This window comes from Prenolepis imparis, unplaced genomic scaffold (genome assembly GCF_030444845.1).
Source record: "Prenolepis imparis isolate NDT839.2.m4 unplaced genomic scaffold, iyPreImpa1.0 SCAF_11, whole genome shotgun sequence".
Lineage (NCBI taxonomy): Eukaryota > Metazoa > Arthropoda > Insecta > Hymenoptera > Formicidae > Prenolepis > Prenolepis imparis.
In genome coordinates, this window is record NW_028141169.1 from 14,100,855 (window position 1) to 14,163,782 (window position 62,928).

Consider the following 62,928-nt stretch of genomic DNA (forward strand, 5'->3'; position numbering starts at 1 on the left):
AGATGTGCGTAGATTTGATACAAGGATGAAATCTAAGAACGCAACAATATATATAAAATATCTAAAATATATATTTATATATACATATCTAAAATATACACAATATCGGATTTCTCTCGAGAACTATTAATAATAAAATATTGCTTTATTCTGCAGCAAGACTAATTAGTAAAACATACATATAATTTATATTTTAATTAATTAATTTTTTAATTTATTTATTACCTAACAAATTTACTTTTTTTACATATGTAGTTAATTTAAACTATGTAATATTTCTTTTTATAAATAATAATCGGCGATAAGGTGATAAATGTTGTTTAAAGAACATAAAATATAAATATAGTGTATCCAAAATCGCTTTATCGCTTTTGCGTTTTATTTGTACTGATACAATGTTCGATTCTTTTAACAATGAACATTTTTGTAAAGCGTAATATAAAAAAACATCAGAAAATGACAATAGAGAAAATTTTTGGAATTCGTATAATTATTATACAATAATAGACATATGATAACACAAGTTTCTGTGTGTCAATATATAACGTTTAAGATAAAATGCTGAGATACACTTGTGTGAGACATAGATAAATTTTGAATTATTTGTTGCATTAATAAGAAAATATTGTCAGATAGACAATCATTATACTATATGTATCTAGTTAACACTTACTCGTCAAAGAAAGAGGGAAGAGGGAGGGGGGAGAGAGAGAGAGAGAGAGAGAGAGAGAGAGAGAGAGAGAGAGAGAGAGAGAGAGAGAGAGAGAGAGAGAGAGAGAGAGATTTCAGTATGGTTTGGAGATTGATGGCTACTTCTAATGTGGATTATTATTATTAAAGTTTTTCTTTACTATAAAATAGTAATAATTTAAGTTATAATTAAATTGTAATCTAAACAAATGTTAGAAAAATTTAAACGTTTAGAAAATTTAGTATTTTGATCGTACTTACTTGTATTATTTAAAATTTTTATTTTATATACTTATAAATCGTATATTTGTATGTAGTTGTATATTAAAACTATATTCTCAATTTTATAATAAATATATTATCTTACATAATTTTAACAGAGAATATACAAGGTGTCCCGGTAAACATAGGCAATCTCTCGTATGGACATGCACAATAGATAAAAATAGTTCTTATACAATTTTTTTCTGTAACGCATCTTTATCGAGATACTTGTTTTTAAAGCTAAAATTTGAGAAATAGTTTTCTTAAATAATTTTACTTTTATATATCATTCTGTAGATTTTAATAATTTGTAATAATTATTTTTATATTAAGTAAAAATCTTTAAAATAGCGTAATAAATTTTTTGATATTATGTCAGAGAGCCAGGAGAGCGGATTATCTTTAAATCTTCTAATCTACAAAATTTTTTACAAAACGTTCTTTTTATTTTTAAGTGTTTTTTTAGATTCTCTACATTTTCTTTAAAAAAAGATAATACTTTTATTTTATTTCGTAAAAGTTAACTATTTTCGAGAAAAACACATTTGAATGATACACAATAAACTTTTATTCGAATAATAGAACAATATAATTTTGAATGATACGAAATTGCATTGACTGTATTAAAATTTATTGAAACAAAATAGATTTAGCCAAAATTATAAAAAAATTAAGGTAGTTCCATTAAAAAAAATATAACCTTTAAATGACTTTGAAAATCGTCCTTTAGGAGAAAGTCAGTAGCGCCAATTTCTTTCCTCCTCAAAATCTTATAACTTTTACACGAAATATTTTTTTGTAAAAGGCTTAAGACAAGAGATATTTAGGAACATTAAAATGGCCCACCCTAATATGTATATATCTGAATCATAAATATGTTGATTATAAGGATCATCTGATAAGTGTTATTGTAAGAATAATTATCTTTTCAACAAAAAAATAAATAATTCTTTAACTGCACTCCAATTCCATTCTACACGAGAAATGTTTATATTTATAATTAATTTTATCAAGAGACACGGTAGTGTCTCGCGCCAAGCCCACGCGCAAGCTACAGCGAGACGCTTCGGATATCTATGCGTGAATGGCCCAGTTGCGAGACTTTCATATATTATCGGTTCTCATATAATGGTTGGAACGATCGAGTTCTTAATAGGCTTAATCGATAGCTTGCATTTGAATTATATAATAAAAGTATCTTTATTTTCGTTCTGCATATAACATAAGCGGAGATATTACGACGCAAAGTCCAAAACATACAACACGCCATTTTTGTTGCCTCCAGGTTGGAATTGATATTATCTTTTAATTTTTATATATTAATAATTAGTGATCTAGATATATTATGTAAACAAACATTGTTTCTCCTTTTTTATAGTTATACTATAAAATATGATCTATTTATAAAAAATTATTAAAATAAAATAATACATTATTTTTTTCATTTGATATTTTTAAAAGTATCATAATTATGATGAAACTATTATTTAACTTTTTATGTAATTATTATTCAAGCAAAGCTGCTCTGGTTGTATTCACGAAAACAGATTATTATGAAAATTAATGATTCTTTTTTTATTATATATATTTCTGCTCGTAAATTTCCAGAAATAAACAATTATAGAGAATTATAACAAGTAATAATAAAAAGTACAAGAAGTTAAAAAGAATACGGAAGAAAAGTCAAAGAAGTACAGGTAATTAAAGTAATTAAATAAAAAGAAAAAAAGAAAATATATATACACATATGTATGTATATATTTATAAAAATCTAATATTTCATCAGATGAATCTATATATCTATACAAATCATATATCTATTTATATCTTCACTATATAAAAATATTTAAAATTTGTTAAAACATATCAATCTATATAAAATATTATTAAAACTCAATTTTTTTATAAAGAAAAAATATCGACGGAAGTCAACAAATTTGACGGAAGCTTTTAATCGATATTATATCAACTTGACGTAATACCAAATCGTTTTGACATAATGTACGAGCCGCCTTTAGATTCTGACATTCTACATTCACGTAACAGCTGCTCCATTGACATCCAATATCGACATCTCGTACGAGATATGAGAAACGTTGAAACGCAAACAATAAATAGGTAACGTCCTCTTATTATCAACTACACTGGCAGTCATGCAGTACAAGTTCTCTCTTATTACATTGTCCATATTATATATTTAATTAAATGCGCATGCACTATAGATTTCTGTTATATCGCACTTTAAATATCGAAACAGTATTTTTTATCATTGTTCTTGATATTAATATCAGCAAATAAAATAGTAAAGAGATGCATGTAAACTTATATATCTGAATATTATTATTGTAGCTACATAAAATATAATATTATGGTATAATATAAAATAATTGAAACTAATGTTTCAAAAAACTTTTATTGTACGTATTTTAACGACATTCGTAATTTTCTAAGGTAATTGAAATTTTCATTCTGCATATCAAAATTGTTATTTTATAATATATAAACACAATTTATTTTATAAAATATATACATATACATATAAATATAAATATATATAATTTTTATAAAACTTTTGAAAAATATAACTATATATAAATTTTTATAAAAAAAATGTATATATGTATATAAATATTTTATTAAAAATTATTTTTTTATTTTGTAAACTTGACAGTAAATTTTAAATCTGGGATTTTTATTTTATAAGGAGAAGAGTAAACTTTTATAAAACTTTTTAAGTCGATTATGCACAATATTGTATATATTTTGTATCATTGTGCTATTGCAAAGATACCATAGAAATAATTAGAAAATATTGTTTAGTAGAAGTATTAATTAATTAATTTTTTTTTTAATATGACATGAGTCTATATCATTTTTAGCCTTTTAATTTAAAAATGTATTATATAAATGCAAAAAAACTAAATAAAATATAAAATACAATCAATTTGTTTAATCATTGCACTATTTGTATTTATCTATGCTTCTGTGTAACTATATTGTTACAAAAATAAATATATCTTTTTTTATTAACAAGTAAAATATCTTGTTTATGTGAAATTGTACGCTTGGGCGTAAATAAATTGTATATCAAATAACATATATATGGCGCATAAGAGCAATGAACTGTAATGGAGATTTAATATGTTATCGTGACGATGTAATAGTCTGTTATTCTAAAAATATATAGGGCAGCTGATGCTTAATTATAGATTACTGACGAATATAGCACGTAGCATTCACATAGCGTTGAAGGACATTCCTTCACGATTTACATCCTATTGTACTTTAAACCCAAGAACCACATTGCACATAACATTTATGCTATTAAGCATGTAAAAAAATATCGTAAGATCAAATGCAATTCAAATACAATATCAAACACAATTATGAAACTTTATATATTATTAACGTGATATAATCTAAATTACAAAAAGCCAATATTCGTCACATGTTGTTTCACATTGATTTCATTGCTCATTTTATGCAAAATACGATCAATTACACTTTCATAATGGAATTATTATTTAATGTATTATTTAATTTAAATTATTCTTAAATTTAGATTAGCCTTAACTAATGTAATTAATAACTGTCATACACTTTAACAAATATCAGAGATCTAATATATTATTTTTTAAATTTTATAATTAATAATAATATTTATTTAACGTTATAATTAAATTACTAATATGTCAATAATATTATTATTTATAAATAAAATTATTATACAAAATAATATATGTATATAATTGTTTTCTTTCACAAAAATACATTTAATATAATCTTCAAACTTGTGTAATAAAATATAAAATTTAATCTTATATTAAAAAAACTAAGTCTATATGGATTTGATATTAAATATCTAGCTAATGAACAAATGGACTATTAAAAGTGAGGTGCGGTTAGCAAAGCGCAGATTCTTTTTCTTTTGAATGATAATTTATTGATTAATTCTATAAATGTACGCTTCGGTCCCTGGATTGGACTATCAGCAAGTGAATCAAGCCAAAGAATGGAAATACGACCTTCAATAACTCCAGCAATCCCTATGACGCTATTGATCGCGATAAATCTACCTCCGGTTACAGTTGTTGGAAAAATAATTACCTGACCGGTTGCTAGTTAGAAGCATTGTTTGTACACTCGATAGTTTATTTTGCTCGAGCACACCTAACCGAGCGCAACAAAAATCGGAACACAACTGTCAATTGAATAATTGAAAGTATTTATCATTGATCGCATGACATTTACAATGTATAAACAACCTTGAGAATTGTCATAAATTTTATTATACGTTGAGATAATCATCATCAACGCAATTGATCGCTGCATTTATGCTTTCGAGAAATCCTTTATCAACATGACCGAACATGACTGAACATGACTGAACATGACATAAGCGTGATGTAGACTTTCCGTGTTATTCTGAAGATTGTTTTTGTCTCTTAAGAGCTAATCTACAATGTGCTCTTTGCGTTTTGTTTCGTATTCTCTGTCTTTTGCACGACAAGATGTTTCTTTTTTTCTGTTGCTCGAGATAAAAGTGGACAAACTCTAGAAACACGTGATAAAAAACACGATTGCCTGTAAAACAGAGCACGAAGAAGCCAGAAAGCAAGAGAGCAAAAAGCACATTGTAGATTAGCCTTTAATAAATATTATCTCTGACATCAATTGCTTTTTATAGATATTCCTTGTCCACATCATATCATGCGAATTCGTGATTAGTCAACCTGTGATTTAAAATGATAGAACGCTGTTTTGTATTTCTGTTAATATAATTGCGATCCTCTGCCATGTTTTCAAAAGTCTGTCTATGGGTATTGTAATTTCTATAAGGGATCTTCTCTCATATACTATTTCTTTAAATCATTTTGTTGTTCCTCAATTCATTCGGCAGATGGTCTTGATATGGATGAAACATCGCAATTTATATTCATACTCGTGTATGATATTCTTTGTTGTGTATGATATTCTTTGTATTTAAATCACGGATAGAAGGTTAAATTTTTCTAAGAATATTTGGAAATATGAAATGTTGCAAGGTTGTTAATTATTTTTGTTGTTATTCGGATTAAAGAAACTCAAATTTATATTTTTCTTTTGTTATATAATTTGAATAATGTTTTTAAACGTTCTTGTAATAGTTGGAATATAAACGAATGCGAATATCTGATACTCAACAACGTTTTTATCACGAATTTGCAATTTGTTTGGAATCTCAAGTGGAAAAGTCGGAAAATTCTGTCAGTTAGACCGATGACTATGTCTTTTTTGATAGAAAGAGCGTTAGAATTCAGAAAAATGTAAGTATCTTCCGGAATAAGTAATGTAAGTTTGTGGAACCAATCAAATGGTATAAAATTGTTATTTAAAATTATTGATTCTCTTCCATCACAAACTATAATTTTGAATTAAATGTATTTTAGAACGATATTGAACAATAAAAAAAGAACTGCGCGACATCATCTACATATTTATAGTAGAATGAAAAAGATTAATAGGAAAAGCCTCTCGAGTAATTTTCATTTCCAAGTTCTGATGTTGGCGATGACTAAAAGAGAGCGGGGAGTCCATTGTGTCAAGTGTCTATTGATAATAGACATCATTGAATGTAAAGAATGTGGAGTTCAAAACGAGCCGGATTGCAATCAAACCCTTGTCGTGCAAAATAGTGCACTTTTTCTCTATGTAGCTCTATCTTTTAATAATACCGTTAACAGCTAGATCTATCGGAACATTCGTGAAAAGTGATACCAATGAGATCAATTTAATATGTTCGCTTATGTATGTATTTGAAAGTTTCTCAACTAATTGAAAGTTATTGATGATTTAGTTGTTAGCCATTATTGTGTAGAAAAGTGGCCAACGAATGTAACAAGCTTGTTTTTAGACGAAATGTGATAATTCGAAATAGTCCGGCTTATATATCTTTGGCACATAAGCACCATAAGCTCAGGAATTGCACTCTATCTGTACAATTGAAGTTTTTGCCTCATTCAGCAATATATTCACGTTCCATCTCGCGAGCAACTCATGGAGTTCTTTGATGAGTTTTTTAGTTAGTTTTCTTTTTAGTACGTGTTAATATCCTGGACAAGAGGCTTAAAGATACTTCTCTCTATTTAAAGCTACGGTGACATTGCTTTTATCTGCTCTTGTGAAGATCACGTCCAGATATAGACCGTATTGATAGCGACATGCCGACAAGATATTTGTTTAGTGACAAACTCTTGAAGGAGTCAGAAAAATTGTTGAGGATGGGTGTTACTCAATTACGGATGTTCGTAGGACTTTTGTCAATATTATTCTCGCTTTTTAAACTTTAATATAGCTTTGTCCCAATTTATGTTGGATAAACAAAAGTTTTCCCCCATTGCAGAAGTCTCTGTACTTCTGTGGAAATATATGTGGAAGATAAATTGACAAACCATTTAATCTTGATGGTGAGATAAAAGTTCAAGATTTTGAAAGATATAGAGGTCGTAGAATAATGTCGTAGGAAGATATAGAGAGAGAAGAAAGGATGGGTTTAAATGAAAATTCATTGATCACTGCTAATCTTTTTGGAGGTGAAGGTAGAGGATTTCTAAGGATATATAGTGAGGGGAAACTAAGGGGAACTAAGAAGTAAATAAAAAGAGAGAGGGAAATTCCTAAAAGGAAAGTAACAGGTTCGAAAGTAACAAATTTTCATGGAAACAACAGAGAAAGGAGGAGAAAACAGAGATGGTGTTCTAGAGAGCAGAGAAGATGCTCTATATGAAATACGAACTTAATGACTAAATGTGAACTAATACTAAAGTTATAATTAAAGTTATAATAGGGTGAGGGTAATTAAAAAGATTTTTTAAAGCTGTCTGCGCCAATACTTTTTGTATCTGTCAATTTCGATAATTTTGCCTATATTTTGCAAAATACAGTAGTTTCGCACTTATGATTTGCTAAAAGAATATAATTATAATAGCTTAGAAGATTTACTTTAAAGTAAAAATTAGTTAGTTCAATATAATGTATTTATAAATATATATTGATATATTTATAAATCGTATTTTTATTTATATTTATCGAATATCTATCTCTTAAATCTAACATTGTTATTAGATAGTCATGGTTCACCTTTCAGATTTCGTCTAAATGACATTTATAATAGTTTTTCGAAAATCGCACGTGTGTTTGAAGTTTGAATTGTGAGAAAAAAAAAGAATCGTAGAGTCTATAGAATCGTAAGACGATTAATGTTCTCATGTTTTATTAATCGTTATATTTGTGGAATTCACAAACAACTTTATCAACTATATTGTCAAATGCAGCAAGCTATTTTGTGAATGCTGGAATTATTAAACTAAATTATATTTTAAATTCAGGAACTGTAAATCTACGTTTACATCATTATTATTATTGCTGTTCTTATGATTCTAATTGTTATTTAATATAAAATAGATTATATACGAGGGTGGTTTGAAAAGTCCGTGCAAAAATGAAAACTACTTAATTTTTCGGGATAAACTTTTTTTATTTTTCAACGTAGTCTCCTTTTAGGCTTATACACTTCGTCCAACGCTGCTCCAGTTTGTTGATCCCTTCCAAATAATAAGATTGGTCCAACTCTGCAAAATAGGCATTCGTTTCCGCAATCACCTCCTCGTTTGAATAAAATCTCTTTCCCCCCAGCCATTTCTTCATATTGGGGAACAAGTAGTAGTCCGAGGGAGCCAAATCTGGAGAATAGGGGGGATGCGGAACGAGTTGGAACCTTAATTCCATCAATTTTGCGGCTACAACTACAGATGAGTGAGCTAGTGCGTTGTCGTGATGGAAAAGGACTTTTTTGTGGGCCAATCGTGGACGTTTTTCTTGCAGCTCGGTTTTCAAACGGTCCAATAACGATGAATAATATGCACCTGTAATAGTTTTGCCCTTTTCCAAATAGTCGATGAGGATTATTCCTTGCGAATCCCAAAAGACAGTCGCCATAACTTTCCCGGCCGAAAGAACGGTCTTCGCCTTCTTTGGTGCAGACTCCCCGCTGGCAACCCATTGTTTGGACTGTTCCTTGGTCTCAGGCGTGTAGTGGTGTATCCATGTTTCGTCCACAGTGACGAAACGACGCTTAAAGTCCTGTGGATTCCGCTGAAACAGCTGCAAACCGTCCTTGGAACACCTCACACGATTTCGTTTGTTGTCAACTGTGAGCAATCGCGGCACCCATCTTGCGGATAGCTTTTTCATGCCCAAATGTTGATGCAAAATATTATGTACCCGTTCACTCGAGATGCCCACAGCACTAGCAATCTCGCGCACCTTCACTCTTCTATCATCCATCATCATATCATGGATTTTATCAATGATTTCTGGAGTAGTGACCTCAATAGGGCGTCCAGAACGTTCAGCGTCACTCATATGGCCACTCCGAAAATTTTGAAACCACTTATAAACTGTTCTAATCGAAGGTGCAGATTCACCATAATGTTTATCAAGCTTCTCCTTAGTCTTCTGAGGCGATTTGCCTTTCATAAAGTAATGTTTTATCAACACACGAAATTCTCTTTCATCCATTTTTTGGAAATCACTCGACTTTCTCGATTCAAACGAACGCCAAACACAGAGAAATAGACCGATCTGGCTGAAACTTGGTGTGTGTTCTTCCAAGAGATGCTACTAACTAAAAATAACCCCGATACGCACCAGTGGTGTCATCTCTCTGACTTTGCACGGACTTTTCAAACCACCCTCGTATACACATCTTTTGCAAACTTAATCTTGCATAGAACGTTTTTTATTTGATATATTATTTAACATATTATTTTTTAGTATAAACGCGTTTTGCAAGCATGTTTTTATTAAGATGATTAATTCTATTTGTGCAAGATATGTAGAGAGATGTTTACAAATCTCAAGATATGAATTTAAAAATATCATGATTATAGAAATAATATCAATACAATTTTTTGTCTAGAATAATATTATTCGGAAGATCAACTAGACAATTTGCAGTATGTATTGTAGCAATGTATTGTATATCGACGTCAATCAGATGTATTGCATTTCATACAAAGACAAATCAAAGATAAGCAAATTCAAGATTTTACGAATTTACATGTTACATGAGATTTGCATTATTTGTTGACTCTCTTTAAACTGCTCTAAACTATTTTCTTAAATATTTTACTTTATATATATTACAATATAATATATATTGTATAATTATATAAGAACTACACTACTTTACGCTAAAAATTATTTTAGACCAGATAAAGTGTTTCTTATAAATTTTTGGTGTTAACAACAATGTCAAATCAAATTTCACTAGCATGTACATCAGTTTTTTTAAAATAATTGAGGTTTAATGTAAAACTGTATTTAAATCTTTACTAACATGACTAAAAAGTAAGACATCAAAATAAAAAAAAAAATACATTTTATAGGGGATGAATAATACATTCATAACATCTGATCAGAATTTCTAGATAACGTTAATCTTTTTCACAAAAAAATCTTAAATATCGTTAAAATATTTATTTTTTGCATATTAAACCTCAATTATTTCGGAAACCTGACGTGCTGGTGAAAATTGGTTTGCGGCATCGTTTTCAGCATCCAAAAATTTATCAGAAACACCTTTTCTGGTTTAAAATTCTGGTTTAAAATAATGAAAAAGAAAATGTATTTTTTTTTGTAAATTAGTGTTATTTTAAATAACAATTTAATTGATTCTATATACATATAATTACATGATACATTTAACAAATTATCTGTAAAATGTTATCATTCTTGGAAAATAAGAAAAGAATTATATAAGAAAATTACATCAGAGAGGGAGAGAAAGAATTCATTTCTGCAGCGATAATTTGCAGTAAATCACGGTGCTTGACAAACAATACAGTTTGGTAAAACATCCGGTCGTGTATTAAAGGCGAAATCGATATGTTCATATTGAACAGAGGTTCGCCTGTGCGGTCAGTCATACAGCTGAATTCTCTCGACTCGCGCGCGCGCGAGCTCGAAACTCGAGACTCAGCAGTTGACAGACAGCGTGTTTAGACAGCATCGCTCATCCATCACGTCAGTCACGAAAATGACATCGACATTAGCTTCCGAAATCATTGATGATAATAGAAAGCATTATTGGAATCAGCGTATTGCTGCTTTTATAGGTAAATATTGACAATATTTTTTATTGACAATTATTTTAACAATAATACTAGTTTACAAAAAAATATTTTTTTAAATTATTTTAAACCAGGAAAAGTGTTTCTTATAAATTTTTGGATGCTAAAAACGATGCCTCAAACCAATTTTCACCAGTACGTCAGGTTTCCTGCATAATTGAGATTTAATATGCAAAAAATGACTTTTTTGCGATATTCGAAATTTTTTTGTGAAAAAGGTTATCGTGATAGATTTCACTAAATGTATATTTATATGTATATAAAATATCTCATTTTAATTGCTCATCTTGAATTTTTCATCTTGAAATAAATGCATTTTCAAAAAAATGTTTTAAACAAAAATTGTATGATCTAAAGGAGGACAAATAATAGTAAAATCAAAATTTTGGAAAAAATAATTTTTTCAAAAAATCTTTTTTCCTCAGAAGCATCTCCATATGATTAGTTTCCAACTTTAATCTTTCATAATATGATTAAAAAGTAAGATATTGAAATAAAAAAATGCATTTTATTGGGGATGAACAACACTACATTCATGATATTTGATCAGACTTTCAAGATAACGTTAACTTTTTTTACAAAAAAATCTGAAATATTGCAAACAAGCCATTTTTTACACATTAAATCTCAAATATTTTGGAAATCTGACGCTAGTGAAATTTGATTTGCGACATTATTTTCAGCACCCAAAAATTTATAAGAAATACTTTGCCTGGTTTAAAATAATTTTTGATTGTAAACTAATGTATAATTAAATATTAACAATAAATATGAACAATACTTAAATAAGAGATTGAATAAGAGACAATAGTAAAAATAATTATTTTTTACATCTAAAAACCAAAGCAATATACACTAAATTTTAAATTAATTCTTTTAATTTTTTCTTGCAAGAATTTATCTTATGAATTTACAAAAATGGAATTTGAATTTTATATTATTTCAAACTAATTATACATTAATTTAATAGCTCAAAATACTTATGCAGTATGATTTAATTTTAATTTATTTATTGCCACAATGCATTGCTGTTCATTTTTGGACCATTAAGCTGACAGAAAAATTTTCCAACTTTGATAAATAAAGGATTATCATATGCTTAAGTCAAATAAATGTCTTGGTTGCCAATTAGTAAGTTAAACAGCATAATGGAGTTAGATAACCATAATGGTTAGCCCACGAAAAACAATAAAGGAGAGGTAGCTACAACAATTCAAAAAATATATTGCAAATAACAATGTCATAAAATGCGTTCACATAGTTTATTACTAAGTAAAAATCATTACACAAACTAACATACAAAATGCATTAAAATTATTCGAAATAAAGGCAATTACTCATGCAAAATTAAATAAAAAAAAGTAAATTCCTTTTATGCAAAATTTTGTTTAAAAACATCGACTTTCAAAATTGAAAAATTAATAATATATGTATTTACAGGTTTTTAAATTTGAATGATGTCTAACAATTTTGTATTATCAAATTCATCTTGATACAGTATCTATTACTTAATATACATATAAATAAAAATAAAATAAAAATAAAATAAAAAGTACATATATATTTAAAAAATAATAAACATAATTATAATAAACATAATAAATAAATATAATTACATTCTTCTATTGTTTAATGAAGCAATTTAAGACAATTTAAATTATTGAAGAAGTTATGTGTATAAACAATTACAATTACTTTACTCTTTCAATAAAAAGAAAAAGAGAAAAAGTGAAAGAAAGAGAGATTGATTGATTGATCTTTATTAGTGCTTTTTCAGCTGTTTATAATGTAAATCTAATTTACATTAATTACAATATATTCTTTTAACATTTGCTTAAACTGTTCAATTCTTTCACATTGTTTTATTACAACTGTATTATATTGTACATTTTCACTCTTTCATATATAAAACGTACATTTTTGTAGTTCTACAAAAATTGCAATGTTTCTGGTTTATTGTGTTTGTCTTTTATTCATGTTTCTCACTACTTGTAACTTATTTCTTAATTGCTCTGGTAACATATTCTTTAAAATCCTAAAAAAATAAATATATATACATTATAATATATGCGTCTGTCTTACAAACATGAACTCTTGCAGCTCTTGCAGCTCTTGCAGTTCCACTTTAATACGTCTCTCACATTGATAATATGACATTGATAATGTGGCCCGATTTTACGCTATTAGCAATTTACTCAGCTGTCCTATATCTCAGCTCTCCTATATCAACTAATAGCGTTATACAATATTCAAAGTAAGGTGCTGTGATATATGTATTTTTATAATAGTATATGCCGATATAACAAAAATTATATCTTTTATTTAGAAAAGTCATTTTCTCTATTTTCTTTAACATATAATTATAGGTACTTAAATCGAAGTATATTATTAATTACGCCTAAATACGTCATTATTTTTATTTATACTCTATCTCTGTTCATAAATATTTCAAACATATTATCTATCAGCATTCTTTCTTTATACTTCTAATTATCATATGTTTTTTTTCTTTGCATTTATTTTTACTTTATTTATCTTTCACATATACACGTCCACTCATCTACTGTAGTAAATTTTTCTTTTTTTTTCCATTTGTCTTTCTAATTCCGCACTACTTTCTTATTGTTAAGCATGCGGCACACGATGCTATTTTATCTGCTGGATTGCTAGCTGGATTTGCGTGCTTGCTACCGTGTGGGCAGCAGTGCTGGCAGTACTGCTGATCGTGTTGCTCGCTTGGCTTCAGATGATGCCTACTTTCGTGCTGGTTTTAGGAGGATCATTTCAATAAACCAAAAAAATTTCAAGTGACGATAACCCTATCATCGTTATATGCAATATCATTGTTTATATGATCGTGGTTATATATCACTGTGAATGTTTTTTGACATGTATTTTGCAACCTAATCCAAATTTGAGACTGACAATCTGTCAATCTGCCAGCATCTTGATTGACAGCGCAGGATTATAGCAAGAAAAATAGCACCTGTTCTATCGCCGAAATCCAGCAAATCAGTCAGCAGCGTGACCAGCAGGCACACAATTTCCAGCCTAGCAAAGAGCAAGATTGCCAGCACAGGTGCACGCAAGTAATCCAGCAGATAAAATAGCATCGTGTGCCGCATGCTTTAGTCACATATACATATATTAGAGCATATCATCTGGAAACATTTTTATACTAATCTTTTAGAGACTCTGTGATTATATCATTTATATATATGACAAATAATAAAGTTACAAATAATAAAGTCCTAATACAGACCCCTTGTATTTTGTGGAAATTAATTTTGACCATTTGTTGTTGAATTAAACCTGCTGTTTTGTTAGACTGTGTTCTTTAAACATGATTTTAATCATTCCAAAACCATTTCTCTAATTCCATATTGATATAATTTCTCTATTAATCTTTCTCTAATCTATTATTTCAAATGCTCGTTTAAAATCCATGAAAATTATCCCATGAAAGGAATATGTTAAAATGTAGCCGATTTTTCCTCTCAAACTGGCATGTAAAATTTGCATAGTTTTTAAATAATTTTTTGGCTGTAGAATAACATAATATCCGTTTGCTTAAAATGTGAGGAAAATAGGTGAAAACCTCAAAGTCATGAACCATTCATGACTCCCTAATTTTCTCAAAAAACAAAAAAAATTGCAATGCTGTTGAACAAGTAGATGCTCGTTTTTGCTGTGATTTATCTCAATCTTCTTATAAGTTTGCGATAAATACAACATGAATTAAGAATATCTCGTTCAATTTGCAACTGAATGTTACGATCTGTCAGATACTATCTATACCACATAATATTAGTATAACAATATTAATGGATTGTGTATGACGTATGAGGAAGGCACAATGCAGCCAGATTTTTTTTAATATGTCATTTTAGTGATAAAGCTTTTAATAATGCCGTAATAAATCGTCATAATAGTTATTATTGTTCAACAAATAATTCTCACTTACCTTAGCTAAATCAACAAAATCGGTAATCATTTAATATATGAGATTATAAATGGACATATTAGTGGACATCACTTTTTACAGTTATCTAACTGATCGAGTTTATTTACAATTTGTACAAATAAATTGCACATCTCTTAAAATATTTATCATTAAACATGCGGTTATAATTTCAACAACGGACGAGGTTCCACTTTATAATACACACATCTCAATAAAATGGTTAATCATAGTTTCATTGGTTGTTCAGGTTCTGTTCTATGACTAGTAAGATCATTCGATCTTAGCTCACCTGATTTTTTTATGGTATTATCTTAAAGATATTGTGCATCGCCAACAACACGACTTGATCTTATATTAGAAATGAAAGTCACATATTAAAAATGCTTATAAAGACATTTTGCAGCATATTTTGTTGGCTACAATATAAAAACATTTAACAACGTTGTCTATTATGTATTGAGCAGAATAGTGGTTATTTTAAACAATATTTGAACAACAACTTTTCAATATAATATAAGTATTTGAGAGACAAAGAAACTCATTATAATTAAATACTCCAAAAATGAGAAGCAAGGGAATTATAAGCAAGCACTCCAAAAGCACAAATTCTCTTTACGTTCATATCATTGATCTCAGGTAATGCTAAGAGCGGGTTCCTACAAAAGCTTTTACAATTTATATTAAAATTTAAAAAAAATCAAAACATACAAATCATACAAATGTCATTAATTGTAACAGTATCTCAAAACGTATTGAGTTTTTGTCACATGCTTTAAATCTTTTTATTGTGTTTAGAATTTGACATTTTCTTTCGAATTTAGAAAAAAATAATTTTTTCTATAAAAACAATTCAGCGATCTTTAAATACCCTTGAAAATTCCCACTTTTAAAATTTTGAAAGTCAGCAAATTTCACGTGTAGAATCAAGACATATATATTGTCTGATTAAGTACAAAAAATAATTGTTAAATATCTAGTAAACTGTACTGAACTTTACATCACACATATTTCAGATTTTACGCAGAATTTCATACTCTATCGATTGATTAAATCAAAATTATTTATTTATTTATATTTTAAAAAAACAAAGTAAATTTTGAAATGCCTTTCACCAATTTAATCGCGCAACTTTAAACATTTTTCTAAAAATATTAAAAATTATTATAACTTTGATTTAAAAGAAAATATTAGGATAAATTAATTCAAAAATCGATCATTAAAGATAGTGTGCCAGATTTGTACATTCTACATAAATTACACACGTACGTACGCAATAAAATTATTACATATAAATAATCTAAAAAGAATATAATTTAAATAATCTTTGGTTCGTAAGAACATTTAAAATATATAAAGAGATATAAAAAATTGTGCAAATGGAAATTTGCACATTGCTTCCTCACCATTTTATTTCGCTAATTAAGATGGTTTTTCAATTATGGCTTCCTCATAGAGGAAGCTTAACTTGCACATTGCTTCTTCACCATTTTATTTTGCTCATTAAGATGGTTTTTCAATTATGGCAATGTGCAAGTTAAGCTTCCTCTATGAGGAAGCCATAATTGAAAAACCATCTTAATTAGCGAAATAAAATGGTGAGGAAGCAATGTGCACATTTGCACAATTTATTCCAATACTCTCTCTCTCTCTCTCTCTCTCTCTCTCTCTCTCTCTCTCTCTCTCTCTCTCTCTCTCTCTCTCTCTCTCTCTCTCTCTCTCTCTCTACTAGCAAACCTTATAGATAATTAAAAATATATTTTCTTAAAAAATTGTTTTAAAGATTTCTATGCTAATGTGTTCTGAATATTGTATAATTTGTCAATTTACAATTAAAAGAAATTGACCAATTCTCAACAAATTTAATATCAATTATGCTTTAATGATATTTTATTCAGAACTTTCAAAAAATTATTTAAATTTTAAAATAATTAAAAATTTTATAAAAAATTAACCATTTTAAAATTCTCCCCAAATTAAATATTAATCATTCTTTAATGATATTTTCAAAAGTTCGATAAGTTTGATATTTAAAAATTTACGAAAGTTAAAGCATGTACAAACATTTTTTGAAATTGATAATTTTATAAAAAAAAAAGTTTTACTGATCCTCGTCAAATTAAATAGCAAACATCCTTTAATGATACTCTATTTATGTAAAAAAGTTTATGTAAAAATATTTGTCTGATATCTCAAAATTCACAGAAGATAAAATAACCACATAAATTTTATTAAAAAATTTTATAAAAACTTTATAAAAAATTAACCCTTTTCTTGTTAAATTCAATAACAAATATCCTTTATTGGTACTTTATTCATGTAAAAAAAATTAGTTTGATATCTCAAAATTTGCGAAAAATAAAAATGCACATTTCTTAAAAATTCAAAATTTTATAAAAAATGAATCCTTTCACCGATCATCGCCAAACTCAATACCAAACATCTTTAAATGATAGTCTATTTATGTAAAAAAATTTATCCAAATATCTTAAAATTTACGGAAATTAGAGCAACCACAGACATTTTTCATAAAATCTAAAATTTTATAAAAATCGAATCCTTTCACCGATTCTCGTCAAATTCAATACCAACCATCCTTTAATGATAGTTTATTCATATAAAAAAATTTATCCCGATATCTTAAAATTTACGGAAGTTAGAGCAACTACAGACATTTCTAAAAAAATTCAAAATTTTATAAAAAATGAAACACTATGAATTTTTATAAAAATGACAATAAATAAAAGTGTTGTTCTACTTTACTTGTATGCCAAATTGGAGCGCTGCAAGTCAAATAATTTTTGAGATATTTTTTTTAATTTAAAAAAACATGGCTGGGCACACACATACATACACACACACATATGGACATTTAAAAAAAATGTTATTTTTCGATGTTTTGGAACATTTTAAACACATTGGCATAGAAATCTAAAAAAAAATTTTTTCCACGAAAACAAAGCTTCCTTTATAAGGAAGCAATAATAATAAAAAATAAACATATTTATCTAAAGTAAACTTGAAATTTTCGGAAATATGCCAATCAAATATATTGACAATATAGTTTATTTAATTTACTAAAGTTAACACATAATAAATTAGTAATATATATCCCTTTATGTGAAATTTGGCCCTTTTTTGTGAAATTTAGCCTCTCTCGGCGGTTTCGCTCTCGGTGTTACACTCGGTTGGAATTCTAGCGCAGCAGAGGTCCTTCGAAATATCTTGAACGCTAGCAATATCGAGATCGGCTTTGTCGGTAGTATCTTGAACGCCGGTGCTTGTATCGGTATAATATTCGTACCCTTTCTTATGAAGTACTTCAGTCGTACCACAATCATATTCTTGACTATACCAGGATTTATCATCGGGTGGACGTTTATTTGCTTCGCCGATAAAAAAGTATGCTTTTACACTGTATCACATTGTTGAAGTTTAAATTTTGTCGAAATGTCATTTACATATAATAGATTGCAGCAGAGATTAAAGCAAATTTGTTCTTTGTTGCCGAAGGAATCTCAAAGCGTGAAGCGCGAATTTTACTTTGCCTTATTACTGAATCTGATTTTAACGTCGGAAATTAGTCAAATTAGCTCATATATTGAAGACAATAAGTTTAATGTAAAAATAGAATATTTTATTAAATTTTAAACAAGAGAAAACACTGATATGATTATAAAAAATTGTATATATAAGGTGTTTTGTCACGAAATCGATAAACTTGGCCGATGTATTTGGATGATTATTCTAACAATAAGCAAAAATGTAATATACACCATCAATTCCGCTTTATTCCCTAAATATGGACAGTTTATTGCATGAGTGAAGTCTCTGAATGAAAGCTATCTAATCACAATACAATAATCTGTTAATTTATTGACCTGAAATGTAATTACATTGAAATCAATACATTCTCTAACACTATCTCTAACACTATTAGAATTGAGCACCTTTCACAGATATCGTTCAAACTGTCATGTATGAGTATACAGTTTGAACAATACCTATGATAGGTGTGGAATTCTAGTAGTAAGTGTCAGTGTACTGATTTCAATGTAATTGCATTTCAAATCAATAAATTAACAGATTATTACATGATCAGATAGCTTTCATTCTGCGGCTTTGTACAACAAAATGTCTATATCTATCGGGAACGAAGCGGAATTGACCCATAGTGTACATTACATTTTTTGCTTAGAATAAGCATCCAAATACGGGTTCGTGTCCGAACACTATGTAGAGGAAAGTATGCTAAATCGTACCCTCTAAGGTAAATTATAATATATTACCCTAATATTAAAATTACAATAAAACTATCAAATGACAATATTTTTTTATTCATTTGAAACTATGGTTCTTTGTCAACGATATACGCTAAACATTAACACAAATTTATCATTGTTTCATATCGTAAATTAAAAATTTTTTAAAAGTAGTATTTGATACGATTTAGAATACCAATTTACTAAAAAAAAAAATTGTACCCATGAGTTTTTAAATCATACTTCTAACAATAAAATTTTTAAAAATTGTAACAAAAATGAAGTTTTATTTTCTACAAAAGTTCTCAGTCTGCAACAAAACATATCTATAAGAATGCCATAATCATAAATTCTCTTCAAAAATTTAACAAAAATACTTTTTTTTGTATCACAAAAATATAAGTAAGTATTATTTCAATAATTAAAATTTGATAATATTTCTTCAGTTGTCCATCTAAATATAATAAAAATGTAATGCCTAAGTAAAAAAAATTAATTTAATAAATTGTACCAGTACAATATAGGAAAAAGATAGTGGTATGTTTCACCGAACTTCCATTGCTTTGTCAAAGTGAATAAAAAAATAATCTTAACATTTTGTCGATTTTTCAACGCTTTTATATACAAAATTAAATAAGATGAAAAAATGCTTTAATAATAAGTTTAATTTCTTCTCATTCTCAATGTGATAGCTTAGGCATGAGATGTCGAATATTACATGAAAATGACAAAAAACCAATTTATGAACGTCACTCATCAATGGATCGCTTGAGAGGGAAACAAACATTGTGGCATTCGAGTGAGGCTAGTTGCGATACAACAGCATTAATACCTTAAAATATATTAACTCTGTTTAAAAAATACAATAGAGGTATGATTTAACAAGCAGTATGATTTAGCATACTTTCCCCTATGTAATATAACTTTTCATATATCTGTTATTAATATATCAAATATTTTCACAGATTTTGCTTCTTATAATCGGTCGGTTGATATGTGGTGTGAGTGGTGGAGTATTCTGCATTCTGACTCCGATTTATATCGCGGAAATAGCAGATAAAAATTCGCGAGAACAACTTCTTATGTATTTTCATCTCTTGATCAACTGTGGAATTATGTATGCTTTTGTGATCGCCCATATCTTAGACGAACACGATACTATATGGAGGTACTTGTATAACATTAGCGATATATAAAATTTTTATAAATTTAATTATAATAATCAAATGATAATTATTGACTAAGAAAAGTACACTTGATGCCGTGTAATATTTTTTAAATGTTTCCAGAAAATCAATTCTTGAAAGTTATATGCCATGCGCATTTCTTCTAATATCATCAATTTCTAATACAACTAGTCGCGACCAAATATTTTTCTTTTTAAATTTTTTCCAGGAAAGAAATTAGAAAAATATAAAAGACATCTTAAATTGAGATTTTATAATTATATTATAATTATTGATATTAATATAAAATATTATTAATATTATCTAAAATAAATATGTTGTCAAGAATTAATTGTTTCAAGAATTTAAATATTTAAAGAAAATATTTAAAAAATATTAAGCATTATCAATTGAGCTTTGGTTCCTTTTCGCCTCTAATTGTCATTTGATTAATGAATTATATTAATTGATTTGAATTATAATAATTGCATTTCAAATTTATCACTTTAATATCTTTTATATTTTTATATATATATATATATATTATTTATAATTTTAACTTATTGAAATCATATTGTTTATATTTTATGTTAAGCGGATAATCACATTTGCTTATTAGTAGCACATTAATACGCTATCTCTTGTTTGAATATTATTTATTAATAATATATTCGCATTTCTATTTACATATAAATAAAATAATTACTGCAATAAGCATGAAGCATATTTAAATAAGTAAACTAATTTAAAAGTATATTTATTTTCTGTTATTTTTGGCGAATAATTTCTAAAAGTTATGCAATAAATCCTTATACCTGTGAATACTTATTAAATCTACAGTATAATTTGACATACTTTATATACAATACATTGTAATGTGGATCTCATCGCATATTCTACGCCAATTTTAATAAATCTAAAGTATGAAAGTCAAATTAGAATTAAAGTTTCAAAAAAATTTATGAAATGATTAATAACGTATAAAATAATTAGATATAGCCTTATCTGCGCTGTAACGTGCCTCGCGATTGCATTAATAAAGATAGTGCCTGAGAGCCCTCTCTATTATCTTATGAAGAATAACGAAATTAAGGCTAAAGATTCTTTAAAATGGTACCGTGGCCAAGCTTATGATGACATCGAAATGGAAGAGATAAAATATCTCGCTGTTCTAAGCCATTCAAAAAAGGTAAAATGCTTATTTTTTATTGTAAATATTAATTAAGAAATAAGTATTAATCAAACAAAAATTATTCAAAAATTATGTCTACAATATTTTGTCTACAATTATGTCTACAGATATATAAAACTATATTACTACATTATCGCTCAAAAGTATTTGCCCACCTCTAGGATAATTTGTGTTTAAATGACTATAAATAAATAAAAGACTATAAATAAATAAATAAAAAATTTATTTATAATCTAAAATTTTAACACCAAAATATAAATGAAATTCAAATTTTGGATTCATCTATGTGTCCGCCTTTGTTTTTTATGACGGTTTCACAAAGTTTTGGCAGAGTTTTCTTAAGTTAAATTTGTCTAAAGTTTATGTGAATATGTTCTGCCACTCTTGTTGTAGTATATGGAACAAAACATTTTCAAACCTGCTTATCTAGTTCCACAGTAACTCTATAGGCTAGAGTAAAAACAACTATGTGTTTTCTTTACACTAATTGATTTCTTTCCATTATTTTGCATAAAAGTATTGAGGTAAAATCGTCGAAAAATGAATATTTTACAAGATATTTCATAGTTTATATAAGATTATATCAAACTAAAATGTAAAATATCTCGTAAACTTCATTTTTTGGCTATTTTACTCTTATAACTTTTTATGCCAAATATTGCGAGAAGTCGATTTATATAAAAAAATTAGGATAGTTCCATTAAAAGAACACATTAAAATTTAAAAAAACAAACATTAAAATAAATAACATTTAAATGACTTTAATAAGCAAAAGGAATTCAGTAACGCGCCATCTTTTTTTCCCCTCAAAACCCTACAACTTTTGTTTGAAACACATTTTCTCGTAAATTGATAAATATTAATCGGGGTGATAAATTAAAATAGGACACCCTGTGTATACAGGATGATTCAGGACTTTTGCAACAAACTTTGAGAAATGATAAGTCTCACAGGAAGAATTATTTTTTGTCAGACAATCCATGTTCTGTGATGCATTGTTTAGGAGCTATACGCAATCGCGCAGACAGATCTTAGGTGACTTTATAAAATGAATTAATTTATTGTTTCAAGTACAATTCTATGTATAGTTTACAGATGTTCAAAGAGAGTGTCCACCCTGAACATCAATCATGACATTGTCGTAACATTGATTGGTAACGTCGAACTCTCTCCAACATGTGAAGTCTCTGGTGAATTTGGCAGTGTGTATCCACACAATCGAGCGTGATTCGGTTGAACATTGTAAACATTAATAGAGTCGAACGAGTCTTTATGCCTTTCAAATGAATGTACATATGTACATAATTTGCAGCGACAGTTTAACTGTAGCACAACAGTATACATATATCATAATGCTTCATACAGAGTTGTATAACTCCTGTACGAGGCGTCAGAAGATACGAGTTGCTTCATAAAAAATAGTCCTCTATGGAAGATTTACTGCTCAGAGTTTGTTGCAGAGATCCCGAATCACCCTGTATATACAAGGTGTCCTATTTAAATTTATTACCCCAATTAAAGGGATCCTAAAGCTGTCCTGTTTTACCGACAAAACGATCATTTTTATGGATGCTTTTCTTTTTATTGATTGAATAAAATAATAAATGCTTTTCCACGATTAAAGTACATACAGAAACAAAGCGGGGACCTACCAATTTTATGTTAAAAACAAAAAAAAATTTTAATTAAAAAAATTTTTTTAAAAAGATCTTTAAATATGTATAAAATGCTATTGAGATAATTATAAAAGAATAATATATCATATATTGCAAAACTTACTTAAAGATTTCTAAAAATATTCGTTCTCTCTCTCTCTCTCTCTTTCTGTATAATTCTTACTATTATATAACCTTAAAATAAAAATGTTTTTACAGAGCATAATGAATATTTTTAAAAATCGACATCTTGTGCGTTCCTTCTTCACGTGTTTCTTCGCATTCTTGGCCCAGCAATTGAGCGGCGTAAATATTATGATCTTTTACTCATTGACGCTTTTCAATGTCGGCGGATCAGGCGATTTAACTGCAAGCGAACAAACCATCGTTATTGGTGGAATACAAATACTGTCTTGTTTCCTAGCTATGAGTCTGATAAACATGGTCGGACGTCGAATATTATTAATTGTATCTTCAATGCTTATGGGATTGTTCTTGATGTTGTTAGGTAAACAACTTCTGGATAATTACTCAAATAAGATAATAATAAATAATCAATAAAGTAAATTTATGATAATAATACTCATCAGAGCAGATAATGACTATAACAATTAATTTGAAAATATTAATTTTATGGTAATTATACAAAGTGAGTCATTTTAATCAATACACGCAAATATCTCGTAAAGAAAGCAAGATGGAAAAAAATGTTTTATACAAAAGTTGTAGGATTCAAAGGGGAACACTTGATGGTGACCTTAACCCTGATCTTGGAGTCTTTAGGGGTAATTTTAAGGTCAACTTGATTTTCTTAAATGGAACTACCAATTTTTCATATTATATTCTTGTAACTGGTGTCAAGACCTTTTCAAAACACTATAATAAAATATTTTTTCATAAAATACTTTTTGAGTTATGAGACTTAAAAGATCGTATGCTGCGCGTAATACGGCAATATTTTTAATTCTATTTCTACTTTTAGTGATACCCAGGAACAACGGCGTGGACGTAGTTTTTTATTCTCTTTGGGGTGCTGATTAGCGTGAGTCCCCTTGCCTCTCATGATTCGGGGTGCTTGATTAGCATTCTTTCAACATTGTTGATCCAGAAAATTTCTTACAACTCGTGCATAATGTGGTGCTGTACCATTCAGTTGAAGCCACATTCTTTGCCTTGTCTCTAAATTGACTTCTTCGAGTAAAGCGGATAAGTGATCCCTGAGGAACTCCAGAAAATTATTCACATTTTCATGAAAAAAATATGGACCAATTAGATAACCGTTGACGATTCCACACCAAACTATTACACTCCAACGGTGTTGATTATCTACTTGCCTACACTAATAAGGATTTACATTTGACCAATAATGACAATTATGTGTGTTCAATTATCCGGTATTTTTAAATATTTTATATGTATTTATATGTATTTTAAATGTCGATTTATCAGAGAATAGAACGTATTTGAAAAAATCTGCATCATCCGCAATCATCGGTTCGGCCCATTGACAAAACAGTACGCTGTCGCATATCATCTGGGGTTAAAAACTGGAGATATTACGATTTTTTTCTCAAAATTCTCACAACCATTCTCTGAGATATACTTATTTGTCTTGTTATTTCACGAGTACTAATATGAGGATTAATGTTGACAGTCGCTAAAACAGTCAGAACACGCATGTCATCAACATCATAATCACGTTTAGCGCGATGACGGGTCAACTGACTCAGTTGGGCTCTAATTTTAAGCGTTCGAATGACAAAAGCATTCGGATGTCGTCTGTTTGGGTACCGATTTCGGTAAAGTCTCGCAGCTTCACGGTTGCCAAAAGATTCTCCCAAAACTAGTAAAATATCGACGATTTCTAAAGGAGTATAATCATGTCTAATATTATACAAAAAATTTGATAGAATAGTTTGGAGAGTGGGGTCCGTTTGACTACGTTGATATTGACCACGGAGCCCTTCGATTGGTTAATGTAGCAAAAAATCCTAGGCATCGGCCGCTATGGTTAGCTGTGATTAACGTGGTTAATCGGGACGCTTCCAATTTGGAAACAAAAGTTGCTTATAATAGTTAGGAATATCGCGATGTAATTGAGTGCAATATCAGTTTTCAAAAAGGGAGTCAGTTTTCAGAAAGTGAAATTAGACAGTTTACTGCTTTCTAGAATTAAAAACGAATGCATTGAGATGCCCTATGAGTGTGTTGCTGTAAAACGTTTCTTTTTAATGTTGGAATCAATTAAGCATCGAATTTCTTATTTAAATGAATATGTGTCCACATAAAAGTAACATAAAACGTAATTTTAGAGAACTCAATTTGATCGGGAATATCATAATTATAATCTCCAAGCTGAATTTTGTATTCGAGAAAAGGATCGTATGTTGCGCCGCGTAGCGGTAGCGCCATTGAACTGCTGGTGGTATTTGGTGCCCGACACCTCATGTCTGCTGTGTTATGCGCAGCATACTATTTTTTAAGTCTCATAACTCAAAAAGTACTTTACGAAAAAATATTTTATTATGTGTTTTGAAAAAGTTTTGACGCCAGCTACAAGAATATGATATGAAAAATTGGTGGTTCCATTTAAGAAAATCAAGTTGACCTTAAAATAACCCCTAAATTTGATTCCAAGGTCAAGATCAAGGTCACCATCAGGTGTCCCCTTCTGAACCCTACAACTTATATATAAAACATTTTTTTCCATCTTGCTTACTTTACGAGATATTTGCGTGTATTGATTAAAATGACTCATCCTGTATATTTACATTGGAGCCGACCTCACATACCTTGCCTTGAGATATATTATCAAGGAAACGGCCCTGAGTAACTTTCGAAAGGTTTTAGCTCGCAGTCTATTAAAAAGATATAAACAAAACTACTATGATAATCATGAACGGATTAATACTTTTTAAATATAATAATTAAAATACTTTTGAGTCGCTAGTCGAAGAAAAAATATAAGGTAAAAAAATTAGTCGACCAAACTAGCAAAAAATGTATTTATTTAAAAATCACGACGTTTCGACCATGTGGTTGTGGTCCTTTTCAAGTGACAATAAATTTCGTGTAGAATATAATGCTCACAAATCAATAATCATAAATGTCCATTATTAAAAGACTTAATTTGTCAAAATTGAAAGAGAGAAAACTGTCATATTGTTTTAACATATTCGTCAATACTGATTTGTGAGCATTATATTCTACATGAAATTTATTGTCACTTGAAAAGGACCACAACCACATGGTCGAAACGTCGTGATTTTTAAATAAATACATTTTTTGTTAGTTTGGTCGACTAATTTTTTTTACCTTATACTTTTTTAATGTTATAGCAAATATGTATCCAAAATCTCAAGAATAAATAAATATACTACAAATATGTATTAAAACTTGTTGAAAATTAGAATTCGTTTATATTTGTAGCCTATTTCATTATTAAAGAATATTTTAAAAGAGGTCATGAAATTGATTATTTCTATTGATTATGTTAAGTTGTCTATATATAATCCGTCGTCTTCTGTTTCGGTTGCCATTATGTTGTTTCTCCTTTTTGCTTACCGTTCTCTCATCAATAAAATAAAATTATATAATCAAGTATCGCCCATAAATAATAGCCCCAATTTATTACAAATTCGTCTACGAAACACAACAGGTTATGGGCCCAGTATTAAACGCCTGGATATAAAGTGTAGTACAGATTAATTGTAAAAATATTTAAGGATATATAATGGCACAATCAAACGTAAGTATTGGCTTACCACCAATAGAAAAATTAATTGGCAGAGAAAATTATAATACATGGCAATTTGCCATGAGAACGTATCTCGAACACGAGGATTTATGCAGATGCGTTGCGGGAACGGTCACTGATGAAGCAAAAGTTAGACGTACGAGAGCGAAATTATATTATCTGTCGATCCATCCATTTATGTGCATGTTCAAGATATATCAAGCGCTAAAGAAGCCTGGGACAAACTGAGAGAAGCTTATGAAGATTCAGGACTCTCGAGAAAAGTCGGTTTATTACGAGCGCTGGTAGTTACCTATGCGACTGGAGAATTGCGCGTCTGTTGAAGAATATGTCACGAAAATAATATCAACATCTCGCAAACTGAATGGAATGAGTTTTGAAGTAAAGGACAAATGGGTAGAGACACTTCTTCTTGCAGGTTTGCCTGAAGAATACAAACCTATGATTATAGGTATCGAAAATTCAAATACTCCTATCACTGGAGACTCAATAAAAACGAAATTGTTGCAAGAATTAAAAGATGACGTTTGCCGTAAGTCGTCAAATGATGACAAAGCACTGCAGGTGAAATTTCGAAATCAACCTAATACTTCTAAAGGATCGAGATGTTATAATTGCAATAAATTCGGTCATTTTGCGAAAAACTGTCGCAGCAAAGGCAAACCGAAAACAGTCGCTTATGAGGCAAAATCATCAAAACAGATTGAAGATACTACTTTCTTCACAGCACTTACCGCAAGTAATATGAACTCTTCGAATTGGTATATTGACTCAGGTGCATCTGCGAACATGTCTAAAACTCTGTGTGATTCGTTTTCGCCCAAAACCTCGTATAATTCACAAGTCATTGTAGCTAACAACGAGAGAATATCAGTAGAAGCAATGGGCTACACACAGAGAGAGGTTGATGTACTTGCCAATAATAGTTTGAAGAAAATAAAATTAACGGATGTCCTTTATGTACCGAAATTATCTTCAAATCTGCTTTCAGTCAGCAAAATTGCTGAAAAAGGACACTCAATAACATTTAACAAGCGAGGGTGTCAAATACGGGATGCAACGAAAAAGTTGGTTGCGACGGCAACGTTGACCAACAGGATGTACAAATTGGACCAGACATTGGCAGAAGTCAAATTAGCAGCGGCAATAAGTGACGGAGAACTATGTCATAAAAGCACTAAGAATTATTATTAAGGCTCTTCCGTATTGAAATACAAATATATAAGTGATAGGCCTTTTTTATGTCATAGAAGATTAGATCACTTGCATTCTAAAGTCATGAATGTGTTACGAGATGGTCTAGTCAGTGGAATAAAATATAAAGGAGGAATTAACAATCCCTGTGTAACCTGTCTAGAAGGAAAACAGACAAGACTTCCATTTGAGAACTCATGCAAACGAGCTAAAGGAATTCTGGACATAATTTATTCAGATCTATGTGGTCTAATGGAAACGGCATCGATTGGAGGAGCGAAATATTTTTTCACGCTGATCGACGATCATTCGAGAAAGATCTTCCTTTATACACTAGAAAACAAGAGTCAGGTAACTGAAATATTTCGAAGTTTTAAGAGATTTGTAGAAAATCAGACAGGAAGGAGGATTCGGATCTTGCGCACCGACAACGGTAAGGAGTATATTAACGATAAACTGATGAAATTCTTAAAAGATGGAGTCAGACATCAGACAACGGTTCCTCACACCCCAGAGCAAAATGATGTGGTCGAACGCTATAATAGAACTATTGTCGAAAAGGCTAGATGTCTACTTTTTGAAGTCATTTTACCCAAGAAGTTCTGGGGCGAAGCAGTTTCAACGGCAGTATATCTTCTTAACAAAATCACCCACGAAGGCGTTACACAAGATGACCCCGGAGGAATCATGGTCAGGAAGAAAACCAGATCTTCGTCATCAAAGGATAAATGGTAGCAAAGCTTATGTTCACATTTCGAAGATTTTGAGACAAAGATAGGACAAGAAGAGCTTCGAATGTATCCTTGTAGGCTACTGTAAAGACAGCAAAGCCTATCGCCTGTACGATCCGTCAAATCAAAAAATTATCAAAAGAAGAGATGTTATTTTTGATGAAAAAAAAATACAAAATGATCCGGAAGAAAAGACACAAAGTTCTAAAAGTTTTCAGGTGGAAAACCCAAAGTTTCTTCCAGTTACAGAAGCTTCAGAAGAAGAAGAAGCAGATATTGGTACGACAAATGGATCAAATGACACCTCAATTGAAAGCGACAGTACAGAAACTGACTACTATAATCCTAGTGGAAGTGAAGATAAAGAATGAAGATAATAGTATAACACCGCAGCAGCCACAGATCCCAAGAAGATCTTCAAGGACTCCGCGACCCAAGAGGATGGACGATTTCTATACTTACCAAGTTGAAGAGATATCAAATGCAGATCCATCATCAATTGAAGAAACTCTACACAGCGAAGATTCTGAAAAATGGTTGGAAGCAGTACGAGATGAAATGCGATCACATGAAGAAAATCGCACATGGGAAGCGGCAATTCTTCCTTCGGATAGAAAAGTACTCAGTGCCAGATGGATCTTCAAGAAAAAGAGAAATATGAATGGTAACATTGATCGTTATAAAGCACGTCTGGTTATAAAAGGATGTACTCAAAAAAAGGATTAAATTATGACGAGACATACGCACCAGTTATAAGGTATAACTTTCTTAGATATCTTTTCGGACTAGCTGCAAGGTATAATTTGGACATTGATCATTTAGATGTTGTAACTGCTTTTCTGCATAACTGCAGTATATGTAGATGATATGCTGATATTTAGCAATAATGTGAGAAGCAAAAACGTTTTTTCAAAGAGAAGCTCAAGAAACATTTCAAGCTGAAGGATCTTGGCGAAGTCACAAATTGTCTAGGAATCCGAATAACACAAAATCGTCAACGAGGTCTTTTGTGGATGGATCAATCTCATTGCATAGATCAGATATGAATGATTGTAACCCAATCTCAACACCTCTCGATAAGAATCAAGTTTTGACTCATGAGATGAGTCCAACGACAGAAAAAGAAAAAGATGCCATGAAGGATATTCCATATCGCGAGACTATTGGATGTATCATGTATGCTCAATTAGGAACTCGACCTGATCTTGCATACGCTATCGGAGTAGTAAGTCGGTTTAATAACAATCCTGGTAACGCTCATTGGCAAGCAGTGAAGAGGATATTACGTTACCTTAAGGGAATGTACAAGAGATGTAAAACTTCAATTTTCAAAAGAAGGCAATCATGAGATTATTGGATACAGCGACGCGGATTGGGCCGGCGACTCTGAAGATCGGAAATCGACTACTGGCTATCTTTTCAAAACACAAGGAGGTGCTATTTCCTGGAACAGCAAAAAACAACCTACCGTGGCACTCTCTACAACTGAAGCTGAGTACATGGTGTTAACTTCGGCGTGTCAAGAGGCTTATAGCTACAGAGATTGGAACGTGAAGTATGTCCTATTCCCGAGAACAAACCTATCAAGATCCTTTGTGATAATAGAGGAGCAATCGACCTTTCGATGACAAGTGGTTACAAGCCACATACAATACATATAGACACCAAGTATCACTTCATTCGTGAGAAAATTGAAGCAGAAGAAATTTTGGTCAAACACATTGCTACTGATCTAGTACTTGCAGACGTATTGACCAAGACGTTGGCGCAACCACGGCATTTTAATCTTATTAAAGAATTTGGTCTACGTTCCCCAACGGACACGAATTCTAGTGAGTGTTGAAAATTAGAATTCGTTTATATTTGCAGTCTATTTCATTATTAAAGACTATTTTAAAAGATGTCATGAAATTGACTATTTCTATTGATTATGTTAAGTTGTCTATATATGATCCGTCGTCTTCTGTTTTGGTTGCCATTATGTTGTTTATCCTTTTTACTTACCGTTCTCTTATCAATAAAATTAAGTTATAATCAAGTATCGCCCATAAATAATAGTGCCAATTTATTACAAATTCGTCTACAAAACACAACAAAACTTAACAAAATCTTCTCCGCCTACACGTCAAATTAAAGGTAAAAAAATATTTTATAGTTTTATCTTATAAAATAAAAGCGGGGGAGGAGGCTCTGCCCCTCTCTCTGCACCACCCCAAAAAATTCTAATTTAAAATTAGAAATAGATTTGGGTTAGGGGTTAGGTTTGGTTAGGTTAGAATTTTTTTGAATGGAGATTAGGTGACTCTTCCCTGCACGCTTTCACTTTGTAATACATATATATCTGATGAAAAAGGATAAGTCTTGAGCGGGACCACGTGGCAACTGACTAAATGACTCAGCACTTTTGCATATAACACACAGCGTTTATTCTATTCCAGTAATCGAACACACAAAATAACAACAAAAAAATAAAAAGCTCGGTTTGCAGAAAATAAATCCTTGTTGCACAGCAACGAACACACGAAATAATTCCGCTCAGAGTGATGTTTGCGACTTCACTAATTTATTTTTTTTTACCGCACGTTTGACGCTATCGACTGCTCGCTCTCTTCTGCCGGCGCTTAGCTCATCAATCATATCGCAAGTCATCGATCCAGAACATTCCATCATTTTCCAGTATCACCGGCGTGCTACTGACTTATTGTTAGTCAAAATTAGCTCTCGTTTTATCAATTTACTCACTGTCCCGGCCAAGCTATTCAAAATCTCACTCTCCAAGAATGAATATCATATATATACGTATATATACAGGGTGTCCGGTAATAGTCGCATCAACCGTCGGTAGAGCTAGTTACTGTTTCTTTTCGCCGCATGCTTAGTAACGACATAAAACTGGGCTGTTTCTTCTCGCCGTCGTCACGCGAATTGGCCGATCTTTATTAATTAATATCTCTCTTATTATTGAGAATATCGCAAAATGGTAGAAGACTTTTCTACTCGGTTTAACTAGCTCTACCTGCACACGATGGTTGATGCGACTATTACCGGACACCCTGTATATATATATATATATATATATATATTGTGTGTGTGTATACTTTTTACTTATTGTTAGTATTAATAACAGAAAATTGTGTTTTGTTTCTTAAACTTTTTTATTTATAACTTTTAAATAAACTGCGAGCGATGGCTAAAGCTTTTTGAAAGTTGCTCAGGGCCGTGTCCTAATATTCAATATATATCAAGGTCATTGAAATCTGTGAGGTCGGCTCTAATATAAAATTGAATAATGTGAATGTGATGAAATAGAATCTCACCTCTAAAATGCATTTGCAGGATGGTTTTACGAATTAAGGGATCAAGATCCAGAGTATGATGATATATATTTCTGGATGCCGCCGACTTGGACAGCTCTTTTTTTCATCGCTTTTAATATCGGTGTCGGCCCAATATCGTGGGCACTGCTGGGCGATACCTTTCCAATGCAAATAAGGAAGATCGCCGTTGCGTTTGCAGCTACCTTCAACTGGCTGTTATGTTTAATAGCAACGATGACCTTCGGAGAAATGCTGGAAGTTCTTGGCGTAGCAAAGGTTATGTGGCTCTTTGCTGGCTTTTGTTGGCTAGCTGGAATTTTTTGCGCTCTTCTCGTAAAGGATACTCGTGGTCACAGTCTGGCTAAAATACAAGAGAGTTTTGGCATCGAAAATAGAGTGGAAACGGATAGTGAAGAACAAATCTGAAATATCGGATGAAATCCATAAAGACACGAAAACGCAAATCTTGTGCCAATTTTTCAGAAAGTTTCTCGGAAAATAAATATTTTTTAATACGATGATTTAATAATCTTCAAATCATTTTTTGCAAGATAAAACAATTGGTTTTGTGGAAGCAACATCAATTGTTTTATCTTGCAATTTAACGTAAGCAATATACTTAAATTGTCAAAAGGACTAAACGCAAAAACAATAAATAAACACATGGCATTCTATGAGTCAACTCCAAATCTATCCCTAATAGATACAGTTGCGACGAAATCGTTCATAAAAGTTTTAATTCGACAAATCAATCGGCACTGTAGTTATCACAAAATACAAGACAACTCGCGAAGACATAATACTAAATAATAATCTCAATATTTAATAAATTTGTCGATTTAGCCATCAGTCATTAAACAAAAATACGATGATCCAACAAGAAAATATATTATCTCATTCTGCAATGACAAAATTATATATTGGATGCATCCAATGGTCAGCTGGCACTCCGCCAGAAAGCGGAAATTCGCTGTCGAATATTTCTCTGTCTCTCTGTCTCTCTGTCTCTCTGTCTCTCTGTCTCTCTGTCTCTCTGTCTCTCTGTCTCTCTGTCTCTCTGTCTCTCTGTCTCTCTGTCTCTCTGTCTCTCTGTCTCTCTGTCTCTCTGGCTCTCTGTCTCTCTGTCTATCTAGCTTTTTGACAAAAATAACACGATTGCAAAAGACATTGGCAGAATTGAAGAATAATTTAAGGACTATTGACTTACATTATCACATTTCACAGAAATATAAATTATGTATCACTTGATCATGTATCTTGAAAAAGTACGGTAACTAATTGCAAAGATTAAAAATTAAATGCATATTAAATGTAAATGTCATACTGAAAAAAATCTGGTTGTATGAATTGGAAACACAGTAAATTTAATCAATTAGTCTGTTGAAAATGAATAACAAAGCAGAATTCTGGTAAAAATTATCTCATTATTATAATATTTCTTCTGGTTGAATTTATTTATTAGCATTTTGGTTGTGTAATTTGATTACAAAGAAGATTAAATTTTAATAATTTTTATAAAAAAATTTTTAAGAACTATAATTAGGGCTCTTAATCATGTACTGTCGCTTTGTCTGCTTTGATAACTTTTAGTAAAAAGAAAAAAAAGTTGACATAATTTTACATAAACTATAAAATATCTCATAAAATATTCATTTTCTGATGATTTTATCTCAATACTATGTACAAAATAATAAGAGAATTGGTGTACAAAACACATAGTTGTTTTTAAGAAAAAAATAATGTAATTTGCAACTAGCAGCTACATATTTTTTCTATGTTCAAATAGCATACTTTTTTTTAAAAACAATTATGTGTTTTTTTTACACCAATTGATTCGTCTAATAATTCTATATATAAAAGTATTAAAGTAAAATGATCGAAAACTAAACTGTTTATGAGATATTTTATATTTTATATCAAAATATGTTAGCTTAAGATATAAAATATCTCGTAAAAACCGTTCAATTTTTGGTTATTTTAGCTTTATAATTTTTTATGCAGAATATTACAAGAAATCTATTTACATAAATAAAATACGTAGGATAATTTTATTTAAAAAAATTAAGATGATCTTGATATCTCCGATGCGTCTCCACCTGGACAAAAATTATTATCGCCATATGATAGCTTATTCTTTCAATGCAATTTGCAGTTACATAAATATTCCTCTGGGCCTTATAGATTCGAAGATATAAGGTGGTAATTTAATAGTTATTGCCGCACTCTGTATATAAATATACATATACATACATATACAGGGTGATTCAGGAATACCTGTGCAAATTTTGAGTTCTCCATACGTAAACAAGAAAAAAATGTCATATACACATATGTTCAAAAATGTCTGGTTTATGATTGAAAAATTACATTCAACGACAAAAACTGAAAAGCCTTAGTTAATATACTTAAAAGCTAATAAAAGTCCATTTAAAAGCTCTAGTCATGTCTGCAAAATTATTCGCAATCATAATGAGATCTTTGAAAGGATGCGACTGTCCATGATCCGACGTGTTTATGCGTATATTGAAACAAATGGAGAACATTTTGCGTATTCGCTATAAATCGTGAGTAGACAATTGACTTGAAAATGTAATCTTTCGATAATAACTCATAAATTAGACATTTCCAGACAAGAATGTTACATTTTTTTGTTTATATATGGAGAACTCACCTCCAAAGTTTGTACAAGTATTTCTGAATTACCATGTGTATACAGGGTGGCCCCAAACGTTCCGGCGAGACTTTGAGATCTTATAGAAAATTTAATTCTGAACAAATTTTCTATAAACATGGGTCGAAAAATGTTTCTTTAAAAAGTTAGCGCCTAAAAACCTCTGAAATCGTTGTTATTTTACACATTTTTACAAATATCATGGAAAATATGCGTTTTTTAACAAAAAGTACCGAAACAAAAGTTGTAGAGAATTAAATTATCTTTCAAATGAGATCAAAATGATTGTCGTACGTTCCATAGGTTTCGAGATAACCAGTTTCAAATATACAAAAAAGTGGTTTTTTTGCCTTTCATCTTCCTATAGTGATTGGTTTAAATAATGCAGAAAAGTAAACTTTTTTAGTGAAATAACCAACAAACAAGATAAACATTAAAATATAGCTAAGGCCATAACAGCATAAATGAAATGTATTTCTAAAAAGCTCTACCGTCGATAGAAGAAAGAACATTTCTTTTGTACATTTGAAAATGATTATCTCGAAACCTATGGAACGTACGACAATCATTTTGATCTCATTTGAAAGATAATTTAATTCTCTACAACTTTTTGTTAAAAAATATATATTTTCCATGATATTTATAGAAATGTGTAAAATAATTACGATTTCAGAGGCTTTTGGGCGCTAACTTTTTAAGGAAGTATTTTTCGACCCATGTTTATAGGAAATTTTTTGTTCAGAATTAAATTTCTTATAAGATCTCAATGTTTGGCCGGAATGTTTGGGGCCACCCTGTATATCGCTCATTTGCTGCAACAATGACAATCAAAATAAATAAAAAATTTTTGAGTTATTAGTACAGGGAGAAAGGTTGCTACATGTACTATTATTAAATCGTGTCCTGAAAAATCACAAATTTTGAGTTATGTCATTGTTGCAGCAAATGAGCGATATACATATGTATATGTATATACAGGGTGATTCAGAAATAATTGTATGTATTTATCTATATATATGTATGAACATACACACGTAAAGTTAGATTGCTATGCAAGCCATGTGTTTCTGCTATCTTTGAAAGTAGGACTTGTAATTAAGTACTAAACCTGGATTACATTTGATCCGGAAATTAATCCAATCAGCACGCGCGCGCGCGGAGACCTGTAAGTTCAAAAGTTCCGAAATCGATTAATTGCTTCTGCGAAGTTCAATCTCAATTTAGAATTCCGGGATTATTTCCGATTTTAAACTTACCTACTATTTACAGATCTGCAATTTAGCCAATCCAAATCAACATAAACGTGCGTGCGTGCGCGCGCGCGCGCGTGTGTGTGTGTGTGGTGTCTCATCTCATATTATATGTATATCCGTATATATTTGTTTAGTTATACCTTTTATATATATACAGGTGACACGGAAAGCACATACACATAAAATTGACTTTTTTTAGACCTATGATGTACAAATCCGACCGAGCAACCTTCCCGCGATGTACAGGATAATGCGAATGACGATGACATGTCAACTTTAAAGCTTGGGATCGGCTTATGCAAAAGATTCAAATAGGTAGTGTTTTGAAAAGGGTTATGCCTCGGGTTACAAGAATATGCAATAAAAAATAAGGGGTTCCATTTAAGAAAACATCAATGACCTTGATCTGACCTTCAATAGGTCACTCAAGGTCAAATCCATATTTTTATCTGTCCCCCTTAAAGTCCTACAACCTTTGTCTAGAACATTTTTCCATATCTAAAGCCGTTTCCGAGATCCAGGGGCTGGGTTAGACTTTAGAGACACCCTGTATATACATACAAATATACAGGGTGTCCAATTTTAATCTATCACCCTTCGTAAATTTGCAAGAAGTGATCGCAGAGAAAAATGTATCATACAAAAGTTTTTTTACTTCGAGGGGGACATAAGATGGTGTCATTGGTTTGACCTTAGATAGTCGTTTGAAGATCATCTTCAATTTCTTAAATGGAACCTACTATTTTTCATTGCATATTCTTGTAGCTTATCTCGAGAGCTTTCCAAAACGTTATAATAAAAAAAATGTTCTTCCGTTAAGTATTTTTCGTTAAGTATATTTCGTTAAGTATATGTTTTACATGAAAGCAAATATAATTGAATATTATCAATGTATAATTAAAAATTAATATAAACACATTGTTGTGACATGAGTAGATATATTTTATACATGTCATTTTTCAAAAAATAATACGGTATCGATTTACTTGTTATGTGCTAAAGATCCATAGCCATGTGAAATAATTATGTAGAGATCACTCTACTTTACAATATTTTTCACCTAAAATATATAATATTAAACTTATATTTTATTGTGGTAATATTTTCGTATTTCTAATTTACCTATTTGTATTCAACTCTTACCAGTCACACATTCTATCCAATCAGTGAAAGCTCCTGTACGTGTATTAATAGCAGGAATGTTTGAAGCACAACCACTACCAACAGATGTTATACCAACTAATATAATACGATGTGTAGTAGGATTTCTCCATAAGACAGGTCCGCCGCTGTCCATCTGTGGCAAAGAAAACAGAAAAAAATATAATTTTGAAATCATTTTTATATAATATATATCATTGTTCTTAAATAGCATTATAATTGTGAATTATTACCTAGCAAATAATTTAAAAATTCTGTTTCTTTACCTGACAAGTATCCTTTCCCGAAGTGGAAGTACATATATTTTTGTCAGTTACATTTTCGTCTAAATAATTTTTTTCGCATTCTTTAAGATTTATCACATTTAAGTCTACTTTTTGTAGTTTATCCGATTTTGCGCCGGCAAATGATGTTAAACCCCAGCCTGAATAGGATTAGAACGAATAATTAATAGCGGATATTAATGTGTTAATAATTATAATAAATAATGAAAAATTATAATAAAAATAATGAAAAAGCACCAACCTAATGCTGTTACAATATCACCACCGAACGAATCGCATCTATGTTGAAATGGTAGACAGACCGGCCCAACCTCAGCACTATATTCTATGTTACCGATAATCTTACAAACAGCTATATCGTTATGATGATCTTTGTAATAAGGATGTTTCGTACAGCTGCTTACGTGAAATATTTTGGTTGCATTGGTCTCTTTACCTATCCACGAAATAGTATATACATACAGACGTGTACAGATTATTAGACTCAAACATATTTTTATGTTGAGATTACTTCACACAGTTATATTTTTTTGCGTTTTTTAATAGTCATTACATTTATTTAATATTTAGTAAATGGTAAATAGATCACTTTTCTTCTTCAAACCTCAAAATTTTGATGATAGTTCAAAAACATTCTCTTTGTTAAACAATTATATTATAAATTATAAATTAGGAAATAGAAAGGCTATTCGAGCCATACGCGGATGTCGGTACGTCGATTCCAACGAAAATTAATTTTTCGTTGAAATTAACTAATTGTGCACGGGGCACGAATTTTTGCTTGGTACACCACCAAGACTTTTATTTGGGAATAAATCCATACTAGATTTTTAATTCCCATATTACCCTCTAACCCCTCTACAGAATTATAGGCGAGAAAAATATAGATCCGAAAGTCGCTGAATCGGGAATCGAACCCGAGACCTTTCGCTTGCCGGGCGACTGCTCTCACCATCTGAGCTATTCAGACCCTTCGATTCTATACTTTTCTCTGCCTTGATAAATATTTGCAAATAACGCCTTATTCAGCCGGCGTGAATTAAACACTAAGAATATAAAGGCTCTCTATATATCAAATATAAATTAGAAAATAGAAAGGCTATTCGAGCCATACGCGGATGTCGGTGCGTCGATTCCAACGAAAATTAATTTTTCGTTGAAATTAACTAATTGTGCACGGGGCACGAATTTTTGCTTGGTACACCATCAAGACTTTTATTTGGGAATAAATCCATACTAGATTTTTAATTCCCATATTACCCTCTACGAAAAATTCAACGAAATACCTTCAACGAAAAATTAATTTTCGTTGGAATCGACGCACCGACATCCGCGTATGGCTCGAATAGCCTTTCTATTTCCTAATTTATATTTGATATATAGAGAGCCTTTATATTCTTAGTGTTTAATTATATTATAATTCAATTAAAATTAAAAATATATTGTCACACAATAGTGTATTTAGATTTATACAAAACTAACGTATGCGGGGTGTGAATGTGGGTGTGTGTGCGTGTATGTGGTGTGTATCTGATACTCCTTTTGAAATGAAGGAAAATGGTTTTTATCAAAAATCCCCAAAATAATATGGAAATCAAATATGCTTTAACAAATAATAATTTACATATACATATACATATATATACATATATATACATACACTAGCGGATCCTGACGTCGATAATGTGGGGGAGGGAGGGGTTGCAAAATTATTTTATTTAATATTTTGGCATTTTTGGTTTCATGATTAGCTTTTATTCCAGGATCAACGACGTCGATAGCTATTTAACGTTTGTTTTTCTTTACTTATATTTTTTAAACAAATTCAGCAAAACTGTTTCTTTTAATTTGCAAGGGAGGAGGTTTTATCTCCCCCACCCCCCGGATCCGCTAGGGTATACATATATATATATATATAAGTGCCGTCTGTCTGTCTGTCTGTCTGACCGCGAACTACTCATTCATTAATGGACCGATTTCCTTGAAATCGATATCAAAATTTTTCAAATTTTACTGGGATGGCGACGATATAGTTAAAAATTTTTTTTTTTTTTTAGAGAAAGAGAGAGTTATACATTCCTCCATAGTACATGTACAACACACACACACATTTTTCTAAAATCACCTCTTGGTTGTGGCGTGAGTGTGACTGTGTGTGTATCGAGAGGGTTTTTAGTGTGTGAGAGCATTTATTTATTAATGGATTGATTTTTTTTTAAATTAATGCCAAAATTTTTTTAATTTTTTTGTATAGCGAGATTTGGCCGTGATTTTGATTTTGAGGGTTTTTAATAGGCGAGAGTCCTATATATACTTCCTCGCAACACCGGGGATGCATAACATTTTTTCCGTCTATTGTAAAAAAAACTAATAATTTTGAAGAATTTCCGCGCGTAGCGCGGACTTAAAAGCTAGTAATACATATACCGAGTGTCCCATTTTAAAGGACCCACTCAAATCTCAGAAACACTGTGTTAAATCAAAAAATGTTTCCTACAAAAGTTGTAGGATTTCGAGGGGGACATAACATAGTAATATTCATATGACCTTGGGCGGCGTCTCCAAGGTCAAGTGAAGGTGAGAATAAATTTTTTTAATAGAAACCCATATTTTTTATTATAACATCTTTTTCTACTAATTAATTTGAACAACTTTTATCTAAAGCATTTTTTTATTTTTTTCAAAATTCATTCTCACCTTCACTTAAGGTTAACCTTCACTAACCTTGGAGACGCCGCCCAAGGTCAAATGAATATTACTATGTTATGTCCCCCTCGAAACCCTACAACTTTTGTAGGAAACATTTTTCGATTTAACGCAGTATTTCTGACAATGAGATATTTGAGTGGGTCTTTTAAAATGGGACACCTGGTATACATATATACAAGATATCCCATGTTAAAAGATCCACACAAATATCTTAGAAACTTTGCGTTATCTTAAAAAAATGTTTGAAATAAAAATGATTTGAAGGGTATTGAAGGGATTATCTGTGATTTTTATTTGGACCATGAAATAACCTTCAAAGTCCTGAAGGTTATTTCAAGATCAACTTAATTTTTTAAAATGCGAACTACTATAATTTTTTTATATACCTAAATCAATAATTGATTTGCAGCTGGATGTAGCTGCTAATTGCGAATTCCATATTTTTTTGGTAAAACTTCGTGTGGGCAGGGAAGGAGCGAAGCTCTTCCTAAAAAAAATTAATCTAACCCAATCCATACAGCCAAAGAGTGAATTGTTACACATAGAAATTCACTTCTTACATTTTTATTATTTAATTATAAAAAGTGATCTTTCCATACTAGTTACGAAAAATTCTTTTACTAACTTTCATTTTGATAAAAAAAAAATTTTTTCACAAAGTTTTTTCCAAATCGAACGTAAATTATTTTTTGAACTACACTTAAATTCTTAGTCAAACTAAATAATTAAAAATTTAATATTTTGGAAAGTAAATGTTTCCATACATTTATACTTATTGCATTCGATTACATTTAATAAGTGCTACACGTATCTATAAAATTTCATCAAAATCGGGCCTGGAGTGAAATTACGTGCACAATCGAATTCGATCAGTCGACTTCTAATGCGTTTCTGCTCTACAGTTTTCTTAGTTCATGCTTATTTATCATTGGATTTTTCTCGTCAAAAATCCAATGATAAATAAGCATGAACTAAGAAAATTGTAGAGCAGAAACGCATTAAAAGTCGACTGATCGAATTCGATTGTGCACGAGCATCGAGAGGCAAATAAAATAAAATAATATGTTTGAAATAATTTGTTATGATACTTTATCCGCGATTAATATTTTTTGACAGAAATCAGCTGATAACTGTCAAAAATATTAATTGAGTTTAAAGTATTGTCAAGTATTTAAAGCAGAGAGAAACCTGAGAGCGGCCACCGCGATTTAGCGGACGCGTGTACTGATGCGCCCCCTGACAAAGTGGACATGAACTACGTCGTTACGCTCGGTAAAAAACATAGAAATGGTTCGAATCCGTGATATGGTTCATATCTGAACTATTCGGATGAGAACCGAGTTGAGAACCAAACCGATGAGTCAGACAAGGACCAACAATCCATCGCTCTGGCTTTGTCTCACCAACGATGAGCGTCTCGTGGACTCGTGCGGCGGCAGGCACGAGATTTCGCCTCTCGCGCGTAGCGTTCCACGTAATTCGAGGACAAAATTTTATGACGTTAAACTTTGGGCAATATATAAAAAATTAAATATATTAAATGTAAGGTGTAAGATCAGATTATAAGTTGAATAAAAATTATATCCAGTTTTTTGAGTACATTAAAAAAATTGTTTTTTGAAAGTGTATATTAAAAAAAATTGTTGAATTAATTTTGTTTTAGATGAATAAATATTCTAATTTGCATAAATAATAAAAAAAAGTGCGAGTGACGGGAATTAAACCCCACTCGTAGTACGTACACTTAAGTCCGTGGTTATCACGTTACTGATTGTGAGTCGGGTTCGATTCCCGTCACTCGCACTTTTTTTTATTATTTATGCAAATTAGAATATTTATTCATGTAAAACAAATTTAATTCAACAATTTTTTAATTTGCACTTTCAATAAAGCGTTTTATTATTTGTTTCATTTTGTATTAAATATAATGTGTAAAATCAGATTATAAGTTGAATAAAAATTATATCCAGTTTTTTGAGTACATTAATAAAATTGTTTTTTGAAAATGTATATTAAAAAAAATTGTTGAATTAATTTTGTTTTACATGAATAAATATTCTAATTTGCATAAATAATAAAAAAAAAATGCGAGTGACGGGAATCGAACCTGACTCACAATCAGTAACGTGATAACCACGGACTTAAGTGTACGTACTACGAGTGGGGTTCAATTCCCGTCACTCGCACTTTTTTTTTATTATTTATGCAAATTAGAATATTTATTCATCTAAAACAAAATTAATTCAACAATTTTTTTTAATATACACTTTCAAAAAACAATTTTTTTAATGTACTCAAAAAACTGGATATAATTTTTATTCAACTTATAATCTGATCTTACACCTTACATTTAATATATTTAATTTTTTATATATTGCCCATTTAACGTCATAAAATTTTGTCCTCGAATTACGTGGAACGCTACGCGCGAGAGGCGAAATCTCGTGCCTGCCGCCGCACGAGTCCACGAGACGCTCATCGTTGGTGAGACAAAGCCAGAGCGATGGATTGTTGGTCCTTGTCTGACTCGGTTTAGTTCTCAACTCGGTTCTTATCCGAGTAGTTCAGATATGAACCATATCACGGATTCGAACCATTTCTACGTTTTTTACCGAGCGTAACGACGTAGTTCATGTCCACTTTGTCAGGGGGCGCATCAGTACACGCGTCCGCTAGATCGCGGTGGCCGCTCTCAGGTTTCTCTCTGATTTAAAGTGAGTTTCTCGCGAGTGCTTTACGCTGATACAGTTAGTACCGCCATTGTACCGCGAGGTGGCTTCTCGGCGAACAGTCTTTCCGTAGAAGAAAACAGTCAAAGAAAGTATATAAGGCGATGAAACTAATTATCTGATGTCTTGATGTTCAAGGCCTTTCAAGAGGAATATTGGTTACACATTTATTTTCAACACACTTCGATATACAAAATTTCTATTCTCGTCAAAGTGAAAGTTATTCCACTCCTGGGTTGGCTACGAAAATTTAGCCATTTTTTCTTAAAAATAACTGTGTTTTCTTTACACCAATTGATTTCTTACATTATTTTGTATAAAAGTATTGAGGTAAGATCATCGAAAAATGAATATTTTACAAGATATTTCAGTAGATAATTTATATAAAATTTATTATATTATTATATTTATATATATTTATTATATATTATATTAAATTATAAAATATTTCATAAAAACTATTCACTTTTTGATTGTTATCCTTATAACTTTTTATATTGCTAAATATATTGCAGAAAATCGATTTATATAAAAAATTATAGTAGTTCCATTTAAAAAAATTATATTGACCTTAAAATAATCTTTTAAACTTTGATCCAAGGTCAAATAATGATCATTATCAGATGAACCCTTCCATATTAAATAACTTTTAGTTGAAACATTTTTTTAAAATAACGCAAAGTTTCTGAGATATTTTTAAAAAACACCCTTTATATACTTATATTTTATTATATACAGGATGATTCAAAACGAGTGTAAAAAAACTTTAACAGATTTTTTAGGAGGTCATTCTGACAATGAGTAACAAATGTTATATAAACATTGGTTATAAATCCTATACATCTTTAATATTAATATTTTTAATATCGTCGATGGACCCCGTGCATTCAAACTCGGAAAGCACATTTTGAGTATTTATTATATATTTAAACTATAAATAAATGATGTTTACATCTACTCCTGTTTTGTTTTGATTTCTCATAATTTCCTATGAATGTGATTTTATTATTAGAGCAGCAAAATTTTAAAACTTCTGTAACTACGTAAATATGAAAGATAAAATCTATGATTATATAACATTTTTTACTCAGAATGATCTTCTACACAATTTGTCATAGTTTTCTACACTCGTTCTGAACTTGTATATTATATGTACATACATAAATATATACAGGATATCTCACATAACTCTCTTTACATTTTACATAGCTTAATATTTCGGGAACTATGTCATCGATTTTAAAGCTTAAGAATTGTATCTTGAATTGTATGGATCTGAAGATCCTTCAAACTAGAATGCATATTAATTTCCAAACGTTGGTTGCGTGAGTGGGGCGGGGGGGAGTTAACTATAAAATTTTAAATAAGACACTCTATATAAAATTACATTTCTATGAAAGAAAACAACTTATTAGTTTTATCGGAAACATTTTTTTATCAGATGTTTCTATAAAAAAATATGATTGTTTAAAGATTCAATCTACAGCCACAGCGTTCGGAAATCACACGAAATCGAAATCTTTTAGCATTCTACTCTGACTTATTTAATTTTATGTTCAAAATGTCCATTATAGACTTGTAAACACATGGATTTGTAAACACATATTTTCGAATTAACAAAGTATTTCTAACTTTAGTAACATTTGATAACATTTCGGGAGTCATATGTCATCACTAGATTTTTTTGCAGGGCTATGTGAATGACAAATTATATTTGAATCGTTAACGACGAAAGAAAATATGAAACAAAGAATATGCAATGCTTGCGCTTCAGAGATTCTCGAACATAATTATAAACCTAAGTTATTAATTAGATATTTATTTCAATAATTACCTGTAGTTACATCATGTTCACCAACAATAACGCCGATCGTAGAGGTATTTCTATGCTCTATACAATGAGCTGCTGTTACCACGTATTTTGGAGATATTATAGTACAACCGCAATATATCAGTTTCACAGTACTATCAACGAGCCCACCCATCATAGGATATTCATTTATTCCAGTTTCATTACCGCCTACTATTCTAGTCTAAACAAGCAAATTAGTCAAAAAGTTGTACTGATAAAATAAAATATAAATGTAAAAGTAGAAGAATATTAAGAGGGTATTGTAGTGTAACGGTTCAGCAAAATTTTATTTTTTGCATTTTCTGCAAGTATATGTTATGAAAAATATATGTGCAAAAGGATTTACTCCAATTCGTAAAACTTATAGAGTTTCATTTCCATACAGTGCAGTTGCAAAGAAGTGCTAATCAATTCACCTTCGTTTATTAAAAATGCATATGAAATTAGTCGTCGAATTGTATTCGTTATGCGACTATTGAGTTTTGGCAAAAAAGGCTTGAATTTATTTTGTTTGGTGGATATTGGTTTGATCAGCCGTTCGAAGCGAAACTCGAGTAACTTCGCTAGCAAGAACCAATCGTCGGGAAAAGAAAGCAGTTGAGCAGGACTTGTTACCGCTGTAAAGTTAGCCCCTCATTATTTAAAAAATTAATTTTTTTCAGAGTTCTGTGTAGATCTCCGATAGTTCCAGAGTTCTTGATAGTTTTAAGAAATAGTTCTGGCCATTAAAGACATAAAAAAGCATTTCAAAGATATGGGGGGCTAACTTCACGCAACCCCCATTTTTGAAAAAAATTATTTTTTATTAGAGTTCCGGATAGATTTCACATAGTTCCAGAGTTCTTGATACATTTCAGAAATAGTTCCGCTCGAGAAAATTTAAAAAATCGAGGTTGAATATTCAAAAGTAGTACAACAAAAATAGTCATAACTTTAAAAGTATCAGTTTAATGCAATTTTGTTATTAAGATTTTTGATAGAACTCCACGGGGGCTATCCAGAACTCTTAACAGAACTCTCAGAACTCTTCAAAAATTTTTTTTGTACTTTGAACTACAAATTCGACACATATAATCGTTCATAACTTTTTCGCTATCAATTCTACAGACTTTTGCCATTAAGATTTCTGATAGAACTCCGCGGGGGCTATGCAGAACTCTTAACAGAACTCTCAGAACTCTTCAAACAATTTTTTTGTACTTTAAACTACAAATTCGACACATATAATCGTTCGTAACTTTTTCGCTATCAATTCTACAGACTTTTGCCATTAAGATTTCAGATAGAATTCTGCGGGGGCTATCCAGAACTCTTAACAGAACTCTCAGAACTCTTCAAAAATTTTTTTTGTACTTTGAACTACAAATTCGACACATATAATCGTTCGTAACTTTTTCGCTATCAATTCTACAGACTTTTGCCATTAAGATTTCAGATAGAATTCTGCGGGGGCTATCCAGAACTCTTAACAGAACTCTCAGAACTCTTCAAAAATTCTTTTTGTACTTTAAACTACAAATTCGACACATATAATCGTTCGTAACTTTTTCGCTATCAATTCTACAGACTTTTGCCATTAAGATTTCAGATAGAATTCTGCGGGGGCTATCCAGAACTCTTAACAGAACTCTCAGAACTCTTCAAAAATTCTTTTTGTACTTTGAACTACAAATTCGACACATATAATCGTTCGTAACTTTTTCGCTATCAATTCTACAGACTTTTGCCATTAAGATTTCTGATAGAACTCTGCGGGGGCTATCCAGAACTCTTAACAGAACTCTCAGAACTCTTCAAAAAATGTTTTGTACTTTGAACTACATATTCGACACATATAATCTTTCGTAACTTTTTTGCTATCAATTCTACAGATTTTTGCCATTAAGATTTCAGATAGAACTCTGCGGGGGCTATCCAGAACTCTTAACAGAACTCTCAGAACTCTTCAAAAATTCTTATTGTACTTTGAACTACAAATTCGACACATATAATTGTTCGTAACTTTTTCGCTATCAATTCTACAGACTTTTGCCATTAAGATTTCTGATAGAACTCTGCTGGGGCTATCCAAAACTCTTAACAGAACGCCCAGGATTCTTAAGAAAATATATTCAGACTTCAACTCTCTCGTGCCTGACATTTTCTAGGAATAATTTGTATATAATTCACATCTTACTAGAGGTTATTAGGATCGCTGATTATGAATTTGCAGTCAAAATTTCAAACTTTAAAATAGCAGTTATGACATCACAGATATTATTTTTTAGGCAATGTGCAAAATATTTATTTGTATAATTCAACATAGATTTGCAATTTTCAAATTTATGTAAATAATTGCAAGTGATGTTCAAACGATGTGCAAAAGAATTAGAAAAGCGGTGCGCAATCTACGAGGGTGGTTTGAAAAGTCCATGCAAAGTCAGAGAGATGGCACCACTGGTGCGTATCGGGGTTATTTTTAGTTAGTAGCATCTCTTGGAAGAACACACACCAAGTTTCAGCCAGATCGGTCTATTTCTCTGTGTTTGGCGTTTGTTTGAATCGAGAAAGTCGAGTGATTTCCAAAAAATGGATGAAAGAGAATTTCGTGTGTTGATAAAACATTACTTTATGAAAGGCAAATCGCCTCAGAAGACTAAGGAGAAGCTTGATAAACATTATGGTGAATCTGCACCTTCGATTAGAACAGTTTATAAGTGGTTTCAAAATTTTCGGAGTGGCCATATGAGCACAAGTGACACTGAACGTTCTGGACGCCCTATTGAGGTCACTACTCCAGAAATCATTGATAAAATCCATGATATGATGATGGATGATAGAAGAGTGAAGGTGCGCGAGATTGCTAGTGCTGTGGGCATCTCGAGTGAACGGGTACATAATATTTTGCATCAACATTTGGGCATGAAAAAACTATCCGCAAGATGGGTGCCACGATTGCTCACAGTTGACCAAAAACGAAATCGTGTGAGGTGTTCCAAGGACGGTTTGCAGCTGTTTCAGCGGAATCCACAGGACTTTAAGCGTCGTTTCGTCACTGTGGACGAAACATGGATACACCACTACACGCCTGAGACAAAGAACAGTCCAAACAATGGGTTGCCAGCGGGGAGTCTACACCAAAGAAGGCGAAGACCGTTTTTTCGGCCGGGAAAGTTATGGCGACTGTCTTTTGGGATTCGCAAGGAATAATCCTCATCGACTATTTGGAAAAGGGTAAAACTATTACAGGTGCATATTATTCATCGTTATTGGACCGTTTGAAAACCGAGCTGCAAGAAAAACGTTCACGATTGGCCCACAAAAAAGTCCTTTTTCATCACGACAACGCATCAGCTCACTCATCTGTAGTTGTAGCCGCAAAATTGATGGAATTAAGGTTCCAACTCGTTCCGCATCCCCCCTATTCTCCAGATTTGGCTCCCTCGGACTACTACTTGTTCCCCAATATGAAGAAATGGCTGGGGGGAAACATTTTATTCAAACGAGGAGGTGATTGCGGAAACGAATGCCTATTTTGCAGAGTTGGACCAATCTTATTATTTGGAAGGGATCAACAAACTGGAACAGCGTTGGACGAAGTGTATAACCCTAAAAGGAGACTACGTTGAAAAATAAAAAAAGTTTATCCCGAAAAATTAAGTAGTTTTCATTTTTGCACGGACTTTTCAAACCACCCTCGTATATATTGTATTTAATTGCACTGTGTCCAGATGTAACTGTACTTTGTTCAAATGAAGGCCATTCTAACGTTAACATTCCACTTCTAACCTAAAAACTTTGTATACATATGTGTATTATATTAATTTATTGATTACTTCTTCTATAAACTTTTCTATTGATAAGTTAGACTAATTTATAATTAAATTAAAAATTGAAACTTTTTTATAAAAAAAATACAATTTAAATCTCTATATATAAGTGCCGTCCGTCTGTATGTATGTACGCGAACTTCTACATTTATGGACCGATTCTCACGAAATTGGTACCAAAGTTTTGCAAATTCTTCGGGGAAGGCTGCTATGTGGTTTTTTTAAAATTTTTATACACCCACGCATCCACCCACGCGCATGCGCATTTATGGACCTGTTTTCACGAAATTGGTACCAAAATTTCGCAAATTTTTCGGGGATGGCGATGATGGTGGTTTTTTTTAAATTTTACATCTCCACCCACGCACTCACCCACGCATTAACACATTTATTGACCGATTTTCACGAAATTGGTACCAAAATTTCGCAAGTGTTGCAAATTTTTCGGGGATGGCTGCTATGTGGTTCTTTTTTTAAGTTTTGCCCACCCACGCACCCACCCACGTATTCACCCACGCGCATGCGTTTTACAAGATTTTTTACAAGATTTCTACGCCAATGTGTTTAGAATGATCAAAAAAATCCTACTATGCGGTTTAAAAAAATTTTTTTTCTTTTTTATATAGGAGGCTGTTTTCGCGAAAAAAATTTTTTTATTAATTTCTATGCTAATGGGTTCAGAACGTTTCAAAACATCGTACTATGTGGTTTTTTTTAATGACATACCCATCTACGCACCCACCCACGCATTTACACTTTTGATGACCGATTTTTTCGAAATTAGTAACAAAATTTTGCAAATTTTTCGGGGATAGCTAATATGTGGTTTTTTAAGTTTTGCACCCCCACTCACGCATCCACCCACGCGCGCGCTCATTTATGGACTGATTTTATTTCGCAAATTTTTTCTATATATATAAATACCGCCTGTTTCAGCCCGTTTGTAATGGAACAAGATTTATTGTAACTAATTTGAAAAATAATCTAATTTATGCGGAGGTTCTAGCTGGTCCTGCTCGAGGACAGATTGTCATCATTCCAAGGATAGATTTAATTACAAGTGATTTGGAATTGCCATTTAAATTTAAACGAAGACAGTTTCCTATTCGAGTATCATTTGCTATGACAATAAATAAATCACAAGGACAGAGTTTAGAAAAAATTGGGATTTATTTGCCACATCCTGTATTTGCTCATGGTCAACTTTATGTGGCATTTTCTAGAGCAACCAAAAGGGAAAGTGTAAAAATTAAGATTGATGAATTTAGCAATCAAGGACATCTAATTGAAGAAAGTGAAAAATGTTTTACAAAAAATGTAATATACAGAGAAATTTTGTAAATTAAAGAATTATGAAATTGTATGAGAGCTAATAATAGCGGGTTAGCGGTGGGTACATTAGACGTAATCAAAAAATATTTGAGTAAGGAAAAAAAAAATGGGTATAATAATTAAATAATAAAATTAATTAAAATTTGTATGTATATATATTTACTAAACTAATGTTTTCAGATTTAAAACATATTAAATTGTGTGGAAATTAAAATAACAAAAAAAATTAATATAAGCAAATAAAATTTTAATTATAAATATTTAAGTTTATGCAAAACAAGACGCAAAATACAATATCAGGGAGTGAAAAAAAAATAATAGTAGTCATGTTCGAAAAATTTGCAACATTTGATATAAATTTCGTGAAAATCGGTCCAAAAATATGGAAGTAGTTCGCGGTAATACAGACAGAACAATTAATCTTTTGTGTTAAATCAGGTTTTATAAAGGCTTTATGAGAACCGCGCGAAGCGCGGTCCGAAACGCTAGTTAACTTATAATTTAGAATTATATTTACTTTTTTTTCTTTTTTGTTAATCATATTACCCTACGACTGTTAAATTTTTAGGTGATATTTTTCTTTTTGACATAATTTACAAGATCTTCCTAGTTCTTAAAGATCCTAACTAGTTTCTAAGTTCTTCAAAAAATTTTCTATTGAGTAATAATCTGTTTGACCTTTGACCATTGTCATGACAACTTGTGAAGTTGTCTACTAGTAGAAGTTAGCTTTCCTGTTTACCAGACATAACATTATCGATAATTTTTTGTCTTTCGACAGAAGAGAGTAAAAATATAAAAAATAAAAAATCTAAAATTTAAAAAAATATTTAAAAAAGTTAAGTCAAAGATCAAAATGTTTACATGACAAATTTAACTTGCTCATTCGTAATTTTTATTATGAGTTTTAATATATCTATGCACTTTCTGCTATATTAAGATTCCTCCAATAAGCAATATAAATAACATGATTAATTCTTGAATGCTTAGTCGAATTAAAATATTTTTAATAAACACTTTTATAGTTGATTATAAACTATATAAATTATAAATAAATAATTTAAAAAAATATTAAACTATTAATATATAGCATTTTCTAAAGTATAGTTAAACTTACTACTTTTTTCCAACCACAATTGCAATTGTATTCATCAAACTTATTCTCTTTTGAGAAACTCGTTGAAATTGTGCATTTAAAATTTCCTCGTGAGTTATATGGTAAATCAAATTTTATAGTCGCATCTATTCCTTCGAGAAAAAATGTGCCGCTTCCACAATATGGCGGTCTATCTTCTCCAGCAAATTGGACAGAAAGGCTACCTTCAGTACATTTTTCATCAGAATTACTCTATAAAATATATATTAAACTATTTATTCTCTTTTTTAATTTTATATATAATAACTCTATTATTTATATAAATATATAATATAAGTGTGAAATTGCTAAATGATGTTTGTACATTTTTAATGAACAATAAGTCTACGCAATAAAAATATTAAACAAAAAATATATATGCATACATATGTATTATATATTATTTATAAAAATGTATATACACAATTGTATACAAAACTTACGTACTATGATTGTATACAACTTACTGGTATATTAACAGTGCAATTTATTTTATTATTACAAGGATTTGTCGTTCGCCACATACAGTGATATTCACCCTTGTTTTCAGGATTAGACACTATTGTTTCTCCAGTTTTCATAACATTGCAATTATTAGCCTCAATTAGTACAAAAAACAGCAACAGTAAATAAACTGCTATAACTAAAATAATAATTATTATTTTATCTTTATACCAGATTTAATACATAAACACATTTGCTCACATCTGTATATATATATTTTTTTTACTTTATATACATATATCTCCACACACACCACACGCACGCACGCACGCACGCACGCACGCACGCACCCACGCACGCACGCACGCACGCACGCACGCACGCACGCACGCACGCACGCACGCACACACACACATACACACACAAATAAGGAAAATTTTTCTATCTTAAAAATTGTACTCTTTTCAAACCGCTGAAACTCGGCGAAAAATCATCGTAGACTAAAAATTAAAAAAGCATTTTAAAGCTTGAAGTTTCAACTTTAACATGGAATCGGTGGTTAAAAAAATTTTTTGTCTTTCGGTTCTCTGCTTTAAAAAAAAAACACATTATTTTGTTCTTTATAATTACGTATTTTTGACACTCTGCAACTCGATAAAAAATTTCTCTTGAAAAATTCTACTCAAGTTTTATAAACTACATTTTGCCTACAAAACACTATTTTTAAAATTTTCGTTTTTTGACCGAATTACATGATTTTGTAATTAAAGGTATTTTTTAGAATAAAATAATTTTTTAATCTGTAAATGGCCATATCAGTAAATAGTAAATTACAATTGATGTAAAAAAAAACACAATATGTAATTTGCAACTCGTAGCTATATATTTTTTCTTAAAAATAACTACCTATCTGTTTTCTTTACATCAATTAATTCCTCTCATTATTTTGTGCATAAAAGTACTAATTGTAAGATAAGATCGGAAAATGAATATTTTATTGAGATATTTCATAGTTTATGTAAGATTATGTCAAATTAAAATATAAAATAGCTCGTAAACTATTATTTTTGATCATTCCACCTTTATAACTTTTTATGCAGAATATTGCGAGGAATCGATTTATATAAAAAAAATATGGTAATTTCATTTTAAAAAATAAAATGTTAATCTTGAAATAATTTTCTGGATTTAATGGATTTGATACAAAGTTAAATAAAGGTTACCATTAGATGAATCTCTCAACACCTCAAATAATTTTTACTTGAAACATTTTTTAACATAATCCAAAGTTTCTAAACTATTGCATGAACTTTTTCAAATGGAACACCCTGTATATATGTATTATTAAGTTCGATCAAATTGCATAGATAGAACGGAAAACAAGACACTATGCAGCAAACGCTAGCTGTTTCAACGTAAAAATTAAATAGTCAACTCTAGTTTATGCAATGATGTGAAAAATTATAAGGCAAGGAATTAATAATATTTTGAATTTTTACATACCTTCCATATTTCTACAAAATTTCCAACAAAATGCCATCATCACAATTGTATCTTTTATGATAAATAACTTCCGTAAATTTTAAATAACAAAACGAGTAACTTGTAGCGTATAAAATGTATCGCGTCAAGTTCTTCCTGTTTCCTTAACAAAATACATGAAAGTGCATTTGTTTCTTGGAACTTTGTCCTATTATTATGTGCATAATGCTGATAACGCGCCGATACTTATGTCTAATATTGCTTTAAAAATAAAAAATATATATATCGGTTACGGTTTTGTTCTTATTTCTACATTATTTCTACATGCGTAATAACTAAAAACATTTAAGTTAATGTACAACAATTATAATGCTAATATTTTATACAAATGTCGGTGAACAAATGTTGGTGAATTTAATTTAATTAATAAAAAAATTAACATATAATGCAAAAAAATAATAAAGCATAAAATATAGCATAAAAAATAGCATAAAAAATGTGCACAAAGCTCTTGTTTTTAAATAATAACTTTTCTATATTTATATATAATTACTCTCTTGAGCTATAAATGTTAGTAGTAAAGTATATATAGAAAAATTTAATAAAACATCAGCATCCCTTCTTCAAATTACTTTGACGTTGACATATTGTCAAAAAGTCATAATCCTGATCACTCATTATTTAATAAAAAATAATTAACAAATAAAAGTTTGGGTATTTAAATGTTTTAGACACAACATCACTTGATTTAATTTGAACATTTTTAATACTTATTGAAAATAAAAAAGAAGAGGATTTCCGTCTCGGCCTCGCCTACAATCTTTTTCGAATTAAATTTTTATCACAGTCTAATTTTAGATTAAGTTCCGCAACTTAATCAAAATTGGATGTTAGATTAAAAAATTGTATTTTTAGCTTATGCGCTTATGTTTCATTTTTAATAAAGTTATTATTAAAATGTTTAACTCAAATCAAGTTATATTATCAAAAACATTCAAATATTTGAACTTTTATGCAGAAAGAATGTTCAAGTATTTCTCTCATCTACGCAAAAATTTTTAATAAGTAAGCTTCAATATAGATTTTATTTTGCATCAAAAACATCGATGTGGAGTAGACCTCGCTTTGTGAAAGTTGTGAAATATGAAGTCTTTTCCTTGTTTATGTATTAACTTTGTTAATTTTTTACATTTTTAAACACATTGTATAAAAATTGTATATTTATATAAGTATTTGTGTATGTATTATAAGTAATAATTTTAATAATATAAATTATGTCCAATAGTAATTTTTTAATTATTAGTCTACACTCGAATTTTTGTTTTCTAAAAATTTTTATTTGTTTTAAGTTTTTAATAAACAATAAGTAAAAATTAAAACCTTCTATTCATATCTGTTATGGTATTAATACATGTCAATACCAAAATTGATAAGCAAGAGAAGAGAGAGAGAAAGAGAATACATTAATTTAAAGATTTATGAAACATTTTTTAACGAAACTTAAAATTTATTAAACGCAATTTTATCAAAATTACAGAAAAAATTTAAATTGTTTTATCTACGAATTTTTTTAACAATTGAAAGCAATTGTTTTTTACCAAACATTTTTAAGGCTTCTGGGTGCTGACCGCGGCCATATTGGAATTGTGACGTCAGAGAGGCGAGAAATAACACGTTGAGATTTCTTAGATGCCATTTCTAAATAAAAACATATTTGCATAAAATAACACTTAAGATCTCTTTAATACACTTCTAAAAAACGCCGAAAACTATTCTTTTCCCTTGACAGTCGATCAACAACCGTAAAATGATCGAGATATCAGACTTTGACATGCGGAATGACTGCGCATGTGCAAAGACCAGACGGACTGGACCTCATAATATTACATTTTACAGCTGTTGATTATTGATTATAAAGGGAAAAGGATAGTTTTCGGGGTTTTTTAGAAGTGTATTAAAGAGATCTTGTGTTATTTTATGCAAATATGTTTTTATTTAGAAATGGCATCTAAGAAATCTCAACGTGTTATTTCTCGCCTCTGACATGACGATTCCGACATGGTTGGCGAGGTACCAGGAGCCTTAATAAATAAATCTGCCTTTTGTCACAGATTTCTAATATAAAATTTAAAATAATTTTAGAAATTTTTGATTTCAATAATACATAATTTGTACAAAGCGATCGATATTATAAAAATTGAGCAAGAACGTAGAGAAGTGAATGTTGGAATGAAGGAAGGAATTGAGGTAGGGACGTACATTATCTCCGCTAATTGTCAATATGTGTATATCAAAGAGGCAATAGGTGATTGATAATATTAAAGATAGAGTAGATTTCGGAATTAATACATAGGGGCAACCGATTAATATGCTTTGAGAATCACGGACGATATTAGCATCTAGCAAAGAGGAATTGGAAGTGACATTGAACGAAATGGAAACGGTCCTGACAAAGGACTACCAAGAGGGTGTAAAGCTATAAAGGGTATAAAGTGTATAAAGGTATAAAGATCAATAAAAAGAAGTCCAAAATGTTGGTACGTAAGGGGCCCGAAGACAGGACTAAAACTAAAATACAAATTGGAAGTGAGAGTTAGAAGAAGTCTTCTGCTATCTGGGAAGTCAAATAACCTGGGATGGTAGAAACATAAAACAAAGATTAGCACAGGGCCGAACCGCATTTAACGGAAAAAAATCACTGCTATATTCCGGAGCGATAAATTTGGAAACTCATAAAAGATTTTTAAAGATATATGTGTGGAACATGGCCATTGCGAAACGTGAACTGTGGCGGAATCAGATAGAAAAAAATTGAAAACATTCAAAATATAGTGTTACAGGCGCATGAAAATACCGTGGATAGATAGGATCAGCAATAGAGATGACATGTGGCTTAGCATGTAGAGTCACAGACTGATGTGCGAAAGGTTATAGGTTCGAATCCGATTCGAGCCAAACATCTGATATGCTTGCTTGGCAAAAGGATGATGGAAGAAGAATGATTTTTGAGAAAGAAGAAAGGAGAAAGTAAGGAGATTAAGTAAGGAGATGGAGAAAAAAAAGGAGAGAAGGTGGAGAAAGGATTGAATGGAAGGAGACAGGGATAGACAAAAGGAGAAAAGGGAAGAAGGAAAAAGAGAAAATTGTAAAAGTCTTAAGACTATTGTAAAAGATTCGGGAACGCTTCTTGAAAAAAGCGCTATGTATCCCTGATGGGAGAATCTAAATAATAATGCATATACATACATAGGGTTAGCAATAGGAAAGTGTTAGAAAAAATGAATGAGAGAAGAAGTATATGGAATGTGATAAGGAATAGGAGAGATAGGATGATAGGACACTTATTGTTAAGACACGAAGGATTATATATAGTTCGTGACATATTAAAAGCGGAGATAGAAATAAGGAGAGGCAAGGGGTAGATCCAGACTAGATTACTGCTCGCAAATAGTCAGAGACATGGAATGCTCCATCTTTAGGAAGATGCGTAGGTTGGCCCAGGATAGGAAGGAGATATACGTGAACCAGTCCTCGGACTGAAGACTATGATAATGATTGATTTCAAATATTCAATATTTAAAATTCTACAATATTATAATTTATAAATTAATGTTCGGATGGCGCTCTTGACTCGTAATGACAAGCCAGGTAGCACATGTTCGTTTCAGAAATGTTTTCTAAACGTATCCAAAGTTTTTTAACCGTTTAAGCACCAAAAAGAAACGTGTCGACAAAAACGTTTTTAAAACTAAAATTTAAGAAACGTTTTTTTCACGTTTTTCTAGATAAGATAAAAATTAATTTTTTAATTTTAAGGGTATGTATAGGCATATATAATTATTACGGAGATTTCATGTTAATTTCTATTTTCAAATGTAAAAATACTCGATCTCTTTTTATAACATATTAAATTAATTAAATAGGATCAAAATTTTGCAATATAATAAAAATCATAATTATAAAAGCATTAAGATTTTTACATTAAATATATATGTATATTGAATATTATAAATTAGATAACGGCAGCTCGCTCTCTCTCTCTCTCTCTCTCTCTCTCTCTCTCTCTCTCTCTCTCTCTCTCTCTCTCTCTCTCTCTCTGTCTAGTCTTATCTTTTTCTCTTTTTTCCCTTTGTTTTTCTAAGGTTAAAGTTAGGTCACTCGACTTCCACACGCTCGCAGCGAATCAATCTTGGTGTGTTGTGCAATGCAATATATCTTTTTAAGTGCAATTTAAACAAGAAAGCTCGTGAATACTGCAAACGGTAAGTAAAACATACATTTTAAGTAAAATAGAGAATAAAGAAATATTAAAAATCATACTGAAGTTATGATTAATTCTCGTGCATAGATCATATAACCTATAAATTAAAAGTCATATTTTGTTGAGTTGTAATTGTTTTACTCGAATTGCGTTTTGACGAATCTCTACTGTTTGTAAGCCTTGAACGGGAAAAGATTTCTTGCCTTATTTATTATACGCATTTGAACGAAAGGAAACCTCTCACAGAGGGAGCTATGTAATTGTCCTGCGTACATGCGTGCAATATATATATATATATATATATATAGTTTTTATCGGCATGCGACGTATCTGCGTGCAACAAGACAGCGTGCAACAAAAGAAATTATTATATGGACAGATTAATTTTATTTTCATTAGTTGAGCGTTGCACTCATCAAGAAATACGTAAAAACATACATTTTAGAAAGGCGCCTTTCGTTTCACACTTTCTTAAATAAAATAATCTAACAAGATCGAAGACAACAAAATCTTTATTTGAAACGACAAATCCACAAAATTTTATACTACGAAAGATCAACAGGTTATGGGCCCAGTATTGCCTTATTGAAATTTTGTGGATTAGACAGAGGTTATTGTCTGTGTATCAACAGGGATACAACATCAGTTTACGACAGTCAACGTCAGTCAACGTCAGTCTACGACAGTCAACGTCAGTCAACGTCAGTCTACGATAGTCAGTCAACGTATAATCAGATAAGTCAAAATCGTAGAGGATCAATTGCAAATGCAAGCCAATCAATGTTCAAGACGCTGGATGAAAAAGAAACTGTGGCTATTGCCAAACGAGATGGAAATCTCTACAAAATGATGTTTCGTCAAGAGGAATCTACAAAGTGTCTGTTGACCGCTTCTATCAAAACTTGGCATGAAAGACTTGCCCATCAAAATATCAAGTATGTCAGAGATATTTTAAATAAGAATTATATAAAGTAACCGATGACTGGAACAACTACGTTTGTACTGGATGTGTCTATGGAAAGCAACATCGTATTTCTCATCCCATAAATCCGAAATTAGCTGAAAATACTCTGGATCTGATACATGTTGATTTGTGTGACATGAACGTAAAGTCATTAGGAGGAGCCAAGTATTTTCTCTTATTTAAAGATGATTTTTCACACTTCAGAACGGCCTACTTCCTGAAAACGAAAGATGAAGCTGCTGCTAAACTCGGTGTCTACTTGAAGATAGCAGAAAATCAATTTGGAAGAAAAGTGAAGTGTCTCAGATCAGACAACGGAACTGAAATTAAGAATGCCGATACAAAAAAGCTTTTAGAAGAACTTGGAATTTTTCATACAAAATCAAATGCTTACACACCTCAACAAAATGGTCGTGTTGAAAGAGAAATGCGTACAGTCGTGGAGTCGGCTAGATCTGCAATGCATGCTCGGGATCTAAATGAAAACTTGTGGGCTGAAGCTGTTAACTATGTAATTTTCACCCTAAATCAGACTGGTACAAGCTCACTGAAAGATAAAAGTCCTGCGGAATTGTGGTTTGGACAAAGAATGGACATTAAAAAATTGAGAAGCTTTGGCTGTGAATGCTATGTTTTAATTCAAGATCATAAACGAGTTAAAACTGATAAGAAATCAAAAAAGGGAATCCTTGTCGGATATGATTTGGATTCGCCTTGTTATAGAATTTATCTGTCTGAAGAACGTGACGTTGTAAGTTCTGATAATGTAATATTCAATGAGAAAACTGGACAAGATTACACTGAAATACAACACTTCTCATCGAAAGGACAAAGCGATAGTTCGGAAGAAGAGTTTGAAAATTCTGGAACTGAAAACTCCGACACTGATAGTTCAAATAAAGATACGCCAAATCGATCGGACAGTCAAAATCAAGAAGATTCTAATGATTCCTCTGAATCAAATCGAAATCAAAAAAATCGTTTTAACTTCCGTAATCGTAAAAATTTAAATCTGCCTACTAGACTTGGTGATTATGTTCTAGGTTATTTTCAAGGAAGAGATCAAGCAAATGCAGCAATGATAGGAGAAGTAGAAGATATTTCTCTTTTGGATGCCTTGAAGGATAAAAATTGGCGTAAAGCTATAACCGAAGAATACAGATCTCTGATTAAAATAAAAACGTGGGACTTGGTAAAACTTCCCAAACATGTGATACCTTTAACATGTCGTTGGATTCTACGTCAAAAACAGGATTGTCGATTGAAAGCCAGACTAGTAGCCAGAGGCTTTGAACAGAAAGAAGGAATCGACTACTCAGAAACTTTTAGTCCTGTTGCTTGTCATGTATCAGTTCGATTAATTTTCAGTCTAACAGCATCAAACATGATGAAGTTAATGACATTTGATGTCAAAACAGCCTTCTTACATGGAGAATTGAAAGAGACAATCTTCATGTATCAACCCGAAGGCTTCGACGACGATACAGGACGTGTTTGCAAGCTGAACAAAAGTATTTATGGCCTGAAACAAGCTTCGAAGAATTGGAATGAAAAATTTTCCAAATTTCTAAAATCGCTTGGATTTGACAACACGGATGATGATCCCTGCGTTTACTAAAACAAAGACAGAAGTATGTTACTCGTCCTATTTGTTGATGACGGACTTATTGCTGGAAAGGATGAAAAATGCATGATTGAAGTTCTGAATAAATTGAATCGAAAATTTGAAGCCACATTCGACACTACAAATGAAGGACGTTTATCATATCTTGGCATGCAAATATACAATGGATAAAATGGAGTTTTTGTAAACCAATTTAAATACACGGAGAAAATTCTCAAACGTTTTCAATTCGACTTGTCTAATTCAGTTTCAACTCCTATGGAACGTGGAATGGTGACACAAGAAGAAAATCATACGAACGATAGACCACTAGAAAAGTCTGATCCCTATCGTGAAGCTATAGGAAGCTTGTTGTATCTATCCACTATATCTCGTCCTGACATAAGTTTTGCAGTGAATTATCTAAGCCGATTCTGCAGCAAACCGATGGTTAGTCATTGGAAGATGGTCAAACGAGTTTTCCAATATTTGAAAGGTACCATTCATCATGGAATAATCTTCAATCGAGACACGAAGCTAGTCGTATACATAGATTCCGACTATGGAGGAGATACCCTGACAGGACACTCTACTAGTGGAGTTCTAATCATTCGGGGAGGCCCTATTGTTTGGTACGCTCAGAAACAATGACTTGTAGCTACATCAACCGCCGAAGCTGAATATCGTGCTGCTGTCTCTGTGATTGATGACATCTGTTGGATTCGACGTATCGGAAATGAACTTGGAATTCTAAATCTAGACCAACCTACTGGGTTAAATATTGATAATCAGTCAGCTATTCATATGCTCCAAAATACACACGAAGGAAAAATTACAAAAGGAAAAAAACATATTGACATTCCGAGAAAATTTATTCAAGAACATATTGGAGCAACGATAGAACTGAGACATGTCAGAAGTTCAGAGCAATTAGCTGACATATTAACTAAACCATTGAATCGTAAAATCTTCGAATAACTGCGAAGCAAAATAATTAAGGAGGAGTGTTGAGTTGTAATTGTTTTACTCGAATTGCGTTTTGACGAATCTCTACTGTTTGTAAGCTTGAACGGGAAAAGATTTCTTGCCTTATTTATTATACGCATTTGAACGAAAGGAAACCTCTCACAGAGGGAGCTATGTAATTGTCCTGCGTACATGCGTGCGATATATATATATATATATATATATAATAGGAGATTGTTCGATTGATATAAGCGAGATTAATAGAATGTTGTTTAATTAATGATTATTATGAATGACTTTCAATTGACCTTCAATTTTGTTCATATTAATCGTCAAACAACATTCTATTAATCTCTTATCAGCTTATATCGTCACCGAACAATTTCCGATTAATTTTTTTCAAATTAGTCGTTAATCCAAAGAACTTTAATTAAATTTGTTTATATCAGTTGATAACTAAACATGACAATTAATAAAAAAGTAACTGATTCATCACAACTCTAGCGTAGACAAATTTCTCAATGTCTCGCGAGCGCGTCGTTGCCGAGAAATAATTGTCACGTATTTCTTTCTCTTCGTAATAATTGTTTGGTGCTATCTTTCACCTAACCTAAAATGTTGTGTAGGTCATAATTCCAGGCATGGATGTGAAAAATGCGATATTGAGGGGGAATACATTAATCATAAAATGATTTTTTCATGTAAAAGTGGACAACTTAGAACAAAAGAAACATTTAATGAACAAATACATGAGGAACATCATAAGAGAAGATCTCCATTATTAAACCTAAATTTAGATTTAGTGAATCAGGTTCCATTAGATCCCATGCACTTAGTATATTTAGGTGGGATGAGAAAATTACGTTATGGGTATCAAAGGGAAAACCTCCATATAAATTATCTGGAAAAACCATTAGCGATTTATCAGATAAATTAATTTCATTGTCTTCTTATACATATAACACATGAATTTTCTAGAAAGTGTCGAGGACTATCAGACTTAAATCGATGGAAAGCAAATGAAGTTCAGATTATTTTTATTATATGTGGGTCCAGTTTCTTTAATAAATATTTTGCCTAAAAAACTATACAATCATTTTTTAATGTTTCATGTTGGTATTACAATTTTGTGTAATGATAATCACATATCTAAATATTTTGACTTTGCAGAAAAAGTTTTGTATAATTTTGTAAAATATTTTGAACAATCTTATGGAAGAGATGTAGTGATATATAATTTTCACAGTTTAATTCATTTAGCAACAGATGTAAGAAATCTTGGTAATTTGAACACAATTAATTGCTTTCCGTTTGAAAATTATTTAGGAAAATTAAAAACACTTGTAAGATCTTCCGCAAATCCTCATGCACAATTATGTAGACGTATATTTGAACTATCTTACAATACAAAGGCTGAAATACCAATAACTAAATTGGAACCTAAGCAAAAACATTTTGAAGGACCTACACTCAGAGATACAACGGATACGATTTTACAATATAAGAAATTGAAAACACCGACATATCCCAGATAGCAAGTTGCCGATCAATTTACTTGAAATTGCTTTGATTAAGTTGTTTTCAATGTTGAGGAAAGCGGCTTCCGATTTTATCTATTAAATTGTCGATTGTTATTGCTATCGACAATTGTGAGCAACTTGAGAGCAACAATTGCTTTCTTAATAAAAAGTTATTGGAAATTACAGAGCAATATAACGAAAACAATTTCCACCTAAAATTTTAACAACTAGTGTAGGCAACTATTGTTTGTATAATGCCTTTATGTTAACCTAAACGAAATTCTATTATCTCGATGATAGCAACATAATGACAACTGAATGAAAACTTGTGTCAAGCAACGATTTTCTTTCTTATGCCAAGGAACGCTTGGCTATCTGGGATGTTTTAACGA

At 30.8% G+C, this 62,928-nt stretch overlaps 2 protein-coding genes and 1 pseudogene across 2 annotated transcripts; 2 read left to right on the forward strand and 1 right to left on the reverse strand.

Moving 5' to 3' along the window:
• Positions 1–11,238: 11,238 nt before the first annotated feature.
• On the forward strand, positions 11,239–32,848 carry LOC145942981 (facilitated trehalose transporter Tret1). Its single transcript, XM_083050161.1, has 8 exons — positions 11,239–11,261; positions 13,797–13,893; positions 14,085–14,205; positions 18,239–18,489; positions 20,315–20,517; positions 21,509–21,704; positions 23,582–23,870; positions 32,381–32,848. The coding sequence occupies exons 1-8, from the start codon at positions 11,239–11,241 to the stop codon at positions 32,785–32,787; spliced, it is 1,587 nt and encodes a 528-aa protein (XP_082906287.1). The 3' UTR covers positions 32,788–32,848.
• A 4,273-nt stretch (positions 32,849–37,121) lies between these two features.
• On the reverse strand, positions 37,122–53,390 carry LOC145942760 (venom serine protease-like). The gene is made up of 8 exons (XM_083049768.1): positions 53,244–53,390; positions 51,764–51,939; positions 51,279–51,509; positions 45,003–45,201; positions 37,972–38,166; positions 37,713–37,870; positions 37,429–37,582; positions 37,122–37,345 (listed from the first exon to the last, which is right to left on the reverse strand). Exons 1-8 carry the CDS (start codon positions 53,281–53,283, stop codon positions 37,320–37,322), a joined length of 1,179 nt encoding a protein of 392 aa, XP_082905894.1. The 5' UTR covers positions 53,284–53,390; the 3' UTR covers positions 37,122–37,319.
• LOC145942761 (protein GVQW3-like) lies at positions 47,554–48,091 on the forward strand (annotated as a pseudogene).
• Positions 53,391–62,928: the final 9,538 nt, after the last annotated feature.

What these genes read in the sequence shown, in the direction of transcription:
- LOC145942981 (XM_083050161.1), top strand. Translation starts at nt 11,239, where the DNA reads ATGCCTCAAACCAATTTTCACCA. An exon ending in CCTCAAACCAATTTTCACCA is followed by an intron (nt 11,262 to 13,796) that starts GTACGTCAGGTT and finishes CTGGATTGCTAG; the next exon opens with CTGGATTTGCGTGCTTGCTA. An exon ending in GAGCAAGATTGCCAGCACAG is followed by an intron (nt 14,206 to 18,238) that starts GTGCACGCAAGT and finishes TGTGAAATTTAG; the next exon opens with CCTCTCTCGGCGGTTTCGCT.
- LOC145942760 (XM_083049768.1), bottom strand. Translation starts at nt 53,283, where the DNA reads ATGATGGCATTTTGTTGGAAATTTTGTAGAAATATGGAAG. An exon ending in ATTGTGGTTGGAAAAAAGTA is followed by an intron (nt 45,202 to 51,278) that starts GTAAGTTTAACT and finishes TTGCTTGTTTAG; the next exon opens with ACTAGAATAGTAGGCGGTAA. An exon ending in CGGGAAAGGATACTTGTCAG is followed by an intron (nt 37,583 to 37,712) that starts GTAAAGAAACAG and finishes TCTTTGCCACAG; the next exon opens with ATGGACAGCGGCGGACCTGT.